Source organism: Nicotiana sylvestris, chromosome 11 (genome assembly GCF_000393655.2).
Source record: "Nicotiana sylvestris chromosome 11, ASM39365v2, whole genome shotgun sequence".
Lineage (NCBI taxonomy): Eukaryota > Viridiplantae > Streptophyta > Magnoliopsida > Solanales > Solanaceae > Nicotiana > Nicotiana sylvestris.
Window position 1 is genome coordinate 92,269,954 of NC_091067.1, and position 72,089 is coordinate 92,342,042.

At 39.1% G+C, this 72,089-nt stretch overlaps 2 protein-coding genes and 2 long non-coding RNA genes across 7 annotated transcripts; 1 reads left to right on the forward strand and 3 right to left on the reverse strand.

The window, feature by feature from the left end:
• Positions 1 to 4,645: 4,645 nt before the first annotated feature.
• LOC104224293 (protein ACCUMULATION AND REPLICATION OF CHLOROPLASTS 3, chloroplastic) lies at positions 4,646 to 31,879 on the reverse strand. Of its 4 annotated transcripts, XM_070162442.1 has the most exons (17): positions 31,379 to 31,875; positions 28,660 to 28,718; positions 28,369 to 28,440; positions 25,610 to 25,674; positions 18,097 to 18,231; positions 16,896 to 16,944; positions 16,455 to 16,567; positions 16,221 to 16,292; positions 14,522 to 14,632; positions 13,992 to 14,173; positions 12,276 to 12,533; positions 12,089 to 12,174; positions 11,502 to 11,902; positions 10,694 to 10,798; positions 7,761 to 7,898; positions 5,754 to 5,920; positions 4,646 to 5,034 (listed from the first exon to the last, which is right to left on the reverse strand). In XM_070162442.1, exons 1-17 carry the CDS (start codon positions 31,726 to 31,728, stop codon positions 4,962 to 4,964), a joined length of 2,436 nt encoding a protein of 811 aa, XP_070018543.1. In that variant the 5' UTR covers positions 31,729 to 31,875; the 3' UTR covers positions 4,646 to 4,961. The 4 variants fall into 4 exon arrangements, 3 of the variants coding, with proteins under 3 accessions (XP_070018543.1, XP_070018545.1, XP_070018544.1); XM_070162444.1 differs by lacking the exon at positions 10,694 to 10,798 and having other exon boundaries at positions 31,379 to 31,876; XM_070162443.1 differs by lacking the exon at positions 28,369 to 28,440 and having other exon boundaries at positions 31,379 to 31,874.
• On the reverse strand, positions 19,327 to 21,699 carry LOC138882290 (uncharacterized). Its single transcript, XR_011403769.1, has 2 exons — positions 20,102 to 21,699; positions 19,327 to 20,009 (listed from the first exon to the last, which is right to left on the reverse strand). It is a non-coding gene; the product is annotated as an uncharacterized lncRNA (long non-coding RNA).
• Positions 31,880 to 34,226: 2,347 nt separating the features above from the next.
• LOC138881328 (uncharacterized) lies at positions 34,227 to 35,243 on the forward strand. Its single transcript, XM_070161543.1, has 2 exons — positions 34,227 to 34,568; positions 34,740 to 35,243. The coding sequence occupies exons 1-2, from the start codon at positions 34,227 to 34,229 to the stop codon at positions 35,241 to 35,243; spliced, it is 846 nt and encodes a 281-aa protein (XP_070017644.1).
• A 3,444-nt stretch (positions 35,244 to 38,687) lies between these two features.
• LOC138882329 (uncharacterized) lies at positions 38,688 to 39,175 on the reverse strand. The gene is made up of 3 exons (XR_011403886.1): positions 39,136 to 39,175; positions 38,983 to 39,040; positions 38,688 to 38,880 (listed from the first exon to the last, which is right to left on the reverse strand). It is a non-coding gene; the product is annotated as an uncharacterized lncRNA (long non-coding RNA).
• Positions 39,176 to 72,089: the final 32,914 nt, after the last annotated feature.

Here is a 72,089-nt window from a genome sequence, read left to right on the forward strand (position 1 = left end):
CTATGAATCAGACATCAAAACGAATGAAATTTTAAAAGAAACTTAAGAACTTTCAATTTTACAATCGGACACCCGAACCACATCAAATCAACTCCGTTTTGCACCAAATTTTGTAGACAAGTCATAAATCTTTAAATTGCTAGTTTTCACCAAATTATGTTAAATCAAGTTAGGGAGTTCCGAATTCGATTCTGGCCATACGCCCAAGTCCCAAATCATGATACGGACCCACTGGGACCGTCAAAATACTAATTCGGGTTTGTTTATATAAAACGTTGACCACAGCCAACTCAAATGAGTTTTAAGGCAAAATTTCACATTTTATCAATTTTTCACATAAAAATCTTCGGAAAAAAAATATGGACTGCACATGCAAATCGAGAAAGGCTAAACGGAGCTATTCGAGGTCTCAGAACACAGAAATGAAGGGTAAAACTATAAATGACCTATCGGGTCATCACATTCTCCATCTCTTAAACAACATTCGTCTCAAACGGACATAGAAAGGTATCTGGACTGGTGTAATGACCCGGCCGGTCGTTTCATGATTTACCGCTCTATTTCCCCCATTTCTGCTTCTTTATTTCGTGTTCAGTTGTATTATGTAGTATCGGGTTGGTTGGTTCGGGTTCGGAGTGGTTTTGGAGAGGTATGAGACACTTAGTCTCTTTTTGGAAAGCTTTAATTGGAAATTAACCGGAAGTTGACTTGTGAGTAAATGATCTCGGAACTTGGCTTTTATGGTTCGTATAGCTTCGTGAGGTGATTTGGGACTTAGTAGCTTGATTGGAATGTATTTTGAAGGTCTATGGTAGATTTAGGCTTGAATTGGCGAAATAAGAATTTTGGCTTTTTCCAGTTGGTAGTGGAAATTTTGATATCGGGGTCGGAATGGAATTCTGGAAATTGGAGTAGGTCTATTATGTCATTTGGGACATGTGTGAAAAATTTCAGATCATTCGGATGAGGTTTGATGGACCTTTTGATCGATTGCGGAATTCGAAAGTTTTGGAATCCTTAGGCTTGAATCCGAGGGTGAATTGGTGTTTCGGCATTGTTATGAGTGTTCCGAGGGTTGATATGAGTTTGAATGGTGATATGTGACTTATTGGAATATTTGGTTGAGGTCCTGAGGGCCTTGGGATGGCTTTGGGTGGTTGTCGGAGAGTTGGACTTGGAGTTGTGCTGTATAAAATTTGTTGCTTCTGTTGTTTCCGCACCTGCGGATTGGGGACCGAGGTGCGATGATCGCAGGTGCGTGGAGGCAGCCGTAGGAGCGGATTAGGCTGCAAGAGCGGAAGATGCCTGGGGCGCAGGTGCGGATGTTTGGCCCTTAAGTGAAAAAACTGGGTGTGCGGCTATTTTGTCGCAGAAGTGGTCCGCAAATGCGGAATTGGAGCCGCAGGTGCGAGATACCTGGGTAGAAAGTATAAAAGGTCACATTCGCGATTTTCAGCTTATTTCCTCCATTTTTTAGACGGTTTTGAAGCTATCACTCTACACAAGCCTAGTCTTAGGTCGTCACACGAAATAAAGGAATTAAACAAGCAAGGATAACTCAAATAGTACATTTAAAACATGGTGTGAATCTTAGTCTACTCGGACATAATCAGGAATTCAAGCATATGCGCGGACACTCGTCACCTCGTACGTGCGTAGCTCCCACAACATGTAGCATGTAATCAATATAACACCTACGGGATAATTTTCTCCTCACAAGGTTAGACAGAAGACTTACCTCGCTCTGAAGCTCCACAACCGGCTCTAACGCCTCTCTAACACCTCAAACCAATGCTCATCGATCCAAAACTAGTCAGTCAATGTCCAAACCAATAAAAATATACTCTAATGCTCATAATTAGTCGATTTATAGAAATATCCAACTTTGCTGAAAAGTCAACAAAGTCAATCCTTAAGCCCACATGCCCAGATTCCAAAAAATTTCAAAGATAGACATTACCCATAACACCACGAACTCAAATATATAATTTATTTCTAATTCCATATCCAATTTCGTGGTCAAAATCCAACATTACCAATTCTAGGGTTTTCTCTTAAAATCCCACAATTCCCAAAAATATTTCATGTTTAATCCATATATAACTCACGTATTTAACTTGCAATAAGTGGAAATCACTTATCTCGTGTTGCTTGATGAATAACTCCTCAAAATAGCTCCATAAATTCGGCCATCCAAGTGAAAAATGAGAGAAATTAGAGCTAAATCTCGATTTAAAAGCACCCCTCTGCCTAGCGATATTTCTCACCTACGGCCACACAGTCGCACATGTGAAAAAAATTCATCGCAGGTGTGGTTCCCACTAAGCCCAAGCAAATCTGCTTCGGTGGACCACATCCGCTCCTGCGGTCTCGCTTCTACGGAGCACTGGCCGCTCCTGCGAGTGCGCTTCTGCGGCACACAACCGCACCTTCAGTCTAGTAGCAAAGGCCCAGATTTCGTAGCTACGGTGCCTTCTTCGCTTCTGCGGATGCACACCTGCGCTCCAAACTCTGCACCTGCGACCCACCCCCTAGTCGGCCCTCTTCGCTTCTGCGATGACCCCCTACGCACCTATGTGTCCGCACCTACGACCAATCCCATTGCAGGTGCGGTGACACCAGACTTCAACAGTCTTCAGCGATCAACAAGCCCAAAAATGATCCCAATTTCAATCTGATTCCACCCCGAGGCCCTTAGGACCCCGTCCGAACATATCAACAAGTTATAAAATATATAGTGAACCTAATCGAAACCTCAAATCACATCGAACAATATCAAAACTATGAATCGACGATCGAAACCTTTCTTTAAACTTTTAAACGTATAAACTTTGACGAATACGTCTGAATCATACTTAAACATCCCGGAATGATACCAAACTTTACGTGCAAGTCATGAATCACAATACCAACCTATTCCAAGGCTTGGATTCCCGAATGGTAATAACACCAAGTCCACTTCAAGTCAAACTTGGGAATTTCTAAAACTTTCAAAATGCTAACTTTCCACAATAAACGCCGAAATGCTCACGGACCACCCGATACTCAACCCGAACATACACCCAAGTCCAAAATCATTGTGCGAACCTGTTGGAACCTTCAAATCCCGATTCCAAGGTCGTTTACTCAAAAGTCAAATCCTAGTCAACTCTTCCAACTTAAAGCTTATGAATTGAGAATTTCCTTCTGAATCAAATCCGAACTTCCCAGAATTCAATTCTGACCACACGTACAAGTCATAATACATGAAGTGAAGCTACTCAAGGCCTCCGCCGAATGACGCGCTACTGCTCAAAACGATCGGTCGGGTCGTTACAAGTTATGATGGGATTAGTTATCCTGGTATTATTTCTTATTGATTGTTTGGTATATTGTATTAATCCTGAGATTGTCAATTTTACTGTTTTATTCTGGGTTTACTATTCCACCCTATGGCATGTAAAAATTATCCTAGTACTATTTTTAATCCGAAAACAACTTATCTAGTGATTAGTAACCAAACAAGGGATAAGGCGATACTAAGTTTTATCCCAAGATTATTTTTGCTTATCCGTCGTACCAAACGACCCATTGTTAACCAAACTCTCCATTACTTGTTGTATAGCATTCTAAATCTTCAAGGATATATATATATATATATATATATATATATATATATATATAAAGGTATAAAAATTTTGGGAGTTTGCTTGAGGAAGATCATGACAAGGAATACGGAGACAATCGATAAGAAAAGACCGTTTTGAGGACAGGAGGTGAGAGATGGAGTTGGTAAATTTCTAGGATATGATCGACATGTTTCAAAAGATGGTTTCATTTCAATGTTAATCTCATTTTTTATTCCAATGTTAATCTCATTTGATTCCTGAGTCCCCAGAAAACGAATTTACCATGATTATGGTTCTTATAAGTTAATTAAAGTCATCCCCCAACTCTCATTTTCTTCATTTTTATATTTTTACTTGACAAACATGAATGTTAATAAATACGTTTGACCATTGACTATGTTTATAAAATAAAAACCTCCTATCCTTTAATTCCAGCACCTGTCACTTGTTACCCCATCCCTCTTCTCCCCTCTCCCCTTCTTTTCTTTCTTTTCTCCCTCGCTTTGATCCCGTCCCTCACCCATTTTTTCCTCTTCTTCTTCTTCTTCTCTACGGAGTTAGGCCAGAAAGTCTGGTGAGCTCTCTTCTTTGGCAGCCTCCACTCTCCCTTATCTTTCTTCCTTCTTAAAAGCCCGCCATACGTTTTTTTGTTGCCTTGCAGGTAAATCCCGTTTAATTCTATTGAGTGTATATAATGTAATGTGCACCAAAGTTGTACTCTAGGAAATGATCCTATTAATTGGAACAATAAGAATGAAAGAATTCATGAAACACAAGTCTCGTCGAAGGTGTACGGAACAGATGGGAGTTCTTATCTTATGATTAATACTTTAAAAAATGAAAATAACAAAGTAAACCGAGAATTAGGTAAGAGTGATTCACAGGATAGTTTTGTAGTCCCGGAGACCTTGTGGAAAAGTAAGCTACTTCCAATCCAGAACTCAAATCAAGCTCATAATACATGGTTGACAAGTTAAGAACATTTAAGTCCAAAATATACAAGGCTCTGCAAGTAAAGCGACAAGAGGCAATGTCCATCAAAAGAAAAGAAAAAAACTTAAATTACTATATTTACAGAATATACAAGATATGTGTACAATTGGAGATTCAATTTCGATTCCATTAGTACAGATAAAGAACAAACAAATGCTTAAAGGGTGTCATACAACAGTAGTGTTATTAAACTTGAGTGCTGCTACTACTAAAGCATAGGCGCTATGAGCAGTAGAGCTGGTTTAAGAAAACTCTTCTTACAGACATCAGCCCTCGGTTGATATTCTTCTGCATTTGTTTCTTGCGGACACACCAGATAGCTGAAGGATAGCATATTTTTAAAATTATACCAGACAGACTCTATCCTGTTCCGGTGTCAGAATCCAAATTCTTTCGGCTTTGTAGAAGGCCTTCATCCCATACTTCAGTACTCCTGCAGAGCATGAAGATTACATTAATAACATAAGAAGTGTACATGTGTAAGCATCATAGATCAGCCCAGGAATAAGTAAGATTAAGAAACAACAACAGCAACAACATACCCAGTAAGATTAAGAAAGATTAGTCGACTATGAGTTCAAAAATTTTAAGTCATCAGGAGTTGAAGGCAAATAGAAACATGCATTGAAATATTAAGGGTGAAAGTGCAAAAGAACCTGAGTATAACATTTATCATGGACTAGATCAAGAATTTTTTTCATGACATCCTGGAAGCGTAATGTTACCTACATGCCAAATTTAGTTCTTCTAAGTACCATCACACTTTTCTTTCAAGGAAAATAACGAGTCCCGACAAGTATAATTTAAACGATAACATGCATCGATCTTCATTTATTTGTACAGTAAGTAGTTTTATTAATAATGGTAAAATCAACATATCAACACTTAGAGAATCTACAACATGATATGATTCTCCACAAAAGGTACCCAATCTTCTATGCAAATTGGAACTTCATGGGTGCACCAAAAAGAAATTAAAAATGTGAGGCAGGAGTCTATTCCTCAGGACGCTACTTCAAATATGAACTGAATTGGTACACGCACCAGTATCTCAGCGTTAATGCAACTTTACATTCCAGTTCAGCCTTTGGTATTTTAAGGTGTAAAAACGATACACAAAGTAGAAAAGTTGGTAAAACTGAACACACATACCTCGTCCCGTCAATGTTGATACAAAGAAAACGGCCATGGCGCCATCCATCTTTAAAGTGGCCAAAGAAAACATCACCAAGCTTTGAATAGAAACGTCCTTCTCCATTAGCCTTTCCCTTCCAAAAGTTCACAAACCATCGATCCCCAGTATGAAAGTAAAACCACCCCTATATATAGTTACAGAAACTGTTATTTATTTAGAAAATGACAGGTAAAACGATTCAAATTTTTTTCTGAGATAGAAAACTGTGCAAAACCTGCTTCTCAAAGTAATATCCAATTATCCATACATCAGTGGCATCTAAACACTTTAATTCGAAAATCACTAAATAAAGCGCCGGGGTCTGGAATGTATCTTTTCTTTTAAATTGAGCGATCGCTCCGAGGGAGAAAAGTGATACTCCCTCCTGTCCAAAATTGTTGTCCCTTCACTTTTTGAGAATCAACTTGACCAATTCTCATGATGAAACTGATCATGGATAAATTTTTCATTTGAAACTCATATAAACAGATACAGAAGTTACATGAAAGGTACACAAATTCAAAGTATTTATTCAAAATATTAAACAACCCTAGGGGAGGAAGTTTTAAGTATCCTGGGTCTATTATTCAGGGGGATGGGAAATTGATGAAGATGTCACACATCGTATTGGGGCGGGATGGATGAAATGAAGACTCGCTTCCGGTGTTTTGTGTGACAAGAAGGTCCCACCGAAACTTAAGGGTAAGTTCTACAAAGTGGTGGTCAGACCAACGATGTTGTATGGGGCTAAGTATTGGCCAGTCAAGATCGCTCATGTCCAGAAGATGAAGGTAGCAGAGATGAGTATGTTGAGATAGATGAGCGGGCACACCAGGTTAGATAGGATCAAAAATGAGGTTATTCATGATAAGGTGGGTGTGGCCCCTATTAAGGACAAGATACGAGAAGCGTGGCTTAGGTGGTTTGGTCATGCGAGGAGGAGGAGCACAGACGCCCCGATGAGAAGAGCACAGACGCCCCGATGAGGAGGTGTGAGAGGTTGACATTGGAGGGCCTACGGAGAGGTAGAGGTAGGCTAAAGAAGAGGTGGGGAGAGGTGATTAGGCAAGACATGGCGCAGCTTCAACTGACCGAGGACATGACCCTTGATAGGAAGGTATGGTAGGTAGTCTAGAATGTTCATAGCAGTAGTATTGGCACGCAGTCTCGCTTTCTGTTGGTAGTAGGTCTTTATGACTAACCGTTGTTTTCTTTCATTGTTGATCACCATACTGTCTTGTTTTTATTCTGCTTTTATATGGCTTTTTGGTATTGTCTCTTCTTATCTATATTTTCATTAATGTGGTGCTTATACTTTCCTGAGTCGAGGGTCTATTGGAAACAACTCTCTACCTCACAAGGTAGGGGTAAGGTCTGCGTACACACTACCCTCCCCAGACCCCACGGTGTCGGATAATACTGGGTATGCTGATGTTGTTGTTGAAAAAAGATGGTTATCAGTTTAAGTGAGTTGATTATTGAAAAACAAAAGGTGAGAATAATCTGGATAGCTGCTGGTTTGTTTTTTGATGACGTAATAAATTTATTATGTAAATGGGAGTAATCCTGTGTACAACCAGTATACAAAAGGTGGAGAATCTCAAATGATCCCCAAAAGATAGCACACAGTAGTCTAAAGTCTAAACCAATTAAAATCTGCTACGTACTCCAAAAGTTCACAAAAAACCAACATGCTTTTCTAAAATCTACAAATGAGTTTTCAAACTGCTCAAAAGCTCTCAGGTTCCTTTTTTTTCAAACAGTCCACGCGAGTGCCAAGGAAGCCACTTCGCGTGCTCGTCTGTATATTTGGAAAAGGTGCCGAACTTGCATCCATGATGTGTGTTGAAATGTCATAACTTTCAGAAACTTAAGGAAACAAAGAACAAGAAGTTGATAGCGTGTGGCAGAAGTGCCCCCCGCACTAGTATTTGTATAATAAATTTGTACACAACCATCAGAACTCAATGAAGGAATATTGGTACCTTTCCGTGCATGAGATCATCTCTCCATGACCCCCGATAAATATCACCATTATTGAAGTAAAATGTACCCAACCCTGACTTCTTTCCGTAGCGCCACATACCATCATATTTGCTTCCATCTCCAAGAGACAAGCAGCCCTGTAGAATTCGAAACTCACTTTCATCCAGACAAACACAAATATAGAAAATAAAAACTATAATCATCTATCTGAGTTCGGATTTCGGTTTCCTGAGTTTTTGGAAATAAACTTCATATCGAGAAAGTATATAAAAGTACTATATATCATAATATTTCAAAAATAAAATATCTAAAAAGATATTTAATAAAATTATGATCAAGGAAATCCTTTTGACAAGGACGCAAGGTTATCCCAGGCGAGACCCTCTCAATGCAGCATAGGCTTTTGGTGATGGACATTTGTATTAGGATAAGGAGGAAGAAGAGGTCAGTACAAGGACGCCCCAGGATTAGGTGGGGCGCCTTAACTAAGGATAAAGCTAAGGAGTTGGAAGGAAGGTTATCGGCAATGGGAGCTTGGAGAAGTAGTGGGGACGCAAACACAATGTGGTCGACGACGGCGGACTGTATAAGAAAGGCGGCGAGAGAGGTGTTAGGGATATCTACGGGCCACAATGGTGGCCACAAAGGAGATTGGTGGTGGAATGCAGTTGTCCAAGGTAAAGTGGAAGCAAAGAAGGCGGCTTACCTGCGGTTAGTAGGGAGCACTGACGAGGAGGAGAAGAGAGCGAACAGTCAAAGGTATAAGGTAGCTAGGAAGGAGGCGAAGATGGCAGTGACGGAGGCTAAGACGACAGCTTTTGCTCGTCTGTATGAGGAACTAAGGAACAAAGGTGGGGAGAAGAAGTTATTCCGACTCGCTAAGGCGAGAGAGAGGACAACTCGGGATCTGGACCAAGTGAGGTGCATAAAAGATGATGACGGCAAAGTTTTGATGGGAGATGACCAGATTAAGAGGAGGTGGCAGACCTACTTTCATAAACTTCTAAGTGAAGAAGGGGATCAGGATATTATACTTGGGGAATTGAGGAATGCCGACAGTCACCACGAAATTCCGGTTGAACTGTGGAGATGTGTGGGTAGAGCAGGCTTGGAATGGCTTACTGCATTGTTTAATGTTATATTCAAGACTAATAGGATGCCTGAAGAGTGGAGGTGGAGTACAATGGTCCCGTTGTATAAGAATAAAGGTGATGTCCAGAGCTGTAACAACTATAGGGGTATCAAATTACTAAGTCATACCATGAAAGTTTGGGAGAGAGTGGTAGAAATGAGAGTGCGAAGGACGGTGTCTATTTCAGACAACCAGTTCGGGTTCATGCCGGGGCGATCTACCACAGAAGCTATCCACCTTATTAGGAGGATGGTGGAACAGTACAGGGATAGGAAGAAGGATCTCCACATGGTGTTTATTGATCTGGAGAAAGCGTACGATAGGGTTCCTAGGGAGGTCTTATGGAGCTGCTTAGAGGATAAAGGGGTCCCGGTTGACTATATTAGGGTGATTAAAGACATGTATGCTGGAGCTAAGACTCGGGTTAGGACAGTAGGAGGCGACTCTGAACACTTTCCAGTTGTTACGGGGTTGCACCAAGGGTCTGCGCTCAGCCCATTCCTATTTGCCCTGGTGATGGATGCACTGACTCATCATATTCAAGGGGAGGTGCCATGGTGCATGTTATTTGCTGATGACATTATTCTAATTGACGAGACACAAGGCGGCGTCAACGAGAGGCTAGAGATTTGGAGACATGCTCTTGAGTCTAAAGGTTTCAAGTTGAGCAGGACGAAGACGGAATACCTCGAGTGCAAATTTGGAGTTGAGCCGACGGAAGCGGGAGTTGAAGTGAGGCTTGACTCTCAAGTCATTCCCAAGAGGGGTAGTTTCAAGTACCTTGGATCGGTTATTCAGGGGATCGGGGAGATTGACGAGGATGTCACACACCGTATAGGGGTGGGGTGGATGAAGTGGAGGTTAGCGTCGGGAGTCTTGTGTGACAAGAAAGTGCCACCGTTACTAAAAGGTAAGTTTTATAGAGCAGTGGTTAGGCCTGCCATGTTATATGGAACTGAATGTTGGTCGGTAAAGAACTCACACATCCAGAAGATGAAAGTAGCAGAGATGAGGATGTTGAGGTGGATGTGCGGGCATACAAGGATGGATAAGATTAGGAATGAAGATATTCGAGAGAAGGTGGGCGTGGCCCCCATGGAGGACAAGATGCGGGAAGTAAGACTCAGATGGTTCGGGCACATTCAGAGGAGGAGCACTGATGCACCGGTGAGGAGGTGTGAGCGACTGGCTGTAGTGGGCACGCGGAGAGGTAGAGGGCGACCTAAGAAGTATTGGGGAGAGGTGATCAGACAGGACATGGCGCGACTTAGGATTACTGAGGACATGGCCCTTGACAGGGAATTATGGAGGTCGAGCATTAAGGTTGTAGGTTAGGGGAAACTTGTGAATATTTCTACAGCACAATAGAGTGAGACTAGCCAGTTAGGAGTTAGACTAAGAATGTCATTGGTCGTCTATTGATGCAGGGCTTTACCTGCTAGTTGTACTATACCAACCATCTATTTCGTATTTCGTATTCTGTATTTCATATCTCTTATATTGCTAGTATTTTATTATGCATTTTTATGGTACTAATATATCGGCTCCTGTTGCTTTTTTGAGCCGAGGGTCTCCTGGAAACAGCCTCTCTACCCTTCGGGATAGGGGTAAGGTCTGCGTACATATTACCCTCCCCAGACCCCACTTGTGGGATTATACTGGGTCGTTGTTGTTGTTGTTGTTGAAATCCTTTTTACACTCCAATAGTTAACAGCTTCTTCTTTTTGAGGCTGAATAAAAAATTTAAAGAAGTAGCACAGCAAACAGGTCTTCTGAATCTCAACAGCTAAATCAAAGTACCTTTCCTTCGGGAAGTCCTCCTTCAATCCGACCTCTGTATATACCTCCCCTGTATTTCATTTCAACTATAGGAATCCACTTCTTTTTTGAATCTCGCTCGGCTTCCTGAGTATGATGATAGCACAACTTAAAACCTTAGAACAAATAAAAACAAAATTTAACTTTCCATCAAAACTCTCCCACTTAAGTTCTTCGTCATATAATCAACCAAGATACTCTGATGTCTAGCTTCCTCCATACACGGATAAATTTGAGGTGGAGAGAGGAAGAAAAGGCTCTGGTGCCATGTCTTACAACAGCTTCAACTATGTAAAAACACCAAAGCAGAAATTCAAATCTGCTCAATGTAATCATGGGACCACAACTGACTATGATTGCATAAAGCAAAATTAGTAAGACCCAGTCGTTAAGATCTACATTTCCTTTCTTGATTTCTACTTGTATTAAGGTCCGTTCACCAGTTCATGAATTTGCATTGTAAATGATCACCAGCAAAAGTTGACACAACACCTTTCATTTTCCTCGTTATTTGAAATAGTATTCGTCATTTCTCATTCTTAAAATATCTGTAGCACATAGATCTGTAAGAAAGTGAAAAAATCCAACAGCTCCACTAGCAAGTATAACACTACCTAAAGCTAAAGTTATCAAAATTAAAGAAATAGAATCAATTAATAGCAAACTATAACGTAGACAGAAGTTTGTGCAATCTAGTCACTAAAAACAACTTATAATTAAATTGATAAAGTTTTCCTTACGACAAAATTAAATTTGATTATTATGTCCAACACTAATTTAGGCTATTTACCAGCATAGAGGCCGCCCGAGAAGAGAGAACTCCTTTCTTTTTTGGAACACTGGCATAGTTTCTTTCAGTCAAGGAAGGGTTAGAGTTGTAAACATCTGCCATAATTTCGCTGTATTCTTCATCCACTGCATCCTGAGATAGACTTGAAATATCTCTAGACTGAGCGATTTTGCTTTCTTCAGATTTCCTCCCCGTATAAGTTCTTGAGTTTGAGGAACCTGGACTAGTTTGCAACTGTTCTTTCTGCTTTACACCAACCGGAAGTTTGTAGGTGCTGGTATTGTCAACCATGTCATTGGCTTCTATATTCTCGGTCCCTTCTGTAGCCAATCCTACTGAAGTGTCATTTCCTGGCCTCAGATTCCATCTGGTGAGCAGCTCTCTTTTAAAAACAAGAGGTTCTGTAAAATCCATTTCGATCAGGACTTCACTATTCCATTATAGGCTCATAACTTTGGTATGCTCTTCTAATATATTTTGTTTTCCACTTTAATCTTATTGCAATTGATGAAGGTCATTGCATACATTCATGTCAAGACGCTACTGTATGAAAAACTGAGTGAACCTAAACAAAAATAACTATGTACCTTCAGTACCAACATCATCCGTGGATGAATAAGGGTCAAAGTTTGACAGTTCAATCTTCCTTTCATCAGAAACATTATCATAATCTCTACAAAGCAAAGAAATTTCTCCAAGTAAGAGCAGCATATCCGTCTGACAATGAATTCATCAAAGGTGAAATTAGATAGTCTAAAAAGAATAGAGGAAGACCTCAAAGAAGATGCTCCTTCACTATCAGTGCGAAATAATGTCTGCAGTTCCCCAGCATAGACTGACTCATCCTTACGCGCATTATCCACAGAAATAAATTCTGCCATATCAGAAATTACTGGACTCTCATCGATTTTGCTTTCTTTAGCAGTTTGAAGTGGTGGATCTGGCTTCTTAAGGATATTAAAAATGAAAGGAAGATGTTGTGCCAGTCTAGAGAATAAGTTACTTTTTTGGGAAGATTCCTGTTCAGCGTACCTAAGAATCATAAGTACTCAAGAATCAGGATTTCAGAAAGTTGTATAAATTAGCAAGCAGAATAGGTTAAACTCTTTAGCAAACCATCGCCATAACATCTTAAGAAGTGAAAGAATGTGGCAACAAACAAAGAAGCCATGTGAAAGAAAGACAGTATACAGGAAAACAAAAGAAAATAAAAAGAAAGAGGATACATTTCTCTGATCATGAACGAAAGCAGACACCAAATCTTCACTGGCTAGTCACAAAATTGTACAACATGTAGAAAGGAATCCTCTCAGTATATAGGAGAAGAAGTAACACCTAACTGGAAATATCTTCCTTTAATCAGTTGATCTCATCCTATAATGAGCAGCGCAACCAAGCTTACTTATCGGGCCCGAGTTACTAGGATATCTTGTTCTAAGAATTACAGTATCTGCATGCATTGGTAGTTGATAAAAGACAGTACATTACACTTATCTAAATGCATAGAGTACTGAATCAAAAAGACATATTATCACTATTTCATAACTTTCTTTTAGTTGAGATAGTCTTATCTTTCATTTAGAGCTAGAATCCTAGTTGTTCAAAAGTTCTAAGTAGCCCCCTATTTTATAAATAGGGCTCTATGCAAAAATAGTATCTTATAAGACAAAGAAAAGCCACATTCTTATTGGCAGGAGGTGAAGAAACAAGGCAGGGGAAGGGACTGTTTTCAATAGAGCTCTACTAGGCAAATGGAGGCTTGTGGAGAAAGGTTATCACTAACAAATATTAAGTCTAACAGGGTGAATGGAGTACCAACAGGATTAAGATGCTTTATGGAGTTGCATTATTAAGATACATTGCGAAATGGTAGGAAGAGTTCCACATAACTGTCAGACTTCAAGCAGGAAATAGAACATCAGTCAGTTTCAGGAAACAAAGATGGTACAGTGACGTTCCTTGTACAATGCCTTTCTGGTAGTCTTCAGCATATCATGCCAACAAGCAGCTATGGTAGGTCAGATCTATAGAGAATAGGGAAAACACTCTCCTCTATAAGAAACACAAAATTTTCTTGGATTGCCTATTAGACAAACTAATGAATAATGGTTTTGACTGCAGCATGTTAGGCTATGACCCATGTTTATCCTAGACTGACTCAACCTATGTTGACCCACGTAAACCTGGAGAGAGAAGGGGGAGAGAAGATGGGGGAGGGAGAGGGCAAGCTAGAGTTATAATAAGGAGATCAATTCATTAAGTGCTCATTCATCAAGAGCTGAAAGCAAAGTACAAAAGGATCTATTCAAAGAGTACTAGTCTTCCTTGAATGTGGTGGTTGAGTAAATGTTTATGCTTTAAAGTCTTCCACTAGGTCAAGGGTTCAAGATCCAAAAGGGTCCTAGACAAGTTAAAACTCATAAAACAACTAAACCTACTCTAACAAACAGATAAGAATAAAATTTGGCTCCATTTGTTAAGACAACTTACCCACACGTAACTAAAGTAGTTACTATTAAATTTGCCTCCATATTGGGTTCCTGGACAATGGAAATCACAATGTCTCCATTGCATCCGGTAGTTTGACGAAACGTGTGCAAGATGCTATGCACATTGCTGGAGTTTACAGCACCTGAACTTGCAATAATGCATATAATCACACCATTTGAGCCCTGAGAAAGAACGAGTAAGCAAAAAGGATGAAGGCCTCAAATAGAGGTCAAAAGACCCCAGAGAGAGGAAGTAAAGAACGTCAAATCATAATAGCTTACAGAAAGTACCTTTAATACTTCTTGTAAAAATTGACATATATATATATATATATATATAAAATTAATTATAAGGAGAAGGGGACGATACTGATGGGGTTTAAATCCTCCACCTCAACAACTTCTTCAAGACGAAATAATAAGCTTGACTGTAGTCAGAAGTTGGAAGCAGGAACTATTAGCTGCCACGTATGTAGATGAGAAAGGAAAGCATATACTGTACTCTATCAGTGTAGTTGAATTTCTCTTTACCTTTACTCCCAGACCAAGGAAGGGGCAGTCATACACAGCTCGCAGAATTGAAGTTTCAATATTGTAGCCAGATCCAAATCCAGTCTTGGCCTCTTTGTAACTTTCAAGAATCTGAAAACAGTCACTCTAGCCTTCAGTTTTGAGCAGACTAAAAACCACAGAAAATGTATAAAATTCCGTAACAGACTCTTCTGGATTAATGCCCGAGAGCTAGCAATTCAATTCACAGAAGTTTTGGTTTGAAATGCTCCGTGTTTTATAGAGAGTAAATTGCTCCAAAAGCCACTAATTTCTTCTTCTGCCCACCAATAAGATTTAACTCAATCTGCCTGGATATGAACTGAATGAACTTACTTTCTGTTCCTCCTCCGCTTCTTCTCTTCTTCTTTTTTTCTTTTTCTTCCTTTACTTTCCATTCTTCCAAAAGATTTTCATCTAAAGTCTAAACTCCTAGATAAGAAATGACTTTGGGCTTAAATCAACCCTAAAGCTAGCTCATGAAGTGAAGATTGCGTAAGACCATATAAGGAGGCAACAACCCATTTCTTCTACCAATGTGGGACGCTTAACCCCCCCCCCCCCCAAACACACACACACATCTATGACTGGACACTTGGAGCGCAGACAATATAACATAAAAGGCAGCTCGGTGCACTAAGCTCCCACTACGGCGGGGTCCGAGGAAGGACTGAACCACAAGGGTCTATTGTACGCAGTCTTATCCTGCATTTCTGCAAGAGGTTGTTTCCACGTCTCGAACCCATGGACAACATAACGTAGGGTTACAATATTAGGTAAACCAAGAATAGGAATGGTCTGCCTCTCATACCATGTGAAAGAATTTGAACATCCAATCCAAAATCTTAATGCAATGGGTGGAATAGCCAAGGACTATATAAACCTCTTTAAATACCCTTACACAACCAATGAGGGGCAAGTGTATTCTCTAAAACCTTCCCACACATGCAACAAGGTTATTGGGTTTGCACGTGAACTAAAAAGAAATTGTCCTTTTTCTTTTTTAGATTGAAGATCTTTTTTTCTTTTTTTTTTTTTTATTTTGCCTTTTTAGGGTAGAGAAAGAGGAGGCTTAATCAAAATGGGCCTGAAGTAGATGAAGACAGATTAGGTTCAACAAGCTAAGTAGTGGGCCTAGAGCTATTTCAGTGGAGTGTCTCGACGGGCTAATTTGAGAGACAGAAACCCAGAGGAGGTCTGAGGTGAGAAAGGGAAGCCCGTAGCAATAGGACATGACGAGCGAAAGTGGTTGTGCATAGGGCTCACAAGAGTTTGACTCCGATACGATGGTAAGAAATGGACCTTGCGTCTAACTCAACCCCAAAAGTTAGCTCATGAGGTAAGGATTGTCCAGGATCATATAAGGAAACAATAGCCAACTTCCTCCACCAATTCTATTCTGAGGTTTTGCCCCTAGATTTAACTGACTCCTTTTCCAAGAACTACCAAACAGGAGCAACTTCAACCTTTCGAAAGTTGAAAGGGCATAAAAAATATTCTGATCTATAGTGTGGCGGCCTCTGGAGGGGAGAAATTTACCAGTTCTATATAATCACGGATTTCCAAGGATAGGAACTTATTATACTTATCATGCACTACTAACAGGTAATACAATCCAAGTAGAATCTATTTTATCAGCAATAGAAATTAATTATGTAAAATAAGATTTTATAACTCTTACTTTTATTAGCTCTGGACCACTCAGTTCCTTAGTACCGCCATCTATCACATCTAGAAGCTTTATGTGGTCGTCCTGATATTGTTGCAAGTGCAAAAACATACAGATATCAGATAAATCATCAATCAAAAGTTGTATAAGGACTAAGAAAGCAAGAGCCAGAAAGGCAGTAAAAAGAAGAAAATAAAAGAGAGAAAAAACAACTTGTGAGACTAATCAAAAAGGAATAAAACTTACAGACATGAGAATTGGAATGGCATTAACAGCCATCAGCACAGCATTATATGAAGTCTTCAAAGCCTCATCCAGAGTTAATAGATCTTTCTTGAGGAGACCATCAGTGTCAATAACTGCAAGGCCAAATAAACAAACATCACAATTCTGGAACTTAGGCAGACTCGCTGACAATCTTATATTCCTTTTTAGATGTGATGATTCAAAAAGCTTCAGCAATCTGCATAAACGTTATATCATGCATTCAGGAAATGTTAAATATCGCTTCCAGAATAGCTGGACAATTACAGAAAAGCTGATAGTTTCTGCAAAGGCTTTTAATTGCCTGTAATGGCAGCAATGCTGCAGTAGATATGTGATCATTAAGATTTCTAATGGATGAGTATTGTAGTAACAAAGAGCATACGTGAGATCTAAGGTAGTAATAGGCAAAGTTTAACCGACCTATACAGACAGTTGCATGCCTTTGAAGTTTGTCAATCAAATCCGTGACCTGTAAGTGGGGTGAACCATAAAAAATGTTGGGAGAAGACAAAGCTGGTAACATTTTGAAAAGGGTTCCAAAATCAATTTCGAATTAAAAAAACAGAAGAGTAAAATGCAATAAACTAGGCCTAAATCCATTTCTAGGTCTATCTTGAAAATAACTATTGATATACTTGATCTTATACCTTGTATTAATACAACAATGAGAAAGCTTAGATAGTTCTCCACACTAGATAACATAATGCATGATACATTAAGCCCAGAGGTGGGGACAAAGAAAAAAAAATAGAATCAGCTACTCCTCATGAAGTCACTATAGCAAGTTCCATTTGCACCCGCGCACTTCAACCAAAAGGTCCAAAACTAGGGTTTCCTTGATTACCTTCCTTTCAACTTATATTATAAACCTACTAATTCTTTCTTCTTCTCTTTTTTGTTAGTTAAGGACTTATTTTATTTATTTTATTCCTTTGAGTATTTCTTTTTTGGAAGCATAAAGTCCTAGGTTTCTTAGGATTAGGGTTTAGAATCTTCACTTCATAGAAAACTGGGCGCTATAACGTTGTTCTCGAACAACCTCATATTATTAACAGATATTTTTTTCTTCGGCAACTGTAGTACATTTACACACTACATATTTACTCAAATCAACCCTTCTTAAAAGTGTTTCTCAGCTTCCTCTATAAGCTTCAACACTGATCGAAGTATCTTCTCTTCTCCCAGAACATACTTAAAAATTAGACTGTATTAGAGACCAGAGAGATGATTTGGTTGGTCCAAAACTTTATCTCCTTAGATGCTCTTGCATACTCTATACTACCATATCATATGACCTACTATATAGTACACCATGTCATTTGTGCCTTCAAGTTTTTGATGCATGACCACATTAAACAACGTTCCCTATATGTTTATCAAAGTTTTGACAGGTATGACTTAAGAAAAGGGTGTCATGGCAATCTTCATTAGTTTAGAGTAGCGCAATGTTGCCTAGTCTACAAAAAATTGCCAAATGGTTGTATTCTTTACAACCAATGAGAAAATGAAAAAACAATTCCTGCTTCCTTCCTGAATTAATTTTGTTGTATTTTTTTGCCTAATATCCTTCCAACAGAAGATTTATTCAGCAGCATGGTTTCCCAAAATAGAAGTATAATACCTCATCATAGCGCCTTCGTCCTTCAAAGCTGAAAGGCTTCAAAATGATGCCAATAACTAGTCCATTTCTGGACTTTAATCTTCTTATAATATCAAGTGCTGGGACATGATCAGTGCCATAAGCCGCACTAGCCACCTAAAGAAGCAACAAGGAAATTTGGTAACTACATACAAACAAAATAGCCAAGCAACTGAAAATTAGATGGTTGAAAAGCAAATGGTTCTTTTACAGTTACTTTTTGCAAGCTTCAGCAAATAAGACCAGTCAATGAAAAGATATTTTCAATGATAAGAATTTCCTTCATGTCGTGTCCTAATAGCAATATCACAAATTATTGGGAAAAACAGAAAAGGAAACGAAAGTGCTAGATAACAAAGGATCTTCTAAAACAATTCATTTTCCTTTTATGCTAGCAGGGGCATAGTTTTCCAAAAGAGCTTAGCCCCCATTGAGATTTTTAACTCCAAACAAATGTTTCACTCCACTATAACCATTACTGAAGCCAAATCTAACTTCTTCTGTTCTTATTTTGCTAAGGTTTACTTCAAATTACTCTCACAAATTTCAAACATAGTCAAGTTTGAATTATCTACCAAACTATTTGATGGACATTCTCTACTTGAAACCAAAGGTAAATCAGAGGGAAACCAGATTTCTGTGTCTCTTCAGCCAAAAAAAACTTCAGAAAGTATCTCTTAAGGTAGAAATAATCCTTTTCTTCTTATGAAAGGTTTCGACCCTGGACATGCAGTATTAGTAGAGACACTCAAAAAGCAACTGCATCTCTGTAGGAGCTTATTGGCTCAAACATTGTTTGAAAGTAGCGTTGTTTGAAAGTAGCGTTGTGTAGCTATTCTGTCTCACATCTCTCTGACTTGGGAAATGTGCCTACTTTTTCATCCACCTTCTGACTCCCTTCCGGTGGAATTTCACTCCTTTTCCGGTGAAATTTCTCCTTCGCATAGCATGGGGGAAAAGCTCTTCTTTATTTCAGGTGACAAGTCCTACGAGCTTATCGACATCAGTGAAGACAATGAAAGATGGTTCTTATGGATTGAAAGGGGCAGTAGGTTTACAAGTAAAATTAAGATTGACGAGGACAACATCAGATGGGTATGTGAGCAAATGTACCAAGCTTCACGGGGCGCCGGGAATCTCTACAGAAGGTGGGGGAGAAAGATACAAGCCTATTTATACAGGGTATACCAAAATTACAATGTTTATGGCAGATACATCAGAATTGAAACTTGGATTGGAGACAGGAAATCTGCAATCATAATACCAGAAAACGATTACAACAGGGGGTGGGGAGATATAGCAGGAAGAATATTACAATTTTTGGGGAAGGCTTCCAACTACAAGTTCAAAAAATTTGCAGATGTACAAAAGAGATCCTTTCTAGTGGCTGCAAAGATTCCACAATGGCCTACACAAGTTAACGAGCAAGTAGATGTTGTTGATGCTACTGAAGGTGTTGCTGCTGCCGATGAAAGCTCCCAATTCCTATCCAAGTGCCTGATTGGATGTTTCAACGACCCTTTCAATCAAAGGCCCAAAGCTGAAGTCATCCAAAAATGGTTTATCACAAGGTGGAAAGTAACAGCCGGTCTCATGGTCACTCCGATGGCTCACAATCAGTTCCTCTTCGAGCTACCATCGAGACAGGAAGCAGCCAGGGTAAAAGCAGGGGATTGGTTCTGGAATGGTAGACACTTAACCCTTGAGTGGTGGTCGTCGGAATCTGGGTCATCTCCAACCAAAGGTGAAATGGGACAGAAGTGGATCAAAGCCTTTGGAATTCCTCAGCATGGCTGGACATCAGCAACTTTTCGCTTCATAGGAGATAAGTTTGGAGGATTCATAGGCACCGATGAGGACACGAAAAACAAGGCACACATGTTCTGGGCCAGAAACTGTGTAAAAGACAAGGAGATGAGTTACCCAGGGGTCGTCGAGTTAAAAATAGGCATCAGGAGCTACAAGATTTCAGTTTTGGAGGACGTACTCATAAAACCTGCAAATTCCGGCGAGGTTTCAGTCGCCGTCAGAGTAGAGAAGGCGGCAGTCTTTGATAAACCCTCCTCGAGTCAAGCGAAGGACCCAACAAAGAACCCAGTGGTCTTTAACCATAATAGACCGATCATCTTTAATTCAAAAGTGGCTGACGTGGCAGCCTCAAGCTCAGGGCAGTGCAAGTTACCAGCTTTGAGGGGCCAAAAGACAAGCATGCACCGAGGGGGAAATTAACAAAGCAAATCTGGAGAGCAACTGGGCCTAAAATTGACCCATGTGTTTTGAAGCCCAACCCCTACATCTCTGTAAATTATTTTGACCCACTAATGGTAGAACTAGAAGCTTCCTTCTCAGAAGGGCCCAGTGTTAAACCTCCTTCAATAACCCACTGTGACTCAGAGGCAGCCGACGAAGGAGAAAAGGTTCTGCAAAAAATCTGCAGGAAAATGCCACAATCAACTGAAGTTGTAGACAGTACAGATGTCGAGCTCTCTTCCTGCGACACACTTGCTCTCCCATGGTATGAACAGGGCTCTTCAAGCATGCAAGTAATTGATACCCCAAATATTTACAAGCATACAAGATGGACAAAGGCTGTGATGTTAAAGGCATGCAAGGCTTTTGGAGTTAACGTAGAAGGATTTGAGCATGAGATTATGGGCATCATCCTCCGAATGGATCAAAAGCGGCAAATGCAGCTACAGAAACAAAAGTCACCAGGCAGGGAAAAGAGAAGGGGTAAGAAAAAGCAAGAAACAGAACTGGAAAGACTGAAATGGGGCCTAAATTACGAGGGTAAAAGGAAAGGGGATAGGGACAGGTTTTACAAAGCTTTTTCTGGATGAAAGTAAAAATATTAAGCTGGAACGTGCGGGGATTGAATGAAGCTGATAAAAGGACTACAACTTCATCACTGATTAAGAAGTGGAAGCCGGATATTGTTTGTTTACAAGAAACAAAAATTGAAGAATTCCCAGTATCCTGGATTAGGCAAATATGGGGTAATCGTTGGGTTGAGTGGGCAGAGTTGAAATCTGTAGGTAACAGTGGAGGAATTATCATCCTATGGGACAAAAGACAATGGCAAACAGGGATACTCATCAAGGTTACTACACTCTATCATGCATGCTAGAAAGTCTGCATGAACAATTCAGATCAGGAGTGTATGGGCCACACACAAATCCTGAAAGAGAGGAACTATGGCTAGAACTTGCAGCAATCAGATCTATCTGGAATGAGCAATGGGTTATAGGGGGTGATTTCAACGTTTGTAGGTATGAAAGTGAAAGATACAATTGTGTTAGAAGGTCCAGGGCCATGGTATCCTTCTCAGACATCATTCAAGACCTGGGTATTATAGACTTGCCTCTACAAGGAGCTTATTATACCTGGTTCAGAGGTGAAGACTCATTGCAAGCTTCAAGAATAGACAGGTTCTTGATTTCCCCTGAATGGTGCGACAGTTTCAAAGCTATCAAGCAGCTAGCCCTCCCAAGAGTGATCTCTGATCACAGACCCCTACTCCTTGATTGTGGAGACTGGGAAGCCACCCCTCTTATTTCAAATTCGAGAATATGTGGCTACAGGTGGAGGGTTTCATTGATAAGGTTAAAAATTGGTGGCAGAGCTATGTGATACGAGGCAGCCCAGATTTTATACTTGTGCAGAAACTGAGAAGGCTCAAGGCAGACATCACTAATTGGAACAGAGAGGAGTTTGGCAGACTGGAAACACAAAAGACTAAACTATTGGAGGAGTTAGAAATGTTGGAGCAAACAACAGAGAGCAGGACCCAAGCACAAGTTGAAAAGGAGAAACTAATGCAGATAAGAGTGGAATTACAGCAAATAGCAAGGGTTGAGGACATCTCATGGAGACAAAAATCAAAATGTTTATGGCTTAAAGAAGGTGACAGGAACACTAAATTCTTTCAGAAAATGGCTAACTCCCACAGAAGGAACAATTACATTGACAGACTGAAGATAGGGGAGGAAATCATTGAGGACCAAGAATCCATCAAAGCTGAAATCCTAAGCTTTTATCAGGGGCTCTATTCAGAAAGTCAGCAATGGAGGCCTAGTGTCAACTTTGACAACTTAGCTAGGATCTCGATGGAGGAAGAAGTGTGGCTGGAAAGAGCCTTTGAAGAAGAAGAAGTGATGACAGCCATCAATTCTTGTGCACCAGATAAAGCCCCAGGACATGATGGCTACACAATGGCTTTTTACCAAAAACCTTGGAACTTTATCAAGCCGGACATTATGGCAGCAATCAACCATTTCCACCATAACTGTCATATGGTAAAGTCCAGCAATGCCTCCTTCATTGCACTTGTCCCGAAGAAAAAAGGTGCAGTAGAGCTCAAGGACATTAGACCAATAAGCCTTATTGGAAGTGTGTATAAGATAGTAGCTAAACTTCTGGCAGAAAGAATGAAGGCAGTGATGGGGAAGCTAATCTCAGGGGAACAGAATGCATTCCTAAAAGATAGACAGATAACTGATGCAGCTCTTATTGCAAATGAGCTGCTGGATGAGAGACTTAAAAGTGGAGTCCCTGGAATCCTATGTAAACTAGACATAGAGAAGGCATTTGATCAAGTCAACTGGTCCTATCTTCTGTCAACACTAAGGGGAATGGGATTTGGTGAAAGATGGATAAGGTGGATCAAGTTCAGTCTAACCACTGTCAAATACTCAATCCTCATCAACAGATCTCCAGTTGGCTTTTTCTCCCCTCATAAAGGGATTAGGCAGGGAGACCCTGTCTCGCCTTTTCTCTTCATCATAGCAATGGAAGGTTTGAGCAAAATGCTTGATAAAGCAAGGCAATTAGAATGGATTCAAGGGTTCAAGATAAGCAGCAACTCAAGGAATTCAATCTCAATCTCCCATCTGTTATACACAGATGACACACTAATCTTCTGTGGGGCTGAAAAACTGCAGCTGCAGTACCTCAGTCTAACCCTCCTTATTTTTGAATCTATTTCAGGTCTACACATAAACATGCTGAAAAGCATGATATATCCTGTCAATGTGGTGCCTAACTTAGACGAGCTGGCTGGTATAATGAGTTGTGACATTGGCTCATTTCCTACTACCTACCTCGGACTACCCTTGGGAGCAAAACATAAGTCAGTGGAGGTGTGGAATGGTGTGATTGAGAAAGTGGAGAAAAGGTTAGCAACTTGGCAGATGCAGTATCTCTCAATGGGTGGAAGGGTGACTCTGATCAACAGTGTTTTGGATAGCATACCAACCTACATCATGTCCCTATTCCCTATGCTAAGTAAAGTTCAAAAGCAGCTGGACAAATTGAGAAGATCCTTTTTATGGGAAGGTAACAGTGAAGGTCACAAATTCCATTTGGTGAAGTGGGCAACTGTAACTCAACCAAAGTCACTAGGTGGTCTCGGCATTAGAGATCTTTCAAAACACAACAAGAGTTTGCTAATGAAGTGGCATTGGAGATATGGGCAAGAAGGCACAAGCTTATGGAAGGAAATAGTAAAAGTCAAATATGGTCACCTGGATAATTGGAGTACCAGAACCACAAGAGCTCCTCATGGGGTTGGGCCCTGGAAGCACATCAACAGCCTAAAGGAAGTTTTCCAACAAGAAGTGTCCTTCAAAGTTGGTAATGGAGCACATGTGAAATTTTGGAAGGATAAGTGGCTAGGGAACTTCACACTTCAAGAAACTTTCCCCACTCTATTCCACCTAGCTACTGATCCTAACTCAACAGTCGCACAGAATAGATCCAACAACACTTTGGAGGTCCTTTTCAGGAGAAACATACAAGACTGGGAGATTGAAGAAGTGCTTGACCTACTTGGAAGGTTAGCAAATTGTACAATGAGTATCCAGCACGCGGATAATCTACGATGGGGCACTTCTAAGGAAGGGGCATATACAGTGAAGGCAGGCTACAATAAACTTTGTGCTTTGAATGAAGTTATTGACATGTGGCCTTGGAAGCTAATCTGGAAAACCAAAATGCCTACAAAGGTCAGCTATTTTGCATGGACGACTCTTAAAGGTGCTATTTTGAAACAAGACAATCTTTGTAGGAGGAGCTTCCAGATTGTTAATAGATGCCACATGTGTAAGCTAAACTCAGAATCAATCAATCATCTATTTCTGCATTGCACAGTGGCTATTGATCTCTGGCACATGTTCTTCTCAATTTTTGGTATCAGCTGGACACTACCTCGGAACATTAAGGAAACAGTTGAAAGCTGGAGCTTTTGGAAAGTCAGCAAGGCCATCAAAAGTATCTGGAAAATGGTCCCAGATTGCATATTTTGGTGTCTTCGGACAGAAAGGAATCGAAGATGTTTTGATGGCATTTCAACTCCTATTCACTTTTTGAAAGCTAGATGTCTGGTGTATCTTTTTAGTTGGAGTAATATCTCCCCTGTAAATAATGTTATCCCCTTTCTAGACTTTATTGGCTCAATGAGCCTAGCCTGATGGCCCTTTTTTTGGTTAGCTCCCTATGATTAGAATAACACATGATGTACTGGAGCTAACATCTCTTCTTTTGTACTAATTGCATCTTCTTGATGCCATCAATACAACACCTTACTTCATCAAAAAAAAAAAATAGCGTTGTGTAGCTTGTGACAGGTAGGCAGCTACTTGGAGTAGTGGTTTATCCAAGTGCTTGTCAGCAACTCAAATTGAAGGGTTGACCAGGCTGGATACACCAGTTATAAATTATACCAACATTCATGCAGGTTTAGAAAGGCACTTGTTAACTTATGGAGATAGGAGGAAGTGCAGTGAAGCATATAAGATCAGTTTCTGCTTATGGAGATAGGTTTAAAAAGGCACTGCTTAACATGTTCTAAGATTTGATAACATCTGTTTCTTGTGTTGCAGCTGCTGGAAAAAATTTACGTTGAGGAAGAACTCGGGAGGATTCCTAATATTGTTCTCCAACCTCTTCTCTCTTTCACCTCTTACGTTTCCAATTTGCTTCAAGTTTGAACAAATTTCCAGATATGATTTCTTAGAAATTCATTCATATGAAGAAACCTTATGTTGACGCCTAAGCGGTCTACTCTAAACTAGAAAATCTTTTCGGCAAACACATATCATAGTTTTTTTGCTCTAGGGCCATTCTATTACCACAATACTTTAGCCCTCTGTAAGGATGTTCAAGTTACTTCGCAAGAAGCAGGAAAAGTGCTAGATATTAAACTGCAGATATATACACATAAATTATTTAAGGACTGAGCTATCCTTGGTCTGCAGTCTTATTCTTTTTTTGATAAGGTAAAAGTTTTGGTCTGCAATCTAATTCATGATTGTCTCAGCATTCCCTGACTCTTGTCCTATATTCATGACTGCCTTAGCGAAAAAGCAAGGGAATACATCCCTCTGTTACCCATACAAGTCAATGTTCTCCACAAGATTAACATGAGGTAGTATCTTTACTCAATGGTCACTGGTAATAAAATAAGATCTTAGGCAGAAGAGTTGAGGAATGTACAAACAAGTATAACTGCTTTGGGACATGAATTTATCGCTGATGGAACTTCCACAATTCTTGAAGAAACATCTGCAAAAAACAACAGAGAAGAAAAGCTTAAGTTCACAACAGATGGAATGGAAGAGGAGGCAACAGATAATAAAGATTGACAGATCAGTAATTGGACAATCTAAGAGATTGATTCATCCTAAAAGATAAGTAGTTGGACAATCTAAGAGATTGATTCATCCTAAAAGATATCAAGAATTTTACAGTTGCATATGGATCCCTTTATCATGTATATTTAATTTCATCACAAAGAGATCTATTGAGATAAGGAAGATCCTCTTCATGTTTTGGTTGGCTAGTAGCACATGAAGCATGTCTGACTCAAGAAAATTTGATGAGAAGGGGTTGGATAATGTGCAACAGGTGTTGCTTGTGTGAGAAAGCTTGTGAATCCGTGGACCATCTTTTTTTGCATTGTGAATTTACTTGGCAGGTGTGGTCCATGTTCACGGCTAACTTTGGCATCCTTTGGGCAAGTCCTAAGAAATTCAGGAATATATTAGAGTGTTGGGAACCTGCATGTCCAGAAGCATCCTTAAAGAAGTTTTGGAGAGATATTCCTCTTAGCATAGCTTGGACAATATGGAAAGAAAGAAATAATCGGTGTTTTGAAGGCAAGGAGCAGCTGCAATATGTGAAATACAGTTGTTTACATTATTTGTACTATTGGAAAGATGGAAATGTTGTTATGAATTTTCATGATATGCTGGACATGCTAGACCGCTTAGGATTTTAATGTTTTTAAGCCAGCAGTATCCTTGTATTTTTACAGTATCAGCTTGATACTGTTTTTAATAAAATCTTCACCTTATCAAAAAAAAAAAAAAAAAAAAAAGATAAGGAAGATCCTCTTAGGCCTCGTATAGTGGGATTTTATACCTTAACTGGTGGGAAATTCTCCATAAATATCTAATGTTTATTCAGCATAATCAATAAGAGAAAGTATTCAGTATCTCTTTTCTTACTTTCTGCAAATGACACTTACGATTGCACAGCTAGTTGGTTTCTGGAAAAACCATCCAGTTCGCATGCAAAAGCTTAAGTAACAAGTATACGTGTTATATCACTCTCCTGGATTAAGAAATTTCAAGTGAAAACACTGATCAATATAAGCTAACTGAATGATGCCCAACTAACAAGCAATGTTGGTTAATACAGAAAGTCTATTTTATATTTAAGGATCTTCATAGGGGTGCCAATTTTCACCTAAATATAGTAACCTACCCTCTACCGGAAACAGCCTCTCTACCTGCACAAGGTAGGGGTAAGGCTGCGTACACACTACCCTTCCCAGACCCCAATTTGTGGGATTACACTGGGTTTGTTGTTGTTGTTGTTGCCAAACGTCCAAGTTTCAATAAGTTGGACAAATATTAGATCCATTCACCATTACTTTGGGCTATGCCCGAATCAACCCGTCTCAAACACTAGGTATTTTGGGTCAAGTTGGATGACCAAATCAACCATCGTTGATACAAGAATTCTGCGTTCCAAGTCTTCCAACTGAAGATCTCTGTTTCTCGTCTTGCTTCAACAGTGTCATGTTGCTGCTGCTACAGCCAAGGTGGGTCCTATCTGCCTTTTTCCACCCTGAGAGCGACAGGAATATATTTTGGCTGTGAAACTAACTTGTGGTCCATATTTTGTTACTTAAAACAAAGTAACTTGTGGTCCATGCTCCATCCAGAATTGCACTTGATGGAATCTAGGATTTTCCTGTTGTGAACATCCATTAATCAGGGCTTCTGTTAATTTGGCATCGCTGCCTGGTGTTTGGTTTTCCTTTCTTTTTCTACTTTAAGAGCTGATACGCTGTTGATTGAATTTTGCTGTTATACCCAGTTTTAATGGATACAACTGAAGCTTTACGTTGGACGAAAGATTGGTTTAATAATTGCTCGAAATGATTTGTATTTGTTATTATTTATAAGGTATTTTATAAATGTTTAGTAACGAGAAGGTAGTACAGCAGTACAAAGGGGGAGACCAAGTTCACATATACACAGTTACAGATCATCTCTTCCAAAAATTCCAAAAGAAAGCTAAGTTTTCCAGCATGTTATTCTTACACCATGTCACCATCAGTATACTGTAAGCACCTATACTTTATAAAAGTAGACTGAAGTTTCTTTCCATCAAAAGTAGACTAAACCTTTAAGCACATATACTTTGTAACTTTGTAATGTGTTGCATTCAACTTAAAAGTGTATTCAATTGTTAATTCTCTCATTGCATGGGATATTTATTAACTCAGGAGAGAATAAAATCTTCCAGTAGAAACCAAACAAAATAATGTATAGTAAAAAATGGAGAAAAAAGGAGGAAAAAACTCAAGGTTAGGTTAATTTGGATGGGTTGACTTCATTATTTGACTCATCTTGACCCAAACTGCCTTTGGAAAATCTCATTCATTAATTCAACCCATTTTACCCGTCCAACTTTGACCCAACCCGCCCATTTGATACCTCTATTCTTAAAAGTGAAGCTATAAAAGTATATGTATATCTAACCTAAAACCTTAATACAGTAGGCAGGGTCACCTAAGACCGTTATAAACTCTTCTGGAAGCTCTTAAACAAATGTGGGACAACTATATAACTCAATACCTTCCTACACGTGTAACCAGATTTTGGAGTTCACATATTTGGGTTCACATGTTACTTAGTTCGGACTTACAAGTGTGCAAACGAGCTTACTAGAAGTTAGTTCAAATACCATGTGGAAGACCTTGAGCGTCCAACCCAAAACTTTGAGGCAAGACTTGCATAAACCACTTTGGAAACTGTTCTGCAAAGTTTTAAAACAACTATATAACTCAACCGGAGCAGTAAGGTTGTGACTTGTAATTTCCTTCTTTCAGACACAAGAACCATTGTGACAGAAAACTACCACCTAACCCCGTTCAACTTCCAAACCAATAGGACTGAAAATAGTTACTACGACTTTGAGTAAGAAGATGAAAGACGGAAAGAGGGGAAAAAAAGGAAAGAAAACAAAACATTTCACCTTCTGTAGGCAATTTCTCTTGTAATAGCACCTTTTCTGAGTCTTTCATGAGAATATTCCTGCACATGCAATCGCAAGAATGTTGGTAACATTTTCAGAAATTAATACTGCATGATTATGTTTCTGCAAGTAGCTTTGACAACGCATTACATTCTTGGACAAAAAATGAAGTCAAAACGCAGATTATTGAAGCATCAGAAGATAAGAATCATCTAAATTAGGGGAAAAGGAAAAAAAATAAGATGAAAGATAATTGAAGCATCAGAAGATAAGAATCATCTAATTTCACAAAAAAAGAAAAAAATAAAGATGAGATATCAAGTCATTCCCACGTTTCAGTTCCAGATCCTTATTCTATGTATTCCTCTCCTACTTGCTTAATAGCTTCTTCATAGCAAGTAGTATCCAACTTATATCAATGGTCTAAACAAAATTCTTTTGCTCTCCTCATTCAACAAAGACTCCTAAACATTCCCAAATTCTCTTGATTCCTCACTTATCTATATGATAGCTGTCCCAAAGCTTCAATTATTATTAATTTGACTTGGGTATTAAGAGAACCTTCTTATTCCACTTGTACCTTTGGTGTCAGGAGTAAATAGCTTGTTGTACATATAGTTCCAAACTTGTGACGTCCTGTATTATAGATACTTTTTACACCGATATGCGTGCAAGCCTTTCATTAACCGATAATGCCCTCATCATTTCTTCATGGAAGGAAGTTATCTCGAAAGACCTAAAATTCCTCGGAATCAATGCAAACTTAGCTAAAGATAGGACAGAATGGAAGAAAAAGATCCATATAGGTGATACGACTAGTTGGAAATAGCTTTTAAACTTGTTGCAGAACTTCTTGTATTATTATTATTACCTATGTTGCTCGGACTCTCCGAAAATGTGGCCGGATACGTGTCGGATCCTCCAAAAGTAGTGCATTTTTGAAGGATCCGACACGGGTGCGGCTATATTTTGGAGAGTCCGCGCAACATAGATTATTACTATATATATATATATATATACACACACACCCCTTATTTCAACAATTTGCTACTCATCACAATGGCTGGATGCTTAGAAAAGACAACAATGTTACTTATCCAAGTCCTCTTTTTCTGTAAGAAAAAATACGAAAGCAAAAGCCAAGTACTAAGATAGTGTTGGACAGAACAAAGAGCATCCTCCCATTTAAGAGAACTCTTCAATTTAGTATCCACCAATGAAATCTGTCATAAGAGAGCTGACATGTATGATTCAAGAATCAAAATTCATTTTCTCTCTGCCCATCTCTGTAACTCCAAACCGATGGGAGGAATGGAACCTTCTTCAAAACTGCCAATCAGGCAACAGTGGACAATCTCTACCCTACTCTTAAGAGAGCAATCTTCAACTTTGAATTGATTGAAATCCAATTTCTTTTCATCTAACACTCTGACTTCTCACTTGGTCAAGGTTTGATATGAGCCACCCGCATAAAACTACCATTATTGTTGCTAACCATACTATCCCCAGATGGCACTACCCCTTTCTCCATGAATTTATGAATCTTTGAAGCAATCTCCATCCAACCTTCATTCTACCTGATTTCTGGTATCATGATGGATGATCTACCATCCCCTTTTATAGCTGCCTCTCATATATGTCCCAGACAAGTTGAAATTCTCGAAAATATGGTATAGATATGACTGGCTCTTGTGCTTCCAGCTCTTACTCACCTTACCTTTAAGATCTGAAGCAATCTTCATGCAGTGACATATGGCAAGTGCATTATTCCTGTCTAAGACGATTCTGCTCCCAAATTTCATTCTTCTTTCCACAATCTCAAACAAACTTTCACTCAACTCCACCAACTCACTTTCACTCCCGTGCACAAATAGCAAATTTCTTCCCATATTTCTCCCCATATATATCAAGTCAACCTCATCCAATCAACTTTCTAGTAGATGTAAACAACGCTTAAGTTACTCAGTTATTGAATTAGATTAACTCAATAAAGGGGTGATCAGAAAATAGAACATTACGAACGAGAAAGTTTTACAAATTGAAACGAAGGATGTTTAATGAACTGAATATTGATTACCGGAAAAAAAGGGATTTAAAAAAGGATGCTCTTTCTCTTCTACTTTTTACTACCTGACTTGCTAGTTTTCATTTAAATTATGTTGTTCATGCTCCCTTTAGAGAAAGGCTTGTTTAATCCTACTTTCAGACTGCTAAAATAGTTTCTTAGGACAATGCACTTCACAAATCAAGCTCCACATGTATATGCTCATAAATGAACATTGTTAATATTTTCAGTTATCTTTCCAACAATTTATTATTCATCACAATGGCTGGATGATTGGAAAACGCAGCATGGTTACTTTTCCTAGTCTTCTTTTTTAAGAAATAGGTAAGCAAAAGCCTAAGTACAAAGATAGTGCTGCACAGCACAAAAGAGCATCCTCCCCTTTAGAAAACTCTTCAGTTTGGTATCTAACTAATGAAATCTATCATAGCATACATGTGACAAATAACATCAAGGAGCTAAGACATTTATGTTTCAAGAATCAAAATTCAATAAATTATTCAACTTTTAAAAGTTGATTGGATATTTCTCCATAAAACTAAACTTTCAACCATTATTTAAATATTTACTACCACAATCATTAATACAAGTCAAATTAACATGATAAACGCGAAAGCACAGTCATCAAACAAAACAAAAAATCAGAAAGTATACCAAAATCTTAAAGCGGGGGAAATAGAAGGTGAAGCCAAGCAGAAGTCAAGCAGAGCGTCTTTCCTGCTGCCAATCCCAAATACCTCCACAAACTCAGTCTCTTCCCACACATTTTTTAACCCTTCTCCCTGCATATCATTTTCACGATTCCCTTCATAATTGTTACTGTCTCTGCTGTCGAAAATCGAGTTCGTTTCCGCTCGCGTAGGCTCGGGGCTGCATTTCAACTTGATTCTAATTCTCTGGTGTGGAAAAGAGCAAGAATTGAAGGGATTTGTCGGAGAAAGAGCGCACAGTGAACCGCGTGAAAATGCAGAGAGTCGCACTGAAATGGGAAGGAGAAGGTCCATGGTAGTAGCAGAGAGAGATAGGAAGGTGGAATATTTAACCTTTATAGCACGGTTTCCTGCGAGTGCAGCAGCGAGACCATTGCAAAGCTCAGGGAGTTCTTGAGAATGCGCCGCACTCTTTTTTCATGAAATGGGGAAAAGGAGCTCGTAAAAAATCTAGAGGCGCATCAGAGGGAAGGAAGGCCCCCAAACTATTAATAAATACAGTATCCTCCTTTAACTTTATTTTACTACCATTTGGTCCTTGACATTTATTTCTGTTTAGTTCCGGTTTGACAGTGCGTCCGGAAGAAGAGAGGGAATTATCTAACCCGGGAGGGATCACCGGAACCTGTTAATTTTGGCAAAGTCACTATATATATATATTTTGTGTATATAGGTATACATAGAGAAGGCCCCTCAAATATTTTATTGGTGCCTCAAAATCAAAAAAGGCCTCATGGTAAAGTTGGTTAGGTTTTCCTTTTACTTGACTGATTTGAGAGATTGTTATACTTAGTACTTCATCAAGTTTACTTTAAGTGATTTTTTGGTCTTTTTATGATCTATAATATTTGATTTTTTCAAATATCAAGGAAGAATTAACATTCTTTTTTTCAAAGTTGCCCTTATAGTAAAGACTCTTGGTTAATTGTATTTTTAATGAATAAATTAAGGTTAATATGATCAATTATATTGTTAATTAATATTAAAAGGTAGATTTCTTACTATGTGTGAAAACAACCAAAAATCACTTAAAGTGGACCAGATGGAGTAATCAACTGATTTATTTGTTTTATTTTTTTAAAATTCAATTATCATTTAATACTTGATCATAATTGTAAGCACATAAATTTTGTGGAATTAAACTTCATATTAATTTTGATATATTCCTAAATTCAATAAATGTCAAGCTCAAATTAAAATTAATTATTTAAGTCCACCATGGATTTAAATTAAAGTTCAACTTTATTTGGGCCAATTCATTTAGTTGGACTCCAAAAGACAAACCCATTTTGCTAGCCCAAAATCCAAATGGCTAGTAGCCCATCTTAAAGTCCATGCTCATGCCACATGTCAAGTGACGTGGCAATTCAAGTCAAATAAATGAGCCAATATAATCATGACACTTGTCAAGTGATGTGGCAATCCAAGTCAAATAAATGAGCCAATATAATCACGCCATGTGTCAAGAAGGGTGGCAATCCAAGTCAAACCAACAACTAATAGAGTTGTGCCAAGTGTCTAGGTGGTATTGGTCAGTTCAAACGGACCGATCAAATCGCAGAGCCACACCCTCCCTACAACTATAAATAGAAGTCTTCATAAAGCTAGAAAACACCAGAAGTGATAACAAGAAGCAAGTAGAGAGCTTGTAGATCAAACACCGCAGATTTCTCTACAAGCTACAAGTTCAAGCACTCAAGTTACAAGTTCAAGTTCAAGTTCAAGATCAAGAACGAAGCCAAATCAAATACCAAGGCGTTCAAGATCAAATTACTTGTTCGTGATCAAACACAAATTCAAGTTCAAGGAGGAGATTCAAGATCAAGCTTTACAAGCCCTTGAATTAAATCAAAGTCAAGCTCGCTAAGATACTTTACATTCTTGAAGAATCGGAGGAATACCATAGAGATTGTAACACTTTCATTTATTGAAATCAAATACTACATTTGTTACCCAATTTTCCAGTCTTGATTATTTATTTTTCTCGACGAGAAAATTTGTTGATACAAATTTCTGGCACGCCCGGTGGGACTATCTCTACCTCTCATCTCTTCAAATTACCAAATTTCAAGAACACAGAAATGGCTCCTAAGAAGATCAACTTCAAACTCACTACTACTAAGGCTACAGATTCCAAGTTTTCATCTGATGTGGAAAACTTGTTGGATGTCACTATGGAAAGCGTAGGATCTGTCACTAGGAATAAAGCAAACTTGCTAGGACAAAAAACATTTCAAATGTCGTCTGCATCGGTTCCTATCTTTGATTTTCAATCCTCAAAGGGGGCAAGATCCTTTTCAACTAAATTGGAAGAAGGAGCGAACATTGCTGAAATTATTGAAAAGGCATTGGCTCTACTTAGCCCTTCTAGATCTAAGAATCTCATCACACAGGATGTTGATGATGTCTTGATCACTGGATCTGCTCCAAGCACTCCATGTGAGTTGTTCCAGTCAAAGTATGGTGTAAGAGAAAATCCATGCTTTGTTTCACCATTCATGACGGTTATCCAAGCAATGGTGACTAATACTTCAACAGTTGAAGAACAACTCGCAAATTTAACAAAGGCAATTGAAGGGTTAACGAAGCATATGCAAGATCAAGATAATCAAATTTTCAAGCTGACAGATAGAGTTGAAAGCATGATGGAGGGAGATTCAAGTCATGCACCTAGAAAGCTCCCAATGATGTAAGATAAAGGAGACTCATCTGCAAGGCAGACAACGGCTCCTAAAGAATTTCAGATTTCATCTGATGAGGTTATTCCCATTGACCAATTAAAAGAATTCATTATGGGAACCATCAAAGATAAGTACGATGTTGCTGCCAAGTCTTCTCTTGCATATGCGAAGCCATACACTACGAGAATTGATAGTTTGAAGATACCTGCAGGTTATCAACCCCCAAAGTTTCAACAATTCGATGGTAAAGGAAATCCGAAGCAACACATTGCACACTTCGTCGAAACTTGTAATAATGCTGGAACCTATGAAGATTATCTTGTCAAGCAGTTCGTCTGTTCCTTAAATGAAAATGCTTTTGATTGGTACACTGATCTCGAAACTGGTTTCATCGATAGCTGGGAGCAACTTGAACATGAATTTCTCAATCGCTTCTATAGCACAAGGCGCACTGTAAGTATGGTTTAACTCACAAATACGCATCAATAAAAGGATGAACCAATTGTTGATTTCATCAATCAATGGAGGAATGCGAGCCTCAATTGTAAAGACAGACTTAGTGAAGCTTATGGAATAGAAATGTGTATCCAAGGAATGCATTGGGGACTTCACTACATCCTGCAGGGTATCAAGCCTAAGTCTTTTGAAGAATTGGCTACACGTGTTCATGATATGGAGCTAAGTATGTCTTTAAGCGTAAATCAAGGGCCACCTGTTTATGAACCTCGCAAAGTGAAGGATAAACAAGAAATAAAGAAAGGAGGCAAGTTTTTGCCGAAGTCTGAGAGCAAGAAATCAATGAATGTTAATGCCTCGCCATTAAAGGTCACTACAAAAGTGAGTAAGAAGCAAAGTGTGAAGACAACGTCCTTACAGGATAAAGTTGGCCGAAAGTTAACTCTGAAGGAAATGCAAGCGAAAGAATATACATTCTTGGACGCCGATGTCCCAGCAATTTTTGAAGAACTCCTTGAGTTACCCGAAATGAAGTGGCTAGATGAATCTGGAAATACTAATAATCCAAATTATTACAAGTACCATCGGTTGATTGGCCACCCTATTGAAAAATGCTTTGTTTTCAAGGAGAAAGTCATGAACTTGGCCGATGAAGGAAAAATCTTGCTTTAGGATGAGAAAGACAATTCGAATCAAGTCTCTTTCATTTTTGGTTCACTTGATCCCATTGTCCTTTGCAATGTTGTCGAAGTATATGAATGTGATGGCATCCAAACTGCATCATTACCAAATATGATTAAATTTGGTGACTTTGAACCTATTGATGTGACCAAACCATTGCTTCTCCCTATGGTATATAAACTAATAATGGAGGAAAGATCTCAAGAGAAAGGTGAATCACGTGATGATCAAACTAATGATGAAGGTTGGATTCTTGTGACTCGGCGGAGATGTTGCAAGACAAATTCACAAAGGAGTCAAATAACCAGTTGACTAGGGTAAAATGGTGAAAAGACCCAAGAAGAAAATGATAAAGAAGAACTGGAAGAAAACAAAAATGACGGAGAATCACTATGAAAGGCTACGTTGTCCAGTGACATTGGAGGAATTCCTGCCAAGCTGGTTACACCCACGAGCTTCCTGTGAATATATCAAAGCCTCATGTTGTAAGATAGATAAATAAGAGACAAAGAAGGAGGATCCATTATTGCTGCCACCTCCCTTGCCTAAAAACTCACTAGGAATTCTGAAGAAGTGGACGTTTGTGATGCAAAATCACATTTACTAATGATGATCTTTTGCTTGGTGAAACACACCATAATCGCCCCTATTTATGGTTGGCTTTGTGCGAGAACAGAGAATAAGTAGAATCTTGATCGATGATGGGTCTGGTGTCAATATTCTCACAATTCGTACTGTCAAAGAGCTTGGCATACCGATGGATGAACTATGTGAAAGTCATTTGATGATTCAAGGGTTCAATCAAGGGGCGCAAAGAGCTATAGGAGCTATCAAATTGGAAATAAATATGGGAGATTTGCATTCGAGTGCATGGATGCACGTGATTGATGCAAAAACCTCATATAATATCTTGTTAGGAAGGCCATGGATAAACGAGAACAAAGTGGTTTCATCCACCTACCATTAGTGCTTGAAATACTGTGAAGGTAGGGTCGAAAAGAAGATAGTTACTGATGATAAGCCATTTACCGAGGCTGAATCATACTTTGTCGATGCAAAATTCTACTTAAAGAATTACGTCTCAAAGGAGGTTAAGGTTAATAATGTGATGTTGACCAAAAGTGTTGTAAAGAAGGTTGATGTCACAACTAGCAAGGAAAAGATTATAGTTGAAAATGATCCGGTGCTTCGTGATAAGAACAAGATGAATGAGGCATCTTCAAGTAAGAAAGTGACTCATGTTCTCTGTTATGTCCCAAAGGCAAGGAAGGTCGAAGATCCATCTTTTGAGCTACAAGGTAAGGTGTTAGGAGACTTGACACTTCCTATCAAGTGAATGGATGCAATTAAGTCGTCTACAAAGTTGCTTAAAGGGTTTGTCAAATCATCAAGCCACAATTCGCTTCTAAATCTAGCACTTCCTACAAAGTGCACAGATGAGGGCTTTAACCCAAACGCTTACAAGTTGTTAGCAAAAGCTGGATATGATCCCAACAAACCATCCAAGTTGGGAAAACTCCCACCTGAAGCTTCAAACCCTACTCAAAAGATGATGATGGAGAAAGGGTACCCACTAAAGCAATCACGAGAAGGATTGGGTTACAAACAACCCCCGCCAATCCGTATCTCCATTAAAAGGGCAAGTTGTAACTACATTACTACTAAAGAAGTGTCTACGATGCTTAATAAGAAGCCCTTTGTGTTTAATCGACTTACGAAACCAAGGACCTCAGTCTTTGATAGGTTGGGACCACTGAAGAAGGAAAACAAGCGTCATGGAAGTGATAGAAGGATTGGAGTACCTATCTTCGCTAAAAAAGAGATTTTGACCACGGACTGCCCAAGTCTGATTCCTTCCAGAATGAGGCGAGAGACCAAACTTGTAGTTTCGTGCGAAGAGGTCCTCAAAGCAAAGGCTCATACTATAGTACACACTAAAGAATGGGAAGAAGATGAAGAAAGTATGGGGTCATCATATCATATCACTATTCATGATGAACAAAATGCTTCATCTTATACGGAAGTCGAGGAAAAGTGCCTTGATATTCATGTATGTCATCACATATCTTTCAATGATGGTGATCCTCAAGAGGATGAAGACACTAAAAATGCACCACCAGAGCTTGAAAAAGGGGTGAAGACAATGGTTGATGCACTAAAATAAGTCAATCTCGGAGTAGTTGAAGATTCAAATCCCGCATATATAAGTGTCTCTCTAATTGGTGATGAAGAGAACAAATATATTGAGCTACTTAAGGAGTTCAAAGACGTATTTGCTTGGAGCTACAAAGAAATGCCAAGTTTAGACCTCAAGGTGGTTGTTCATCATCTTGCTATCAAACGAGGTGCTCATCCTATAAAGCAAGCACAACGTCGCTTCAGACCTGAACTGGTTCCGTTGATTGAAACCGAAGTTAACAAGCTTATTGAGGCTAGTTTTGTTCGTGAAGTTAAATATCTTACATGGATTTCAAGCATCGTCTCTGTAAGAAAGAAGAATGGCCAAATCCGAGTTTGTGTTGACTTTAGAGACCTAAATAACGCTTGTCCTAAGGATGAATTTCCTCTTCCTATCCATGAGCTCTTGATTGATGCAACAACTGGATACAAGGCAATGTCTTTCATGGATGGTTCATCTGGATATAATCAAATTCCCATGGCACTGAAGGACGAAGAACTTACTGTCTTTCGCACCCCTAAAGGTATATATTGCTACAATGTAATGCCTTTTGGTTTGAAGAATGCTGGTGCTACATAGGGGTGGGCATCGGTCGGTTCGGTTCGATTTTGAATATTATCGGTTTTGCCTATCGGTTATCGGTTTACAAATATCATAACCCGATAACCAAACCGATAAGATATTGGTTATGGGTTATCGGTTAATCGGTTATTGATCATTATCGGTTCGGTTATCGGTTTACCCGATAAGGTAAAACTAAAACTAAGAGTGTTGATTGCTGAACGCTGAATATTACCTAAAATTAAGAGTGTTGAACGCTAATATTTGTACAAAGTAAATTTTGTACAAAGTTTACTGGAAGCTGCTATATATGACACTTCAAGCTAAACTACAGCTGAGTAACAAGAATCAAACTACAGCTGCTATATTGAACACATATAACGACACATAAAAAAATATGATAACAGAAAACTGCACACAAAGCTGCACATAAAACTAACATTTCTCATAATAATTTCAGTTTAAAGTTAAACTTCTCACTGAATAATTTCGGCACACAAAACTGTACATTTTTTGCCTCAAACTAAACATACCCAGTACGGCAGTACCTCAATTGCCTGTGCATACAAAATGCAAATAGCTCAAATTCCAATCTAACAAAAATAGGAGATAAAAAGATCCCAACTTTCACAACCCAAAAACAGATATATATACAGTAATGTCCAAACTCCAAAGTAATAGTTCAAACACATTAATAACAATGCAAAGTAGTATCAACCTTAGGATTAACAAGTCCAATTGTCCAAAGTCCAAACATAATACATAAAACAAGATGACAATAACTACATCTTACTTTCCACCATCCATCATCACCTTCTTCAATCCTTTCATAGTGACTCCAAACATGTGAGATAGCTTTGAGACCACAAAGTCGAGGCATGGTTACACCTATTAAACATAACAAGAAAATATATTAAGCAAGTAATATTTGTAATCATACTATGTATAACATATAAGTTGAATAATTAACTTACCAAAGTTTTAACTTACAACTATCTAAGATTCTACATATCATCATCGCAGGGTTCGTTTCCAAGATTGGCAAAATCTATGATAATATATATTAACAAGTCAAACAACAAACATATTAAATAAACTATTTATAAAAATAATATACAATCAAACAAAATAAAATATTGCTACCTTGTTCTAGTTGCTCGAGAACATCTAAATCTTCCTCAACACTTACATGTAATGGCTCACTTCGAAGCCAATATTGAAGGCACAAGAGAACTTCCACCAATTTAGGAGTCAATGAACTCCTAAATGAATCAAGAATACGTCCTCCAGTGCTAAATGCACATTCAGATGCAACACTTGAAATAGGAATAGATAATATATCCCGAGCCATCTCAGCAAGAATGGGGAATCTAGGTGAGTTTACTTTCCACCAAAGCAATATATTACCATCTGCTATTTCATTTTCAACTTCTTCTGTTAGATATTTTTCCAATTCTGATTTAGAATCTGAACCTCCAATCCCAGCTTTATGTCTTTTTAAATCTTCAAAGAAAGAACCAAAAGATCCATTTGAAATTTTCATTGTGTCCAATGAAGAGTTAGATAAACATGAAGAGGGACGACAAACTTTATCTTTTGAATAAGACTTTACATACTCATCAAACAATGAAGTCATGTATGTATGTACTCCCTTCGCGATAATTGGCCCTTTCTCTTCGAACATCTTCGCAAGTGCAAAACTAACAGAATCAAACTTGTACCGAGGATCCAAAACACATGAAATGAAAATCATTTTGTTCATTTTTTCTGGATCACCCCAATACTTATCAAATTTCTCCTTCATCTTCTTTGCCATTAAACCCAACAAAACATCTTCATTTAATATCAATTGTTTCAAGTAAACAGCAACTTCACAAATTTCAAGAAAATGATGATTTGATGTAACATAAAGTGAGCCAAATACCTTTACAGTAAGCTTATAAAAGATTTCAAGAAATTTTGTCAATTTCTTTACATCCTCCCAATCACTACTCAAAAGTGTACCTGCAGGACTTCCATTTACAATATCAACAAACTCAAGATGATGTGACAAGCCAATATCATGATCAACATATTCTAAAATTGCACTCTCATATTCAATAGCCCTGTTCAACATTAAGTATGTAGAATTCCACCTTGTAGGAACATCCAAACATAAAGATTTCCTAACTAGATTTCCTTCATCACAACATTCCTGAAACTTTTTCCACCTAGCAGGAGACTGCCTGATATATCTCACTGCTTGCCTAATACGTTCAATAGACACAATTGATTCTTTTATACCATCCTGAACAACAAGATTCATAATATGAGCCATACACCTCACGTGAAGGTGCTTACCATTCATAGAATTGGTCCCCCATTTAGTTAACTTCTTAGAAAGCTCATTCACCGTCACATCATTTGAACTAGCATCATCAACTGTGACAGTGAAAATCTTTTGTAACCCCCACTCTTTCAAACAATTAACAATACTATTTGCCATATCTTCCCCCCTATGACTAGAAATTGGACAAAAGTTGACAATTCTTTTATGCATTTTCCATTCACTATCAATCCAATGAACAGTAATACACATATAATTTATTCGTTGTAAGGAAGTCCAAGTATCAGTGGTAAGGCAAACTCTCTGATCTTTAAAAAGCTTCACCAACTTACGTTTTTCATCATTGAAAAGATCAAAACAGTCCCGAGTCATAGTTCTACGTGAAGGAATTCGAAAAAAAGGTTGTGCAACTTTCATAAAATTCATAAAACCTTCCTTTTCAACAAAGCTGAAAGGAAGTTCATCAACGATCACCATACAACACAAAGCCTTCCTACATTGTTCTTGATCAAATTTCCAAGGAACAACAGCTACATCACCCTTATTACCCCCGGAATAGGGTTAAAGCCTAGTTTTGATTGACTTTTTGCAACATCTAAAGGCATTTTTAAACACTTGGCCATATGTGTAAGGAGTGATTTCGTACCATTATCTTTTGAATCGGCAAAATATTCTCTTTTGCAATGTTTACAAACACCCTTTTGATTTCCTTCCGGATCAATAATTTGGTCGAAATATTCCCATGCAACAGACCTCTTTTTTCTTTGTTTTTTTGCTTTCGATTGAACTGATTGAGATTGTGATGTGGCATTTGAATTAGAAGCTCCACTTTCACCAATCACCTTATCAATCATGATATTTTCAGCCATGTTTTTGTGTCACTGTGAATTTGATTTAAAAGAAATCAAGCAGCGAGACAACAAAATCTTAAAATGAAACACATATAGCTACATATTTAGCTTAAAATCTTAAAATGAAACACATATTTTAAGCAACAAAGCTTAATTGATTTGGTATGTTGGGGTTCCAATCTCAAAGAGATAAGTAACATAGCACCATTAATAGCATGGGATCTGGTTACTGGTATGTAGACAGGACACAATTTGCACAATATGTGATAGTGCACCTGAGACAATTGAACATTTGTTCTTTGAATGCCAATTCTCTAGAGCTTGTTTGCAGGTTATTGTAAACTGGTTAAACATTGGAATACAGAACACTACATTACTCAGTCTAAGGCTCTAAGCAACAACTATCAAGCAGAAAGGAAAAAGGAAATCAGTGCAACACCAAATTTTCAGGATGTTACCCACTAAATTTGCATGATGTTATAGTATAAATCAGTATAGTATGAAAAAGGAAACCAAACAATCAGTGTAGTATAAATTCAAGAAACCAAACATTTTAGGGAAACTAAGACCAATCAGTCTTAGTTTGGTCCCGCTTCTGCGTCCTTTCGATTTCCCATTTAGTTACCTTCTTTTGTAACCCCCACTCTTTCGAGCTTCATAAAAAAGGAAAATATGCAAAAATTGATTTCTAATATACCAAACTAAGACGAATTCAGAAATGGGATATGAAATACTAACCTTAGTGCAACGCTCTGCCGGAAAAAGATATAGAAAACTGAGTTTTGACGGGCTCAGTCGTGTGGGCGTGACTGCGTGAGTCATGAGGCAGAGAACTGTTGAGGGCTTCACTGCTTCAGCCGTGTGGCCAGTGGCGGACTGGCAGAGAACTGGGTGAGGACTGTGGACTAAGGGCTTGACTGACTGACTGAGCCTCAGTGTTTTGTTACTGAAGGACTTTTCCGCCTTAGAAATGAAGGACTCTATACTTCATGCCTGATGCCACTGAGGGCTTGAGCACTGAGGGCTTGAGCTTAACTTGTCACTGAGGGCTTGAGCTTAACTGAGGAGTGAGGAGTCCTGCAGGTATACTAGTAAAGGAAAGGAAAGGAAATGAGTTAGTGAGGCTGTGAGGAGGCGGACAGACTAATGAAAATGAAACCCTAGTATTACTAGACTAAAGGGTATACTAGTAAATTAGTAAACCCTTATTGGGTTATCGGTTTACCCAATAACAGATTTGATAAACCGAGCCCGAACCGATAACCCAATAAGAAATTTTTTTTAACCCGTTACCGAACCATTAGCCCAATAACCCAATACCGATAACCCAATAAGTAATTAACGGTTCGGGTTATCGGTTTTACCCGATATATGCCCACCCCTAGTGCTACATATCAACGTGCCATGCAAAATATTTTTGATGACATGCTTCATAAAAATGTGGAGTGTTATGTTGAAGACTTGGTGGTAAAGTCAAGGAAGAAAGATGGTCACTTGCAAGATTTGAGGATGGTATTTGAATGGCTTCGGAGATACCAACTCAGAATGAATCCGTTGAAGTGCGCTTTTGGAGTTACTTCTAGGAAGTTCCTCGATTTTATTATTCGACATCGAGGTATCGAAATTGATCAAGCTAAGGTGGATGTTGTCTTGAAAATGCCCGAGCCTAAAGATATTCATGAATTAAAAAGCTTGCAGGGTAAGTTGTCATATCTTAGAAGATTTATTTCGAATTTGGCTGGAAGATGCCAACTATTTAGTCGCCTCATGATGAAAGGGGTTCCCTTTGAATGAGACCAAGCTTGCAGAAATACTTTTGAAAGTATTAAGTCTTATCTGATGAAACCTCTAGTACTGGCAGCCCCCATACCTGGAAAGCCATTAATATTATACATTTTAGCACAGAAAAGGTTAGTAGGAGCGCTTCTCGCTCAAGGAAATAATGAAGGGAAAGAAAATGCACTTTATTACTTGAGTAGGATGATGACGCCGAATGAGCTCAAGTATTCTCCTATTGAGAAGTTATGTTTGGCACTTGTCTTCTCTATTCAAAAGCTAAAGCTTTACTTCAAAGCTCACATTGTGCGACTCATCTCAAGAGCGAACCCTATCAAGTTTGTCATGTCTAAACCAGTACTAAGTGATCAATTAGCAAGGTGGTACCTCCAATTTCAACAATTTGAAATTGTGTATGTTCCTCAAAAGGCAGTAAAAGGACAAGCATTAGCAGACTTCCTAGCTGACCATCCGATTCTAGATGATTGGGAGTTGTCTGATGAATTGCTTGATGAAGATGCAATGGTTATAGAAATTGATCCTCCTTGGAAGATGTAGTTTGATGGCGCTGCACATCGTGAAGGAACTGGCGCTAGCATAGTGTTTATCACTTCTCAAGGAGAAGTTTTGCCCTATTCTTTCATTCTAACACAACGGTGCTCCAATAATGTTGCTGAATATCAAGCGCTCATACTTGGGCTTGAAATGGCTGTGGATATCAAACAATTGCAGTTACAAGTCTTTGGAGACTCCAAGTTAGTGATCAATCAGATTTTGGGTAGCTATGAGGTCAAGAAGCCAGAATTGGTGCCATATCACAAATATGCTCAAAGATTGGTAAGTTGGCTTGGAGAGGTAACTATTCAACACGTGCCGAGAAAGGAAAATAAGAGAGCTGATGCATTAACAGCCTTAGCTTCTACATTATCTTTGCCTAATCAGACACAAGTCGATGTTTGCCAAAGATGGGTAGTTCCTCCACCAAATGACTATGAGGAAGAAGAAAGCGAAGTTGAGCTTATTGCTTCCATTTTTGAGGTTGAAATTGAAGATTGGCGACAACCATTAATCTATTATCTTTGTTATGATATATTGCCAGAAAATCCTTGAAGGAAAATGAAAATCCGAAGGAGAGTCCCTCGTTTCTTTATTACAAGAATACACTCTACAGACGATCATTTGATGGAGTGCTCTTACGTTGTTTGGGGACTAATGAATCACTTCAAGCCTTGTAAAAAGCACACTCTGGAGTATGTGGTGCGCATCAATCTGGGCCAAAACTTCATTTTCACATAAAAAGAATGGGGTATTATTAGCCAACCATCGTGAAAGATTGTTTAGATTACGCTCGAAGGTGTAAAGCTTGCCAATTCCATGCTAACTTCATACATCAACCACCTGAAGTATTACACCCAATTGTTGCTTCTTGGTCATTTGATGCTTGGGGTTTGGATGTTGTTGGTCCATTTCCAAAGTCTTCTGGTGGACATCTATACATTTTGGCAGCAACTGACTACTTCTCGACGTAGGCTAAAGTTGTTTCTCTTAAGGAAGTAAAGAATAAAAATGTGGCTAACTTCATCCGAGTCAATATTATCTATCTCTTTGGCATTCCTCGATATATATTGACAGACAATGGTAAGCCATTTGATAACAAGTTGATGAATAAAATATGTGATTTTTTTGGCTTCAAGCAACGCAATTTCTCCATTTATTATGTTGCTGCCAATGGACTAGCTGAATCATTTAACAAGACACTCTGCAACTTGTTGAAAAAAGTTGTTTCTAAGTCTAAGAGAGATTTGCATGAGAGAATGGAAGAAGCTCTTTTGACATATAGGACCACATATTGCACACCAATGCGAGCGACTCCTTATTCGCTTGTTTATGGAGTTGAAACAGTCCTTCCACTTGAGCGTCAAATCTCATCGTTGCGGCTTGCCATTCAAGAAGGACTCACTGATGAAGAAAATGCTCGGTTAAGCCTTGAAGAATTGGAAGCTCTTGATGAAAAGAGTCTATAATCTCAATAAAGCCTTGAATGTTATCAAGCTCGCCTGTCTCAATCTTTTAACAAAAGGGTACGCCTTAGATCTTTCCAAGTGGGTGACCAAGTTCTTGTCAAAAGGCCTATTATTACCTCTCGTCGATCTGGGGGCAAATTCTCTACTAAGTGGGATGGACCATATGTAGACATGTGGTTTTTGACCCTCCCCGAGATTTTTCATATTTTAGCGCGTAAATATTTAATTTAGGCATAATATAGATATTTTAAGTAATTTTGACTCTTTTACTTTATTTTATTACAAGAAAACAAAAAATCACAAAAATAGGTTCATTAATGTTTTGTAGTCATTTTTAATCTTAAAAAAATCTTTAAAAAAAATATAATAATACAAAAATAGTATCGTATTTTTATTTTAATATGATATTTGAAAATACCAAAAATAGGTTTGTTTTAATAGTTAGTTTTATTTTAGTAATTATTTGAATAGTAGGATTAATTAATAAATGAGACCGTATTTTTAATCTCGTTCGCAGGGAAAGAATAAAGCTTGGGCTCTAGCAACCCATTTTTAGGCCAAATTTTGGACCTAGCCCATAATTCCCAAGCCCAGAATTCCTAGGCCCATACCCCTTAACCTAAAAACCCTACAACTATCTAGATCTAGACTCTACAATATAAGAAGGACCTAACGAAAATCTGAAAAAGGAGAATGATGAAAAAAGAACGCATATACACACAAAGCTGTGCAGCTTTTTCAACAAGGAACGACCCCCCCGTCATCGTCTTCTTTGAACCACCCCATACCCAAACGACCTCCCGTTCTGCTTTCTTCTTCAGGTTCTAAACACACAGCCCCAAAATCGATGGCTTCTTCTTAACAGAGACCTAGAACCAAAAGCTCGATCCCAACCATTTCCATGGAGTCTTGGAGCCTTCTTCTTCACTGAAACAACCTAAAACACTTAAGAACCCTGACCATCAGCAGCCGTTACATAGAAAACCCCACCCCCTCGGCTTCGGCTTCTTTACGAGACCTGAAGCGATGCAATTCCTCCTCAGTTGTTGAACGACCACCTGGCTCGATCTTTAGAACAACCACTAGGAGCTTCATCCGCTGGCCACCATCCATCGCTGCTTCAGCTTCTTCCCTTCCATAACATCTCGCCGGAAACTCCAAAAAACCATTTTCGTAAGCCTTTTGCACGTCGTCTTCTTCAAGAAAAGGCAGCCATGAAAGAACCTAGAACCTAGGATTCTAACAACTGCACATCATCAAGAGCAGCAACCCAAAACCTGGAAGCCAAACGAGGATTCAACAAAAATAGTAACAATAAGGGCGATTGTTTGATTAAAGAAGAAGAAGGAAAACATTTTCTGTTTTGTCTTGGTTTTTTGGATTCTGAACCTTCTTTTCTTATTTGTTTCTTAGTTCAAATATAAGAATTAGTTCTTATTTTGGTTCCTAGTTCTATGAGATTTTTACAAACAAAAAAAATAATACAAAAGAAACTCATTTGATTCCTTCTGTTAAATTGGATTTCAACGATGGATTTGATCTGAAATATTTGATCTGGAATTTCGTTTGAAGTTCGAACTGGCGATGAAGATGTTTCTGTTTCTTCATTGGGTTTTGATTTTTGGTTATTCGAGTATGGGAATGGAGTTTAGTCGAGGTTGATTCGAGTTCGTTGCTGGTTTTAAATTTTCGGTGCCGATTTGGGCTCCCGTCTGCGGTTCGTCACATTTTTGAGTTCAAGACATTGAAACAATCAATTTTCCGACTATATTGAGATTCAACTCTTTCATCCTCTACTCGTTTTATACAAACTATTATTAATTATTTGTTTGGTGACACGACCCCGTTGTTTCTGCGATTATTCTCCGTGGTTTTGAATTTGCTTGCTCGGTTATATATTCGTGTTTACTCGAATTGGTTATAGCTGAACGTGATTTTGTCATAGTATAGAAATTGGATTGCTGAACTATGTCAATTAATTTCCTTAAACTTGGGTGTGAATTTCATGTGACCCAAATCAAAATCTTAATAACATTGAATAAAATGTGTTTCGGATTGCGGGTGCATTTCATATGGCGCGGTCCAAAGACATATTTTAGACGACGTTAAATCATCTTTAAAATAAATAAAAGTGGTTTTAAAGTAAAAATGCACATAGGTTCAAAAGTGTTTAAAATCAAATAATAGGTCAATTGTAACAGTTGAGCGAATATGCTAGAACCACGGAACTCGAGAATGCCTAACACCTTCTCCCGGGTTAACAAAATTCCTTACCCGGATTTCTGTGTTCGCGGACTGTAAAACAGAGCTAATCTTTCCTCGATTCGGAATTTTAAACCAGTGACTTGGGAGACCATAAATCTCCCAAGTGGCGACTCTGAATTTCTTAATAATATAATCTCGTTTCGATCGTCACTTTAATTGGAAAAACTCCCTTATATACCCCTTCCCGGGGGTGTAGTAAAAAGGAGGTGTGACAGCTCTGGCGACTCTGCTAGGGACCGAACCCAGAATCTCTGGTTTCGCACGTGATTTTTGCCCTATATGAATTACTCCCACAAATTTAAAACAAAATAATATTTTCCGTTGTTTGCAATTTTGTGAATCTTTGTAGCATTTTATTAATTGTTTGCATTTGTATGTGCACGTTTATTTTTTCTAATTCATGAAAAATACAAAAAAATACATTGCATTTGCATTTAGAATTTAGTTCTGCATTTTTTTAAAATTAGTTAGTAATTTAGTTGTGTTACAAAATAGAAAAATCACAAAAAGGTAACTCATTTTTTGCATTTAGCTTTTAATTTTATAGTTTTTCTTTTAATGTGGGAATTAATTAATTGTTGTGAATATTATGTCAAGTAATTAGTTTAATTTGGGAAATTAATTTAGTTTAAGAGTTAATTTAGGATTTAAATTAATTTGAAAAAAAAAACAAAGAAACAATTGAAATTAAAAGGAAAGGATTAAGAAGGTTGTCTTTTGGGCTAATTTCGTACCAGCCCAAATAATTCTTCCCCAAACACGTTCTAGACCCAACCCAAGTCCATCACATACCCGGTCCAGATTCCCTAGACCCAAACGACGTCGTTCTATGCAGGTAGGATCCGACTGTTGATTTCGTTTAATCTGACAGTCCAGAACTGACCATCTTGTCTTTATTTAACTGTCCGAAATAGCCCCCCCTCAGACCCTCCCCCTCCCCTTCGTCTCTAACCTTGAACCCTAGAGAGATCGCCACCCTTAGATACTCACCTTCATCTCCGGTGGCGGCGACGCCATAAACCACCCCAATCCTCACAAAATCAACACCCCAAACTCCCCTTCATTTCCCCATTCCAAATCTTCACTTCTTTTCCCTCGAATCCTCACAGAACACGTCGAATATTAGATCAAAGCTTGAACCCTAAAATCCCAAAAATCAAATTGGCGAGGTTTTTTTAAAAAATTTGAGGTTGGAATCGACTTTAGTCGTGTGTTTTCCGTCGAGAACGCACGATTAAGGTCTATCTCGGAAAAAAATTAAAGTTTCTTTGAAGATTAGTTCGAGACCCATTTCCGCGTGGCCTGATAGGTATTTTCTAGTATTTTCTCTTTTCCGTGTTTCTTATTTTCTTCTATTCTCCTTCTTTTTCTTTTGTGTTCTCAAAATTTATCTCTGCATGTGTTTCTTTTAAGTTAGAATTAATGTTAGTTATTAGCTTCTTCAGTTTTGTTTGAATTCGTTGGGTTAGTTTGTTTGATTGTTCTCTTTAGTTTTGGGCCATTTGAGAGCATTTGGTTCATGAGGTTTGACTGAAATCCGAATTGCCCCTTTTTCTGCCTTCTCATTTCTTATGAATTTCTGATTTAGACCTGGGCCCAAAGAAAAGGTATTAGCCCAGGTCTTGTTAGAATCAGGCTGGTTTGAGTCTTTGGGTCGAATTGACCCATGAATTTTCTGAGGGTAATTAACAGAGTTTCAAGGGTCAAATTAGGAAATCTAGGTGAGGGAATCTGTAGTAACTGAATAGGAAGCTTCCAGGAAAGAGGGTTTGGGACTATTCTAAAATTCTGGAATTTACATTAGGGGTGCCTAAGCTAAATTGAATATATCTGAAGGTTTTAAGTGAAAAACATGGTTTATTTCTGCTGCCCTAACATCTTGCCTATAAAGGCATCATTGCTTGGCATTCAAGTCAGAAAAATAGGGGATCAGATTTGGGAGAAATCAGAAACGGCTAAGAAAGACTACAAAGCACTAAAAAGGTCTGAAAAATTAGGAGAAAAGTACAAAAAAGGCACCACCAACACTGTTTCATTGAAGCTGTGTTTGTTTTCTTTGGGTTTCTTAAAAGATTGAAGTAATCTTGACTCTTTCTGGGATCGAAATGGTTTGATCAAGCTGAAACTATTGTTGTTGATTTGCTGAATCTCATCCTCTTCTGCTGATGATTTTCTCACTGTCCTTTGCTTTAATTTCACCAGGTATTCCATGGATCTCTTTAACCTGTGAAGTGCAACAAGAGAAGCCTTTGTAATTGATATGCAATTAAAGACTTTGATGGCTAATGAATGATAATTCATGTTGTAGTTTTGTGTTATTAGCTTCTTTGGATATGTTCATATATTTAGTATGATTTTGTTTGAGTTTAGTTGGTAAATCTAGACATAAACTATAATTATGGTGCTGGTGTTAGATGGTTTGAAATTCTTCTCTTGTGAGGATTAATTAGGTGCTTTAGTTGTAAAAGTTCAGATGGATGAATAAGGACTTTGATATGTAGTTACATATGTCATGTAGATTTCCTTGAGAATATTAGTTGGGCTTAGTTAGTGTTGAGCATGCTAGGGGTTTGAGTCACCTTATTCTAGTCAAGTATTCTCGCGATAATCTGCTTGCATTAAAGTTTTGGCACTGTTGGCAAAGGATTCTGAATTCATGTTTTAATTTGTTCATTGCATTTACCAGTTAGTTATTTCTTCAAATGAGCCAAGGTTTTGGTGAAATAACACTGAATTCATGTGGAAGTTGGTATAATAGGGGAATCATAAGTAATAGAGGTGTTGGCTTTCTGTTAAATCAGTTTAATGTTCGAGTCTTTTGATCTCAAATAGGAGGCCTCTGTTAAATTAATTTCTGATTTCAGTTTCAATGTCATACATGTAAGTAATTTAAACAAGTCTTGTATGGAGTCTTTTGTTAAGTCAATGTCGTTTCAGCCTCAATGTCACATTTGCGTACAAGTTATCTATTTAAATTGGTGTCCGCTGGTTAATTAGTAGAATTAGAAATTAAGTGCTTCTGTATGGCTCGTCATGTTCGGGGCTAGATGTCAGGCCCAAAGGGACAAACTTCCCTTCTCATTGGCGTGTGATTGACCCTCGTTTGAGAAATGGGCTTGCTTTCAAGCCCAGTACTGTGCACTATTTGTGCATCCCGTTAGCTGTTGTGTAACTTATTTACGATTTGCGTAATTAATTTTTCAATTGCCACGCCATATGATTATGACTAGGTTTTGGATTAAATATCAAGATTTGATTAATTTATAACTGGATTAAGCTAGAACTTTGCATCTTCCTAATGGATATAATCAATTAGTTGAGGTGTGCCATATTAGCCAAATGCATAGTTTATGACCCTCGCAAGTTTAGTGTTGAACTTCTTTTAAAATCGGAATCGAGGTGTACCGTGCCAAACAAAATCCTATAATGCATGACCCTCACTTAATTAATGCTTGAACCCTTAGAAATCGAGGCGTGCCATTTAGCAAATTTCCGTGGCCCTCGCAAAGTTGCTAACGCATAGTTTCTTTAGGCGCGTATTTTAATAATTTACCTTGCTAAACTCGGGTGCGCATTTATGTGACCCAAATCCAAGTCTCAACGATATTAAAATATGTCAGGAACTGCGGGTGCATTTATGCGACATGGTTCGAAACGTGTTTTAATAACGTTGCAATCTTTTTTAATTAAATAAATAAAAGCGGCTAAAAGTTAAAATTTGCACATAGGTTCAAAATGTTTTAAATCAGATAATTAGGCCATTTATGATAGTTGAGCGACTGTGCTAGAACCACGAAACTCGGGAATGCCTAACACCTTCTCCCGGGTTAAAAGAATTCCTTACCCGGATTTCTGGTTCGCGGACTGAAATATAGAGTCAATCTTTCCTCGATTCGGGATTCAAAACCGGTGACTTGGGACACCATAAATTATCCCAAGTGGCAACTCTGAATTTTTAATAAATAAATAATCCCGTTTCGATTGTCACTTTAAGTTGGAAAAAACTCCTTTATACACTCCTTTCCGGGGGGGTGTAGGTAAAAGGGAGGTGTGACAGCTCTGACGATTCTGCTGGGGATCGAACCCAGAATCTATGGTTCAGGGTTCAAGAATTCGAGCTTAGAATAATTGTTATAGTTGGCCTTATCCATTTTCTGATTTTGTTACATGATTTGGGCCTAATGTTCTAATTGATTGCTTTTACCGCTTTGATATTCCGTGAACTGTATATAAATTGTTGCGAAATCCCTCCTCTCTCTGAGTCTTCTAAATCATGAAGAAGTGTGCACTTCGTGTGACTTCTTTTCTGTTAGAGTCATATTCCTAATTTAGAATGAGGTTCGGACAAGTTGCAAAGCCGGTGAAGCTTCTGTATTCCCGGTACGCTGCCCCCCCTCGGCGCGAGCTGTCCGCTCGGGTAAGCCAAGTCTAGAGCAATAAACCCAGGTTTTGAACCTAGAATAACTCAGCCTCATGCCGGATCCCTAGTAGGCACGTTCTTTTGCATCATGTGCATTTGACTTTGGGGACTCAACACAGGGGTTGGGTCTGTCTAGGACAGGTATACCCTAAAAAATAAAAGACCATCCTGATGCATCTTATGTGCTACATGTTGCATTTATTCAAAGGTAAAAGGGTCATTTGACAGACCAATGATAGCTGAGGGTAAATGAAAAAATGAAAAAAAAAACAATGAAAAAAGAAAGAAGAAAAAAAAAGGAAAAGAGAGAGGATGAAGCGAGTAGGGCCCAATTATATTTTTGTTACATTTTATTAAGAGAAAAGAGCATGGAAACTTCAAAAAGATTTTGCACTCTTTATCATTTTTCAAAAAAAAAAAATCGAAAAAAATAAAAGAAAATCCAAAAAGATTTTATATGTTTCATCATTTTTCAAAAAAAAAAGAAGAGAAAAGATGTGTTTTCTATATGTGAGTTGTTTTTTTATTATTCTCGCCCGTATCCAATCTGCCCGAACTACGCATACCTGATTCTCGTCTTTCGGGGCGTGATACGTAGGCAACCCACATAGGGTCCGGTCTTCCTAGTAAATCTTAGGTTCTTGGCTTTGCGGGGTCATAGCCAAATTTTGCACTTCTAGCCACCTTTTGACCAAATAAGCCAATTTGCAAAATAGCCTCAACCATGTCTTCCATGTGTCCAGTAGGGAGTGTTATTGTCTCACATAGTGTTGATTTAAAGTTTTCTCATACAGGTGTGGATTTATTTACCGAAGTTTGAGCATGACAGACACCCCGTGACCATCCGATCAGGATCGCTCAGTCAGGAGTTGCTTGAGGAGATTTGTTGTATTTTTAAGTTTTGAGTCTGTTCTTCATTTTGTGTCGTCTTTTACTTTCTAGTTTTGTACAGTAATGTCAAGCCTTTTGTTATTGTATTTTCTGCTTTATATTTGAATAAATATGCTGTAACTCAAAAATCCAAAAAAAAAAAGATGTTGCATTTTATATTTCGTTATAAATTTTCTTTAGAATACTAATTCTAGAAATGGAAAAAGAAATTTGAGGTTGTTTTCCTTTAAGCAATTAATATCTAGGACTTAAAATGAATTATTTTTATGTTTCCTTTAGTATATTAGGACCAAAATTCAAAAAAAAAAGAGAATTTTCTTTTAGTACTTCTTTAAAAGCTTTCTTAAGGTGTTAATCGCAAAATCCAAAAAGATTTTCTTTTGAGGTGTGTCTTTGGGAAATTAGTGAAAAATAGAAAAATAAAATCTTTTTATTTTCATTAGAACTTTAGGATATTGTATATAGAAAAAAAACATACTTTATCCTTTGTTTATCATTAGAAATTCTTCTTTAGGCAATCAAAATTGAAATCCAAAAATATTTTGTTTTATCTTTTTCATTGCTTGTTTCGAAACCTTGCATCAGAATATTAAATGAAAATTCTAAATATTTTTCTGTGGTTCACTCCTTAGATTTTCTTCCTAAAAAAAAAGAATCAAAAATATCTTTCTCTTCTAGAGTTTTTTCTTAATAGAGTAATTGTTTCAAAGAAAAGAAAAAAAATCCGTTAAGCTTGAGTTTAAAGTAGGTTATAGAACATTAAGTTTAGAAAATTCAAAAAAAAGATTTGCTTCATTTATTTCTCTTTTCTCAACAGAGTAGTCATTAAGGTAAAAAGAAAATAAAAAGAAAAAGAAATAGAGAACGTCAGTTTGTTTCCTTTATTCCTGATCTTTCCAAACCACGCAAAGATCTGATTCATGCGGCGTCATGATACGTAGGCAACCTACATAGGGTTCGATCGAATCATTTTTTTTATTTATTAAAAGAAAAGAAAAAAGAAAAAAAAGAGGTGAAATTGTGGGATGTGAGATATGAGAGAAGGAAAGGGTGATGATTAAAAAAAAGAGAAATGAAGAAAAATGGGTAAGCCAACAAGTGCTAGAAAAGCAAAGAAAAGAGAGTTTGAAATGAACAAATTGGGATGATGCCAACTGACCTATGACCCTCGAAGTCATTCTAGAACCATTAATTGTTGTTAGGTGCATTGCACACAATGTGATATTTCTGGTGTTGAATGTCCTAATGCTAACGGGATGACCCTATTTTGTTCCTTTTGGTATTTTCATAGCAGAAAGGTGGTTGGTTTGTGGTCCTCGAAGTAGTAACTCCTCTCCACAACATAAAGTCAAAAGGCAATGGCAGACAACAACAAAATTGAGTTGGTTGATACAGGTGCCCAAAAGCAATTGGTTGAACAGGACAATGAGTTGGTTGAAGAGGTGAGGATGTTAAGACAACACATGACGGACATATATCAGGCCTGGATGACGGGAAGGCACCACCCCCGCCACCACCTAGCTTCCTAAATACTACCCTTACCCAACCACCGGTCACAGTGCCAGATAATCCCCCATACTCTCCAGATCCACCCGCTTATCATGGCTTTCCCAACCACCCTAGTAGCTTTGTCACTCATCTTCCAATCACCTTTCCTAAAAATTGCCCTCCTGTCTTATCCACCATCCCCAACAATGAACACCCACTCAATGATCACGATGCTTAATATTACCCCTCAGAGGTTTCCCACAAGGTTCCCAACTTATACAAGCAGGGCCCGCGGGGTGAGCCTCATGTTGAAAATGAAAAATTCACAGGAAGAAAGGGGCGAGATGGGATACCCAGGAGGCTGAAAGGCATAGAACGGTCCTTAAAGAACAAGCAAGGAATGGGAGACCAGGGTAGCATGTCTTACAAAACATTGTCTATGTCCCCCGACGTTCGTCTACCTGCGGGGTTTAAAGTGCCAAAGTTTAACTTGTATGACGGGTGTGGGGATCCGGTAGCCCATTTGAGGGATTATTGCAGTGAAATGAGAAGTGTTGGCGAGAAAGATGATTTGTTGATGGCGTACTTTAGTGAGAGCCTAACTGGGGCAGCTTTGGAATGGCATAATCGTCAAGATATTGGTAAGTGGCCTACATTAGGTGACATGACTCAAGATTTTGTTCGATACTTTCAATATAGATCAGGTGTTATCCCAAACCGCTCCTCCCTATCTAAAATGGAAAAGAAACCGGAGGAAAGCTTTAGGGAGTTTGGGCTCAGATGGAGGGAGCAAGCTGCTCGAGTCAATACCCCGATTGGTGAAGAAGAAATAGTTGAGCTTTTCCTACAAGCCCAGGGGCCCACCTACTTCAGTCATTTGATCCCGGCCCTGGGGAAGCCTTTCAATGATGTGTTAAAAATGGGGGAGCTAGTAGAAGAGGGAATCAAGTCAGGCAAAATCATGAGTTGTTCGAAAAACATTCAGAACATCCCAGTAAGCTTGGGTGGAAGAAAGAGAAACAGAAAAGATGATCCAATGGGCTTTCCCGATCAACACTTCCAACCTCGACATCGTCCCCGTGGATATCCTTATGCACCAGATGATCCTCCCCAATGCCACTTCTCTCCACAGAACTCCCAAAGTTGTACATCACTCTCCCAGTACCCAGCTCCACAAAATGCCTATCTACCCCTACGAGCCTATCGAAAACCCCCTGGATCAGGTTTCCGGCCCAGTCAAGCCTTTAAGAACGAGAGGTTACAGAAGAAGAAAACATTCACTCCATTGGGAGTGTCATATGTCAGTCTGTTCCAGAGGCTAGGGAAATTGGACATGTTGAAGCCGACCCAGATAAAAATGCCAAATCCTCTTCCAAAGAAGTTTGATTTTTCTCAAAGGTGCGCCTATTGCTCAGATGCCCCGGGGCATGACATAGAGAAGTGTTGGAATCTGAAGAATGCGATTCAGAAGCTTATTGATGTAGGCGACATTGTCGTGCAAAATTCAGATGCAGCAGACACTAGCCAAAGTCCATCGCCTGTGCATAATGAGACGCATATGGTGGGTATGGTTTATCTTGAAAAGGAATGTGAGAATTCTTCTAGGAGCCTCGGAGGTCCACGTACTACTAAGCTTTCAACACTATCAGGGGTTGATCTTAAGAACGAGCCGGCAAAAGGAACCCAAAAGCAATTTGTTAAGAACAATGTGATGAAGACTTGTGGAGGCCCTAGTATTGCTGATACAGAATTCAGTGGCTAAGATACCGCGCTTGGTAATTGGAAAGACGCTCCATTTCCTGGTCGACCGGAGAGGAGTTTTGGTGGTTTATTTTGTTTCCATTTCTGTTGTCCGGGTTATTTCAGGGTTGTAGTCCGGATATTGTCTTGTGACTCAAACCTTTCTATCATTTTATTTTGCTTAGCTCATTTAGTCATAATAGCCCGTTTAGCGTTGTCTAGGTTTGGTCTAGGTTCATAACCCCAGTTTAGTTTGTTTGTTTTGTTGTCCAAACCCTTTCACCATCTGTTTAATGTAATTTTTTATTTTCTGTGATTTCTAGTCATTTTCATTTAGTTCTCTTTTCTTTTATAGTTCTTTTCCTGTTAACTCTAGTAACATGACATGCATGCGTAATTCTCAGCTTGGTCTTAAAAAGTCAGTTTAGTCATGAAGCTAAATGAAACAATTTTGAAGATGATAGGGATATTTGGGGGAGATAAGTAAAGGCATTTTGAGATCACTTCAAGCGCGAATTGTGTGAAACTGGGGCAGATAGAACATAAAAATACACTATTGAAATGCATCATGCTGCATCGGGGTAAAGATAGCGGCAAGTTTGCCCCAAATTTGTAGGGGGCCGTTCGTGGTAGTGAGAGTGAGAGTGTTGTCCAATGGTGCTTTGTATGTAACAGATGTAGAAGGCGAATGTGTGGATATGGTCATCAAGTCTGACGTAATCAAAAGATTTTACGAATATTTTCCTTGGTTTGTTTAATTGTGTTATTTGTACTTGGCATGTTTTGAAGATTGGAATGACGAAGGTATTTTGTTCTGCTATCTAAACACCTTATCCTTCGTTACCCCTTTGAGCCTTGTTTATTTTCTTTCATACCCCTCTTTCAGAATCAATAGCAAAGATCAGAAACACAAGCGTGAAAAATAAGTAAAGGAAAAGGAGAAAAGAAAAAATTGAAAAGGGAGAGAAGAAAAATGAAAATATAAAAAAAGAGAAAGAAAAGAATGAAAAGAAAAGAGAGAAGAAAAACAACAAAAAGAGAAAAAGAAAGCAAAAAAGAGAAAGAAAAGAAAGAGAAAAGAGAAAGTCACAACAACAAAGTAATTCCTATGTCATGAACTACGTTCGACCTGATTCCTTTTAAGGATACGTAGGCAGCCTCACGGTTCGGTCCCATCAAAATAAAAATTCAAAAGTCCCCAAGCAAGAAACTGGGGCAGAAGTTGTGGTTGTTGTAAGAAATCTGATTCCGAAAGTTGTAATTTTTAACCCATGTGAATTGTTTTTAGCCTTTGATATCCTTTCTTTTTAACCCTATCCAAAAGCCCACGTTACGGTCCAAAGAAAGACCTTCCGATCAGTCTTCGAGAGATGCCAAGTCAAGCAAGGAGAGGTAATTCATATCAGGGGCAAAACTTTGGTCCAAGCAGAAAAATAATGAAAGAATCTTATTGGTGAAAACCCTCATGGGCACCGTAGGGTGACGGGAGCTGAGAGAAATCCAAAAATGAGAGAGTCTTATTGGTGAAAACCCTCGCGGGCACCATAAGGCGACGGTAAGTTGAGAGAAAGAACAAAATGAGAGAGGCTTGATGGTGAAAACCCTTTGGGCACTACAAGTCAAATAAGGATTGTGAATCAGATTGGATGATCGGAGCATTGAAGCCCAGTTTCACGGTTTAGAGGTATAACAGGAGTTGAACATCAGACTTGCTCAACAGAATAGGCTACAGGTGCATGTCATGGTCATTAGAGTTGGTATCCACATCTGATAGGTTTCTACTTTGTAGTTTTCTTGTTAGGAATCATCTCTTTCCCTTGTCCTTTACTCTATTCCTTTTGTCTTATTTACTTCCTCTTCCTGAGTCTGTTTGGTCAAAATAAGTGAGAAATAACTTCAAAATTTGCCACCAGCTTTTCAATTGCACAAAATGGGATCTGGCCAGCACATCAAAGTAGCATAAGTTAGGAAAGAACAACAAGCTCACTGAGTTGGTAGCAATCAACATGCTTTGGGGTCTATGAAAATTACAAAGGTTTGCTATATTTCAATTCGTGAACAGTGCAACAGATGGAGGGTGTAGGGTGAACGGATCAAAGGTATTTTCTGTGATAAGATTGACAAAGAAAGTGGTTAACTAATGACAAGTAAGGTCTTCCAAGCAGAAATCAAAGTTATCATGGCAAGTGAAGGAGCAATAGACCTCAAGGCCAAGGCTAGTGGTTTAAGCAAGAAAGAACAACATACGTACTGAGTGGGTGGCAATTGGCGCACTTTGGGATTCATGTGAGACACAAAGGTTTGGTAAATGTCAGTTCATGAGCAATGCAACAGATAGAGGGTATTGGGTCTGAATGGAGAAGAGGTATTTTTCTGTGATAAGGATGACAGAGAAAGTGGTTAGCAAGGTCTTCGAGTGGAAATCAAAGTTATCATGGCAAGTGAAGGAGCAATAGACCTCAAGGCCAATGCTAGTGGGTTAAGTCAGGAAAGAACAGCATGCACATTGAGTGGACGGTAGTTGACGTGCTTTGGGATTCATGTGAAACACAAAGGTTGGTAAATGTCAGTTCATGAGCAATGCAACAGATAAAGGGAATTGGGTCTGAATGGAGAAGGGGTATTTTCTGTGATAAGGATGACAGAGAAAGTGGTTAATCCATAAGCAAGCAAGGTCCTCGAGCGGAAATCAGTTATCATGGGAAGTGAAGGAGAAATCGCCCTCAAAGACAAGGCCACAAACCAACCACCACATTTTAAACTGACAAGATTTTTCTTTGATTGAAACAGGGGCAGAAAATTTCGTTTGTTTCGAAGAAACCCTCTGCAAGGAAAAGCAAGCACTAGACAGGTTTGATCGTAAACTCTCAGGACCTTCATGGAAAATGTGGCCTAGTTTAAAATTCAAAACAATCATGAGTAGTATAATCTTGCATAAGTGCACCCCAAAGGAACATAAGTAGGCTTCAAAGATTACGTTTGAGATATGATTCAATTAGGAGTTTTCAGGACCCTCCTGAATAACGGGACCTAGCTTTAGGATTTCCATTGGATAACAAGGTTTAGAGTAAGTTTTGTTGTAGGGTAATATAGTTTAGCCGTGGAATTGTCACTCTTAAGATAAAAATTGACTTTTGATTTTCAGGACCCTCCTAGATAATGGGACGTAGTTTAAAACTGGCTTGCATAACAAGATTTAACGGAAGTAACACCTTTAGAAGATATAACTTAGATTTAAAATTGTCGTTTAGTTAAGAGTTGTTAGGACCCTCCTGGATAATGGAGAGTAGTTTAAGACCTCCTTAGATAACAAGATTTAGCGGAAGTCATGCCTTTAAAAGATATAGCTTAGATTTAAAATTGTTGTTTAGTTAAGAGTTGTCAGGACCCCCCTGGATAATGGGACCTAGCTTTCAAATTCTTAGTAATATGATTCAGTTTTACACTTACATATGTGCCTAGATACCCAAACTGGGGCAGAAAAATTTTCTTTGTTTTTGTCTATTTTGTTGAAGTCAGGAGCCCGCCTGGAGAGCAGGGAATACATTTCAAGTCAGTAGTCAGGAGCCCGCCTGGAGAGCAGGGAATGCATTTCAAGTCAGCAGTCAGGAGCCCGCCTGGAGAGTAGGGAATATATTTCAAGTCAGCAGTCAGGAGCCCGCCTGGAGAGTAGGGGATACATTTCAGTTCAGCAGTCAGGAGCCCGCCTGGAGAGCAGGGAATACATTTCAAGTCAGTAGTCAGGAGCCCGCCTGAAGAGCAGGGAATGCATTTCAAGTCAGCAATCAGGAGCCCACCTGGAGAACAAGGGAGCATAACTCAAGTTTTAGCTTTCAAGTTTCTTATTGATATTTGGTAATGTGGTTCGTTTTACACTTACATATGTGTCCAGATACCCAAACTGGGACAACAAAATTTTCTTTGTTTTGTCTATTTTGTTGAAGTCAGGCACCCACCTGGAGAGCAACGAAATACAATTCAAGTTCATGCAATCAAGCACCCACCGGGAGAGAAAGGGAATACGTTCAAGTTCAGCAGTCAGGAGCCCACCTGGAGAGCAAGGGAATACAGTTCAACTTCAGCAGTCAGGCGTCTACTTGGATAAAAGGAAAGCATCTCAAAGTACAATTCGAGTTCAACAATTAGGTATCCACCTAGAGAAAGGGAAAGCATCTCAAATTACAATTTAAGTCAGCAACAAAAGGAGCTCGCGACAAAAATGCGAGTCAACAGTCCGAGGTGATCAACAGAAGTTAGTCACAATAAAGAAAAAGGAGAAGGGCAAGAAGTAAATCCAAATGCAGAAGTTGATGGAGGATGTGAACTGCTTAAGACATGGTGGAAGTCACAAGCACTACAGGTCCGGTCTTGATCCAAAAAGCTGAAGAAGAACGAGCTAGCACCTGCAGCTAACAAGCGCCAAGGTTCAAATCTAAAGTCTGCATGAAGAACCATTCAAGACTCAAGATCAAGCTTCAGAAGACTTATAGATAGAAATCTTGTAACTCGTAGTTGAAAGGCCTAGTTAGTCCTTTTCATTTGATTTTTGATGTAATAACAAGAACCGCGGACCGGAACCTCGGCGGAACGGCACCTCGACCGAATCTCCACCTCGGCATACTCCGTCATCTCACTCATCTCTGAACTGCACGTGACCTGATTCCTTTATAGCCAAGGATATGTAGGCAGCTCAGATACCAGGGCTCGGTCACATTCCCTCTCTCTTAGTTTTAGTCTCTCCAAATAAGGGTCGGGTCAAAAACCTGTCTAGTCGTTCTTTGTCTGAAAACTCTTCGCGTTTTCAGTCAAAGAGGGGCAGCTGTAGACATGTGATTTTTGACCCTCCCCAAAATTTTTCATATTTTAGCGCGTAAATATTTAATTTAGGCATAATATAGATATTTTAAGTAACTTTGACTCTTTTACTTTATTTTATTACAAGAAAATAAAAAATCACAAAAATGGGTTCATTAATGTTTTGTAGTCATTTTTAATCTTAAAAAAAAGATAAAATAATACAAAAATAGTATCGTATTTTTATTTTAATATGATATTTGAAAATACCAAAAATAGGTTTGTTTTAATGGTTAGTTTTATTTTAGTAATTATTTGAATAGTATGATTAATTAATAAATAGGACCGTATTTTTAATCTTGTTCGCAGGGAAAGAATAAAGCTTGGGCTCTAGCAACCCATTTTTAGGCCTAATTTTGGACCTAGCCCATAATTCCCAAGCCCAGAATTCCTAGGCCCATACCCCTTAACCTAAAAACCCTACAACTATCTAGACCTAGACTCTACAATATAAGAAGGACCTAACGAAAATTTGAAAAAAGAACGCTGAAAAAAGAACGCATATACACCCAAAGCTGCGCAGCTTTTTCAACAAGGAACGACCCCCACCCCCCGTCATCGTCTTCTTCGAACCACCCATACCCAAACGACCTCCCGTTCTGCTTTCTTCTTCAGGTTCTAAACACACAACCCCAAAATCGATGGCTTCTTCTTAATAGATACCTAGAACCAAAAGCTCGATCCAAACCATTTCCATGGAGTCTTGTAGCCTTCTTCTTCACTGAAACATCCTAAAGCGCTTAAGAACCCTGACCATCAGCAGCCGTTACATAGAAAACCCCACCCCCTCGGCTTCGTCTTCTTTACGAGACCTGAAGCGACACCATTCCTCCTCTGTTGCTGAACGATCACCTGGCTCGATCTCTAGAACAACCGCTAGGAGCTTCATCCGCTGGCCACCATCCATCACCGCTTCAGCTTCTTCCCGTCCATAACATCTCGCCGGAAACTCCAAAACACCATTTTCGTAAGCCTCCTGCACGTCGTCTTCTTCAATAAAAGGCAGCCATAAGATAACCTAGAACCTAGGATTCTAACAACTGCAGATCATCAAGAGCAGCAACCCAAAACCTAGAAGCCAAGCGAGGATTCAACAAAAATAGTAACAATAAGGGCGACTGTTTGATTAAAGAAGAAGAAGGAAAACATTTTCTGTTTTGTCTTGGTTTTTTGGATTCTGAACCTTCTTTTCTTATTTGTTTCTTAGTTCAAATAGAAGAATTAGTTCTTATTTTGGTTCCTAGTTCTATGAGATTTTTTACAAACAAAAAAAAATTATAGAAAAGAAACCCATTTGATTCCTTCTATTAAATTGGATTTCAACGATGGATTTGATCTGAAATATTTGATCCGGAATTCCACTTGAAGTTCGAATCTGGCGATGAAGATGTTTCTGTTTCTTCATTGGGTTCTGATTTTTGGTTATTCGAGTATAGGAATAGAGTTTAGTCGAGGTTTATTCGAGTTCGTTGTCGGTTTTAAATTTTCGGTGCCGATTTGGGTTCTCGTCTGCGGTTCGTCACATTTTTGAGTTCAAAACATTAAAACAATCAATTTTCCGACTATATTGAGGTTCAACTCTTTCATCCTCTACTCGTTTTATACAAGCTCTTATTAATTATTTGTTTGGTGATGCGACCCCGTTGTTTCTGCGATTATTCTCCGTGATTTTGAATTTGCTTGCTCGGTTATATATTCGTGTTTACTCGAATTGGTTATAGCTGAACGTGATTTTGTCACAGTATAGAAATTGGATTGCTGAACTATGTCAATTAATTTCCTTAAACTTGGGTGTGCATTTCATGTGACCAAAATCCAAATCTTAATAACGTTGAATAAAAAGTATTTCGGATTGCGGGTGCATTTCATGTGGCGCGGTCCAAAGACAAGTTTTAGACGACGTTAAATCATCTTTAAAATAAATAAAAGCGATTTTAAAGTAAAAATGCACATAGGTTCAAAAGTGTTTAAAATCAAATAATAGGCCAATTTTAACAGTTGAGTGACCGTGCTAGAACCACAAAACTCGGGAATGCCTAACACCTCCTCCCGGGTTAACAGAATTCCTTACCCGGATTTCTGTGTTCGCGGACTGTAAAACAGAGTCAATCTTTCCTCGATTCGGGATTTTAAACCGGTGACTTGGGACACAATAAATCTCCCAAGTGGCGACTCTGAATTTCTTAATAATATAATCCCGTTTCGATCGTCACTTTAATTGGAAAAACTCCCTTATATACCCCTTCCCGGAGGTGTAGTAAAAAGGAGGTGTGACACCATATATCGTACAAGAGGTATACTCAAGTGGCGCTTACAAGATAGTTGACTCGAAAGGTTTGCGGATTGGCCCCATTAACGAGAAATTCATGAAGAGATACTATCCTTGAAGAAAACAAATACGCTCCTTAACGCATGAGCTTAAACTGCATGTTACTCCTGGCCCGCAAGAGTATAAACTGTGCACGACCCACAAAAAAAGGTTTGCTAGGTTGAAAACCTCGAAAGAGGTGGCCTAGGGAAAAGTTAGGACATAAAAAAACAAAAAAATAACCCAGTTCGAACTACGGAATGACTTGATCCTCTTAGTACGTAGGCAACTTAGAGTTTCATTCTAAGTTCAGTCATATGAGTTCAAAAATACATATACCCAAGGCATTATTCGAATGAAGTATGATGGAATATAATTCACTTGATTGACACTTGAAAATTAGGTGTACATGTATTCTTTCATTAAACTCTCCGTCTTATCAGATATTGATGGCTCAATGGGGGCAAGCCCTCTATGTCAAATTGAGGTCTCTGATGGAATAGTTGTAGCCTTTTAGTAAGAGGCTAAATCTTCAGACTGGAGTCTCCTATTCTAAGTCAAGTTGATTTTATCATGTCTGTTACATCATCGATTTGACATATTCAAGCCTGCTAGATCTTAAAGTTGCACTCTTCAAGTCCTCCAAGTCTTCAAATTTGTCAAGTATTTAAAAAATACATTATGTTGTACTAAGGCGTGACTTTATCCTCTTCTCCGAGATTGGTATCTTTGAGATAGTTATAGTCTTTAGCAATTTGTGGATCTTGTTACCGAAGTGATTGTTGAAGACACAAGTGCTGTGATTAATGTGGAAGACCCATTGGAAGCTGTGTTATTGAATCATGATGTTAACGAGAAGAAAGGCTTGGTGGAATATGTCAATGCTTTGAAAGGTATGGGTTCATATACATATGAGCCCCGAAACTTTCCTTGGACCTCGAGAACAGGAAGACTCCACCAACAAAGCCCTCAATCGAGGAGCCTCCTACATTAGAGTTGAAGCCCTTGCCTTCACACCTTAGGTATGAGTTCTTAGGCCCTTGTTCCACTTTACCTGTTATTATTTCATCGTGCTTAACTAACGTGCAGGTAGATGCCACCCTTGCGGTGCTTCAAAGGAGGAAGAAGGCAATAGGTTGGATATTGGCGAATATTCGGGGTATAAGCCCCGCCCTTTGCATGCACAAAAGCATGCTAGAGTAGGATGCCAAACCCTCCGTGGAACATCAAAGACGGTTGAATGAGGCCATGCAAGAGGTAGTCAAGAAAGAGATCATCAAATGGTTGGAAGCTAGGGTTGTCTACCCCATTTCTGATAGTTCATGGACTTTGCCCGTGCAATGTGTCCTAAAAAAGGGGGCATGACTGTGATTACAAATGAGAACAATGAGTTCCCCACAAGAACTGTCACTAGTTGGAGAGTATGCATGGATTACAGGAAGCTCAACAAAGTGACTAAGAAAAACCATTTTACGCTTCTATTTCTTGATCAAATATTGGATAGGCTAGCCAGACGTGCTTATTATTGCTTTTTGGATGGGTATTCCGGGTATAACCAGATTCTTATTGCACCTGAAGACCAAGAGAAGACCATTTTCACTTGTCTGCATGGCACATTCGCATTCTCAAGGATGCCGTTTGGTCTAAGTAATGCACTGGCTACTTTTCAGCGGTGTATGATGACAATATTCACGGATATGGTGGAGGACTTCCTCGAGGTTTTAATGGATGATTTCTCTATTGTGGGGGATTCCTTTGATGCATGTTTGGATAATCTTGATAAGGTATTGGCACGTTGTGAAGAAACCAACTTGGTACTTAATTGGGAGAAATGCCACTTTATGGTTGAAGAGGGCATTGTCCTCGGCCATAAGATCTCCAAGAATGGTATTGAAGTGGAAAAAGAAAAAATTGAAGTAATATCAAAACTCCCTCCTCCTACTTCCGTCAAAGGAGTGAGGAGCGTTCTAGGCCACGTGGGGTTTGACAGCCGATTCATCAAGGATTTCTCAAAGGTGGTGAACCTTTTGTGCAAGTTGTTGGAAAAAGATGCCAGATTTGTGTTCAATGATGATTGTATGAAGGCATTTGAGCTACTCAAGTATAGTTTGACTACCACTCCCATGATTACCGCACCAAATTGGAGCTTACCATTTGAGCTCATGTGTGATGCTAGCGATGTAGCGGTAGGAGAGGTGTTGGGAAAAGAGTCAACAAGATATTCCATCCAGTCTACTATGCTAGTAAAACCATGAACGACGCCCAAGTTAACTATACGGTGACTGATAAAGAACTCTTAAACATTGTCTTTGCTATGGAAAAGTTACACCCATACCTCATGGATACCAAAGTGATTGTTCACACCGATCACACGGCGCTTCGTCATTTGATAAGTATAAAGGACTCAAGGCTAGATTGATGAGGTAGGTACATCTCCTAAGAGAGTTTGATCTTGGAATCATCGACCGAAAAAGGAGTGAGAATCAAGTGGCAGACCACTTGTCCCGTTTGGAAGAGGAGGGGAGGCCCCATGATGGCCTTGAGATCAATGATTCATTTCCGGATAAACAACTCCTTTCAATGTCTTTGATTGGGATGCCTTGGTTTGTCAATATGGCTAACTATCTTGTGAGCAGAATTGTCCCGAATGAGTTCTCTTCAAACCAAAGAAAGAAGCTCAAACGAGACTGCTTGGATTATTATTTGGACGAGCCATATCTTTTCAAAATTTGCACCGATGGTGTTATCTGGAGATGTATTCCAGAAGAAGAGCAATTGGGTATTCTTGAAACTTGCCATTCCTCGCCCTATGGTGGTCACCATGGTGGGGCGGGAACTGCTACAAAGGTCCTAAGCTGTGGATTCTATTGGTCTACCTTGTACAAAGAAGCTAGCGAGCTTGTTAAGCGGTGTGATGATTGCCAAATAGCCGGTGGGATTTCCAAGAAGAATGAGATGCCTCTCCCCACCATCCTTGAGATTGATATTTTTTATGTATGGGGCATCAACTTTATGGGTCTATTTGAGAGTTCGTGTGGGAACACCTATATTCTTGTTGTTGTGGATTACGTTTCCAAATGGGTTGAAGCGGTGGATTTGCCCAACAATGAAGTACGGGGTGTGGTGGCTTTCTTGAAGAAAAATATATTCACAAGGTTCAGCACCCCTAGGGACATCATTAGTGATGGGGGTTCTCATTTTTGCAACAAAGCCTTTGTCACTTTGCTCTCCAAGTATGGTGTTACTCACAAGGTGTCAACCCCCTATCACCCCAGGCAAGTGGGCAGGTTGAAGTCTCCAACAGGGAGATCAAGAGTATTCTATCCAATATTGTCAATGCAAACCGGACTGATTGGTCAAGGAAACTTGACGATGCTTTATGGTCTTATAGAACAACTTACAAGACTCTAATTGGTATGTCTCCATATCGGTTGGTGTTTGGGAAAGCATGTCACCTCCCTGGGGAATTAGAGCATAAAGCCATGTTGGCGTTGAAGAAGTTAAACCTAGAGTGGGATGTAGCTGCCAATCTTAGGGTGGAGCAATTGAATGAACTTGATGAGGTCCGATTCCATGCTTACTCCAGTTTATCCTTGTATAAGGACAAGATGAAGTACCTACATAATAAGTATATTCGTACAAAGAATTCAAAGAAGGTGACCATCTTTTATTCAACTCTAGTTTACGGATGTTTCCGAGAAAGCTAAAGTCAAAATGGAGCGGTCCCTTTGAAGTGGTGCATGTGACTCCTTTTGGTGCTCTAGATTTGAAAAACAAGAATGGTGAGACCTTTAGAGTCAATGGGAACCGAGTGAAGCACTACCTTGGTAAGGTTGATGATAGCCACATTGTGGCCTTGATCCATTTCAAGTGATGATGGTATCATGCGTCGTGCCGCGATATTAAATCAAGCACTTTTTTTTTACTGAACTGTCCTATAACATATAGTTTTTTTTTTTCAATCCGCTAGGCAAACGCCTAGGGTTAGTTTTATTTATAACAAGATAAACGACAGAATACAATGTCAAGATACCCTACGTAATGAAATAGAGTATGAATTTAACAAATATCCTATTATCAAAATTGAGTGTTGCACTCAACATTGATATAACATTAAAGCTATTAATCTTTGAAATATAAGACTTTATCCAAGCATGTGCATGTTGATTTGGGACTGCCTATCCTCCGTGTTAGATCACGCCCCAGCTCCCATTAATCTTTTGTCAAGATGAATGTCTTCTGTGCGCTAACTGCGTCTTCTTTCCTATCTGTGCTCCTTTTGATTCCTTGAGGTTATCAATGGGGATAGCTTTGTGTTTTGCACTCCAAAAGCACGTGAGCTCCATATAATCTTGGTGAGGTTATCAATGTTCGAAAGCATTTGTTCCCTTGCCTTCTTTTTCGATAAGCTGCCATGAGCAGCATGCTTAAAGAAGTTCCATTAAAATATTCTCTCGTTTTTGATGCAAGACCCCATGCTCTTGCTGGACCACTCCAATCCATTCTCGATGAATTCATTTCCAGTGTGCGATATTCCATGACACGGTCTACCATATCTCGATCTGAGCTAATCAATGGCATGCTCAAGTATCAAACTCCTCTATGTCCAGCATGCTTTATCTTCCAGCGTTCTTTTCTATGTGTTAGCATGCGTGTTCCCCAGCTACCCTCCATGTTTGTGCATTATTTTTTCCTTCCTGCATTTGTTTTTGCTCGATTGCGCATCCCCAACCAAAAGACATGCTTCTCATTTTTCAGAGTAAACCATGTGCTGTCATGAATTGTTTTTATCATCCCTCCATGCCAAGTCCCTAGCGTGCGTGTGCATATACCAATAGAATTGTTATCTTTTACTGAGCCTAATATCACCTGCCCATCTTGATTATTGGAGAGTGTTTGTTCTTTAATATAGCATAATTGTACCTTGTCGCTAGACATACCCTCCTCCCTTAGTATTTGATGGTCGATTAAGTTGACATGTCTCCTGCTATTTCTATTCTGTTTGCTTCTTATCTTCTGGCAACCTATGTGTTTTTCTTTCTTTTGATTTTCCTCTTAGATTAGGCATTGTTTTGGACTAACTGGTTGTGAAGTGTATGTAAGAATTGGTTGTGCAGTGTAGGAATTTGACAAGGAAAAATTTGGCTAAGTGGTGAAATTTCACGGACCGCGCCCAAAAATTTTGCGGACCACGGGGAACACTTCGCGGCCGCACAATTCTGTACGCGGTCGCGTAGTTGAAATGAGCAAAATTCCAACTCTCTGAAGTTGTCCTGTCAAAAATCCTTCAGAGTTCGTGGCCATGTTCAAATTTTTGTGGACCGCAAAAATTATGCAGCCGCGACCATTATTTTACGGTCCGCTCCCATGCGACTGAAGTAGTTCCACAAAAGGTAAAATAGTGCGGACCACGACAAAAGTTCGCGGCCGCACTCAGGTAAGGTGGTGGGTCCACTAGTTTTGAGTATAAATAGTAGTTCTTGAATCATTTCACACTTTACGAACCCTAACTTCTCAAACTCACCTAAAGCACTGTGCATCTCTACTTGGTTTCAAATTAATCTCATTCTCATCAAATGTAGAATTCCTACCACATTTTACCATTGGTATGTTCATTTTAATGATTTTATTTTATTTTTTATTTTTATTTTTTTCTTTTCTTTTCTCTTTGTTTTAATTTTCCTTTTTAGTTAGGTCTGCATACACTTTACCCAGTGAGATTTTACTGGGTTGTTATTGTTATTGTTGTTATAGTTAGGGTTAAATCATGTCATAATGTCAAATTAATGCTTAATTGTTGCTTAAATACATGTGGGTAGTGTTTGTATGCCTAATAGGGTCTGGGGTTAATAACTTTGCATGGTTAATTGCCATAATTTTTGCACAATTAGTGAAAACCCTAGTTGTCAGTATTCTTTAGTGCCGATTTCATTTGATTTTCGCGGCCGCGGTCAATTTTATGCGATCCGCAATAGGCTATGTGGCCACGTCCAAATCTACGAGGTCCGCAAGACCCTATCTTTAAAGCACTTAGGGTTGTTTAGCTTTCGCGGCCACGTCCAAGTTTTCACGGTCCGCGCTTTTAAACTTTTGAGAGTTTATCATTTGCCTTCACGGTCGCGTTTACTTTTACGCGGTCCGCGATGAGTTATTTGCGTCCGTGTCCTATTTTTTGCGGTCCACATTTGATCAAGTTCAGAGAGTCAATAGTCTGAGCCTGACCTCTTCGCGGCCGTGTTCACTTTTACGCGGTCCGCGGTGCCCTGTTCCGAGGAGCAGTGTTTTCATTTCATCTGTGATGTTTTAACACATGCTTTACCCCCTAATTCTAACTGAATTTCATTGCTTGTATGTTGCACAATGTTACGTTCCCAAGGTAGAGGTGATACTTCCAAAGGGGGGGGCAGAACCCTCCCGAGGCAGGGGTAAAGGCAAGAGCAAGCTGCCTCTGGAAATTCAAAAGTCGATCGGCAAATTAAGAGCCTCCATTAAAGCTACGGATAGAGCCGCAGACCATTCTAAGACCAGCGAGTATGTCCCATCCCAAGAAGCTTATGAAGGAGACTCCGTGCCAGCACAGATCCCCACACAATTCTCGGGGAAATTTCATTTGGTTGACGAGCCCTCCTCCTCTAATGGTTCATCTGGGGGTTCATCCGAGGGCTCGGAAGAGGGTAGTGAAGATTTTGAACCCTCTTTCACACATGCTCCCCCAACTTCAATAAACGTAGATGATGATGATGAAGTTCTGGACGATGGGAGAGGGGGTGGTATAATTGTGGGAGGTCTGGATAGGAGGCCGGAGGTGTGGGCTGATAGGTTTGTTAGTGAGAAGGCATATTCCAAATTCTTGGAATAGTGGTCCCAATGGTCGCTCATCATTGAGCGTTAATTCATTATCAAAGACCTGAGCCAATGCAATCCAAATGTCCTAAAGTAGTTCTCGGAGAGAAAAGGATGGAAGTGGTTCTCCAGCCGTCTGCAGGATGCCAATGAATACCTCATCAATGAGTTTTATGCCAATGTTGCCCATATAAAAAAGGGTACAAAAGTGACGAAGGTCCGGAACTTGAAAATCCGGTTGGATGGCCAAGCACTGAACAGATATGTAGGGTTCGAGGAGGTTGAGTAAGGGCAATACCTAGAGAAGCCAGCCTTGGGTGAGGCAGTTCGCCCATGGCTAGCTAAGTTACATGTTATTCCGGGGTCGACACCTGTATGGCTCACAGCAGGAGTGCCAATCCTCAGAAACACCCTTAACTTTGAAGCAAAAGGGTGGCAAACATTAATGTTCAACCGTCTTGACCCTTGCTTGCATGACCATGTCCGTCCACTTTCCCGAGCACCGTTGGTAGCTTTTATCATGGCAGGGTATCCTATCAATGTAGGAAACTTGATGTCCTACTACATCTCCAACACAATGCAGAAAAGAGAAAGATCTTATCCCTACCCCAACTTCCTGACTAAGTACTTCAAAGACCAAAGGGTTGAGCCGAGACACTTTGATATGGAGGTGAAGGCTAAAAAGCCTTTCTCATGGTATCACCTCTAGGGACCGGACAACCCTAAGTTCAAGGGTAAAGCCACTACTTCTACTAGCTAGTCTGAAGAGCCAGGGGTAGTGGCTGCAGGATCATTTGCCTAGCCCTCCACAGCCACCGGTACTTCTGTCGGAGCAGCAACCATGCCTCCCCCATCTTTAGTGCCATTGTTAGTGCCCTCATCTTCCACTTACCCTCAGACTGCACTAAGAGTTTCCCAGACATTGTCCAGTCTCAACAACTGAATGTAGGCAACAACCACAATGCTGTCTGCCATATCCAGTGCAGTGGCATCACAGTCTTCAGTCCCATCAGAGCTTCAGGTACCTTCAATAGTAGAGGACTCATTGAAGAAGATTCTGGATGACTAGAAGAAGATCAGGAAGACTCTTGATGCACATGGGAAGGTGATCAAGGATTTAGGGAAGTAGGTGAGGAAGCTAAAAAGACTCAAAAGGAGTTGGTCGGGAAGTTAGCTAAGGAGGTTGAGAAGATTGCACATGCGGGAGATTTGACTATGGACCTTCTCATGTATGAAACAGTCCCAACAACACATGCAGTAAAGCCCGAGCCACCAGGGGTAGTAGCCAGCCAGTTTGAGGAGCCAGCTGCAGCATCACACACTGCTGAGGAGCTGATTCAGATGTCCAGCAACACTGTAGTCCCCCAGTCAGAGGATGAGGAGATACAACTGGAGGATGCTGAAGACACTATTCAGGTGGAGGACCCAATGCAGACAGAGGCCACATAGGGAGTTTTCTTTACTCTCTACCCTTTTTCCCGTGTTCTTATTTGATTATTAGCATTGAGGACAATGCTATCTTTCATTTGGGGGGTGGTCCATTTTGATTTATGACATTTGGTATGTAATAACCAGTACATTATTTTTCTTTATCTTTACTTATCTTTATTTTCACTTTTGCTATGTATATATTCGTTATTCTTACTTTTGGTATGTATATTTCGTCATTTTTACATTTGGTATGTATATATTTTTACCATTTGATGTATATATTTATTTCCATTTATGTATATATTCGCTTTACTTCAAGTTTGTATATATTCAGTTTAATTTCCGTAGTTTACTTCATAACTTCTTTCGTTATTTTCCCTTATTAGCATAGCTTCTTATTTTCTTTAGTAGCTTCTTTTTAAGTTGTTAGCTTCTTCTTTTACGTTATTGTGAGCAATAAGCCTTTGGTTTACTTAATGCCATGGTTCTTTCCAATGGTGGATATTGTTTGAACCGGGTGGCTCTTCCCAACGATGGATGGAGTGACAACCTTCTTAAGGGATTGAGCCCGTTTTATTTATGTTTTGGGGTAAATAGTAGTAATGAATAATAGTGTCTCAAGCAGGCTTCGCTTGGTACTAACACATTTACCTTCGACCTTATGGTTAGGAACAAGTTGATTGACAAAGGATAGTTCTAGTTGTGACCGTTAGACTCTTGTGTTGACTAAAATAATCATCGAGTAGTTTCTTTGAGCCATTTGTGATATTCAATCTTAGCTAGGGTTGTTGTGGGCCCTCAACTCTGTCTCTTTAACAATCCAGCAGCTTGAGAGGTGAGGTATTGAATTGCAAGTCCAAGTTCTATGCCAATAAGTCTA

Coding starts and splice junctions, on each gene's coding strand:
- LOC104224293 (XM_070162442.1), bottom strand. CDS start 31,728: ATGGACCTTCTCCTTCCCATTTCAGTGCGACTCTCTGCATTTTCACGC. Junction 18,232..25,609: donor GTCCCAAAGCAGTTATACTT/GTTTGTACATTC, acceptor TTGCTTCTTTAG/GTGGCTAGTGCGGCTTATGG. Junction 12,534..13,991: donor ACTACTTTAGTTACGTGTGG/GTAAGTTGTCTT, acceptor TATGATTCTTAG/GTACGCTGAACAGGAATCTT.
- LOC138881328 (XM_070161543.1), top strand. CDS start 34,227: ATGGGAACCATCAAAGATAAGTACGATGTTGCTGCCAAGTCTTCTCTT. Junction 34,569..34,739: donor TCTATAGCACAAGGCGCACT/GTAAGTATGGTT, acceptor TACATCCTGCAG/GGTATCAAGCCTAAGTCTTT.